Raw genomic sequence first — 63,597 nt, 5'->3', positions numbered from 1 at the left:
GGCGCATAAATTTTTCCCCTGACTCTGTTAATGGTCCATAAGGTGTAGGGATTGGGACTGATTATAATGCTTATGATTTTTTCAACAGCAATTCTCCCTACAGGGGGGGAGTGCTCCATCACTCCGCCAAGCGGTATCTCACTGAAGACTGATTTCAATCTGTGCTGTAGCAATTGGGAAAGTGACAACACCCCTCTGTCCTACAAGTTTCAATACAGGCTAGAGAACGGACTGTACAATGTGTTATATCATGGCGTTAACAACAACATAACTACCTCTTGGATACCGCCTGGGAACAATGCAGACAACTTTACTGTCAAATTGAACGCGACAGTGACTGACAGATTTGGAAATTCTGCTTCCCCAGTCTCTTTGACAGTTCAGGTAGGTCGCAAACCAATAATTTAACGTCTGGCATGAAAGGACGTGAGAATATTTTAATTTATATTGGTCCCTGTTAGTAATAGATCAGTTTTAGTTCTAGATACCTGCTTTTGACTTTTGCAGATCCAGAAAATAAGACCTGATGATATCACAAACCTTCTAAGGGCGAAAAACAGTTTATTTAACAAATTCATCGAGATCGGAAACCTGAGAGAAGCGGCGCTGATAGCAAACGCTATCCTTCTACCAATTTCACAAGAAACCTCAATGGATTTGCAAAAGAAATACAAGGTACTTTTCGAATCCAACTTGTTAATTAAAAAGTTTAAAAAAATACTTCATTCTGATTGTGTCCGAAAAGCAAATAGTTTACCAAGAGCCAAACATACAAAAAAGGAACAAAGTATTTGTATGAACAAAAGATGATAATAATAAAAATCAATTTTCGAAGAACAGACAAGTATAATGCATTAAATAGATGAACAGATTTTTGCGAAAAATGGAGCTGTGTTAAATATCTGATGTTTTTCCAGCGCGAGAATCGTTTCTTCCATGTTAGATGTTGACTTTCTATTATTCTTGCGTGTTGAGCGTGTGAGAAAACAATTTCATCTTCCGTTCTGACGAGTGAAGAACGCTAAGGAACCTTGAATCAAATTTCAAGCAAATAGTTACAACCTCTTGAAATTGAAGTTTGAAAATCCATTTCATGGGCGGAAATCACCGGACATTCCTTTATTTCAACTTAGAAGTTTTCGGTGATTTGATGCATTTAGTTAAATTATACTCTTGCAAATATATCATTTGACGGGTTTTAACTGACAATGTCATTGGGAAACCGGATACGTTGAGTCTAAATATGCCTTTAGATATATTATCTTTGGAACGAGCCTCATATGCGTGATACAGTCTGGCTGCCTAATTCTTCATTGGCTTAAATAACTTTAGGCTAATATCTTTATCGTTGTTTAAGGTTATGAACCACATCCTTAAAGAAATTTCGCCCTTGGAAGCGAAAAGTGTGTCCGAGCTGCTTCAAAAATCATCAGTTATCGGTTCTGCTCTTCAGGTCCTGGAGAAAGTACCTCACCCGTTTTTGGTAAGTTAATTACGTAATATCGATTGGGGCTGGAATAGCCTTGGTTTTTACGTCAAGCCTTCACACCATGACACTATTTAGTCAGAAATGCTCAAGAAACAACAGCAAAGACGAGAAATACGGAAAAGCACGAACATGAAAAACTAGCAACTGTTGTGTTATCAAATGAACCAATCTATAATTTTGTACTTACTTTAGCTAATTCGCCACAAATTATTTCTACAAAGGTAAATGGAAAGAGATCTGAAAATAAGCATTTTTAGCTTCATTTATATTTATTTGCACTCCACAGAATTTATCCTTATCTGCCATCAGTTCAATGACGTCACGATTATGGTCTTTCGCCCAGAAACAAGACGTAGCAGACATACTGCTGACAGACCTATTAGCAGAAAACTTGGCTTCATGTCTTAATAGCGTTTTGAAGGCAGCAGCAGTAATTGCATCAGAAGACTTCAAGTCAAGTTTTCAGCAACTGGTACTGTAATGTACATTAGACTTTATTCATTGGCAAATGGTCCATTGCAGATTGTTGTTAACTTCACCGTTACTCCCTTCTTCATTCAGATTTTGGACCTTTTATGGTTTGTTTGTTTGTTTGTTTGTTTTAAGCTTGCGAAAATCCATAATTTGCTTACATTGTATGTTTGTTTTCTGCAATTTCTACAGGGTAAACTATTAGTGAAGATTTCAATGAAGGCCCTCGAGAAAGTTGCAGACTCAGTGTTAGCCTTGACAATACCTGATGAAAGAACGATATCATTCACAGCGGGACAAATATCCATGACAGTCGGAAGATATAGCCTCCAAAGACTTTCAGGACTGGAAATAAAAGCAGGAAAAGGCCGGTTTATCTTACCTTCTAAGAGCCAATTATTACTCGCTGGAGTAAACAAAACAAGTTTTGTAGATGTTCAGGTAGGTTTTCCTGCCCTTCGGGCAAATTTCAATCCAAGTATTTTTTTTTGGCAGATACCGACACCAGTAATATTAAAGTAGCACATTAGGTACCTTAAAGGTTCCTTATTACCTCCAGCAATCATATTTCTTGTTTTGCTTTTGACATGTTCAACTCTGTCACTTGGGACAACAATTAAGAATCAATCAAGCTTCATTTTCTTCACATCGCCTTAAGTAAACCTTATAACTGAGTTGATAACAGGATCAGGTCTTCCACCCGCCATTTCTCTTCGATTTTCATTCTGGTTTCAAAAGACTAACTCTGAAAATATTTCATAATAAGTGGCCACATGAATGTTATTTAATTTTCGTTGTTTTTCCGAATATATATTCAGTTTTATTTTGCGCTCAACTTATGATAATTCATGATTAGTACTAAGAATGAGTACCTTGTTTACGTGTTCAATTATAGCAGTCCACAAAAACAAACAAATTATTAATCATTCTTCTTTCAGATGTTCTCGTTTTCTTTCAACCCTTACACTTGGGACGGCACAAAGGAGCGAGCTGGCTCTGATGTTGTAACCCTGCTCTTGAAAAACAACGACAGCAAGCCTATTAAAGTATCAAATCTCACGGAAGATATTGTTATCGTTATGCCTTTAAAACTTCAGAAAATCTCTGCTTCAGAAAAGTCATGGTATTTCACAAAGAACTATGATCTACGTTTCCACGAAATAAAAGTCAAGTATGAAAACACCTTGCTGATAATGGAAATCAAACCTAAAGATCCAACCGTACATCTGTTTGTCTATATGCGTTTTGGTCAGCGACCGACAACTCAAGACTACGACTTCAATGCCACTATCTCTCATGACGAAAAGTGTGTTTGGATGCTAAGTGCACATGAAAAAAGTGAAGGGCAAACAGTCTGCTCCTTGAATCCAAATGCGACGATACAGGTTCTGGCTGAGCGTCCTGGGAAATACTTTCTCGGCTTAAAAAATTACAATGCTACAATGAACTTATTCCACACGAGGGAGAAAAGATCTTGTCTTGGTGGAAGGCGAAGGAAGCGCTCCTGCATCGAAGTCAAAGATCCACCACCCACCCCACCCCAGAGTCAAAATGTCCCTGTGATGCCAGTTTATGATTCCACAACAGACCAAAACTACACTCTGAAAGTTACCTTGGGTAGTTGTGTTTACTGGTCAGAAAAATTTGAAAAGTGGATATCATCTGGTTGTCGAGTAAGTGAAAAATTAAATAACGATTTTTCAGCGCAATCTTTTTTTTATCTAATTTGGCATTGTATTCAACACAGTTCAGATCATTTGAGCTTTCCTGTTTAATGTTTGCAAAAGTGCTGTGGTATTGTAATAATCTTCACTCATTAAGGTTATCATTGAATTCAGGCTAATCTTTGACGAGAGAACATTTTCAGACAAAAGTCGAATCGATTTGATAGCCAGCCGGGGCATAAAAGCGCCTTAAAAAAAAAACAGAGTAATTAATGGTGACAGCCAACATGATAATTTTATCATTAACATCTTCCTTGTATTTTATAATTTCAGGTTTTAGCAGAAATAGATGGATTTTTAAACTGTAGCTGTAGCCACTTGACATCATTTGGGGGAAGTCTTTTAGTTGAACCGAATCCCATTGACTTCGACAAGGTCTTAGTCGAGTTCCAGCAGTTATCAGAAACTGGAAATATCGCAGTAATTGTGGTTATTGCGGTGATTTTATTATGTTATGTGACTGTGCTCGTTATCGTAAGGAAATTCGACGAGGACGACGCGAAAAATGTGAGTGTCGAGGGAGATTTTGGTGAGGACTGTTGTTTTAACGGGGCATGCTCTCCAGCATAACCATTTCACTCCCATGATCTTGTTGTTAAATCTCCCTCCGGTTGCTATACAATTTTTTTGTAAATAAGTCATGACAATTTGCTAATAGATCAAGATAACAAAATCTACCTAACAATTCTGAGTATTCTCATGACCTGTTACCTAGATAATGTACGGATATTTTTGGGAGAAGTTGCATGTTGGTCACCCCTGGCAGTTAGAGTGTTGAGAAAATAAAAAGGTTTAAAAAAAATGAAGTGACAGCCCTTTTTTTTTTTTTGGACTGGAACCAAAACAGCGAATTAAGAATATAAATCAGCTAGCCATGTAATTCATGCTTTATCATGGTTTTTTTAGAAGGAATTACCGATCCAACTTCCATCACCTTCAAGCAGGAAAGAGTGGCATTCTTCAGCTTAGCCAAGAAGAGCCTGGTGCAGTGAATACGTTATTCTCACGAGGTAATTCAAATGTTTTTGTATTTTATGTTAACAAATCACTTGGTGCGATTCAAGGAGTGCAGATTGGACATGATAATTTTGGAGATAACCCCTCGTGGTACCTAGAAGAAATCCTGATTCGGGACGTACATTCCAAGCAGTCGTGGAAATTCATAGCCAATCAGTGGTTTGCTCTTGAACGCGGAGATGGGTGCATCGAGCGAGTAATCGACCAGACCTCAAATCATTTGGATTTTGGCAATGAAGTTGCGAGACGTTGGCGAAGAGGACTCGCGGAGTGGCATATTTGGATTTCAGTAGCAGCCAAGCTGAGAAAAAGTCGCTTTACAAGAGTACAGCGGCTTTCTTGCTGCCTCTCAGTGCTTTTGACATCTATGTTTGCTAACGCGATGTTCTACAAGTTAGAGGGCAAATATGAACAGCCTATCCAATTCGGACCGCTGAAAATGTCGTGGAGACAAGTGGTAACTGGAATTGAAAGCGCGCTTGTTGTTACACCCATAAACATTGTCATAGTGATTCTGTTTCAGAAAGGAGCTGAAAAGTCTGCGACGAACAATGACTGTTGTCTTAAAGGTACCCTGATCTCTGGTATCGCTTGGTGTTTGTTGTTTTTTTCTTGTAGTGTTTCGGCTGCGTTTTCAATTTTCTACAGTCTAATTTGGCAAAAGAGTGTCAGTGAACAGTGGCTGTCTTCGATGCTTATCTCATTCGCGCAGGATGTAACAATCAAGGAACCAGTAAAGGTGTTCTTCACAGCTTTAACATTTGCGGTCATTTTAAAGATAAAGGCGAAGAAATCAAAAGCACACGCCTGCGAAAGCCCTCAACAAGTTAAAACTGGGTACTATGAGAAACATTTTTGGACACTGCAATTATCAGATGTGGAAGAGATGAGGAGACGACAAGTTAAGAAACAGAACGTGACACGTTATTTCACAGAGTTGGGTTTATACTTGGTCTTCGTTTTCTTGCTTATGGCAGTGTGCTATGGAAACAGAAACGACCATCGGTACCTGATGACGAAATCAATCCAGGATGGACTACCAAACTTTGGCAAAGTGAGTAAGCATCATTTGATTATGATAAATCCATTGCTGAAATTCGTGTGTTTAATTTATCTTTCCCACGGAGATCCAAAATCAAATATATGAAGTAAAATTTTACTTTGCCGGCCTCTTCAAGAACTGACTAAGGCATTTTCTGCTTTTGTAACGGATATTTTGAGTAGGAATATCCCTTAAGAACAGGGTACCAGAGATATGTTAGTGCGCGAGACCCAAATTCAGGACTGGAAAGAAATTCCAAGCAATAGATGTATAATCCCATGAAGACATTGGCATTCAATTCTGCTATAGGAGAAGAGCCAGAAAGCGGCAAACATAATATTTGAGGGGATGGGTGCAATGAAAATAAGCAAGAGAGAATAATAGCCTAAGACACGGTCATAAATAGTAACTCGCTTGTGTGACTCAAACTTCTGCTCGTCTATCCATACAGCTATACTTAAAAAAAAATTATATATATATATATAGGAAGTCTATGTTTCGGTTTTTCCGTATTAAAGTGCTTGATACATGGAAGTACAGCGTGATATGAATTGAGCTGGGGAAAAAAAACAGAGACCAAGGTTTTTCTCGACAAGCCTGTTTCGTGATTAGATCATTCTTCAGGGGATTTTAATGGAAAGAATCTTTGTAACCATCGAAGATATACTATAAAATTTGCATAATAAATGCGGCGGTAAATTTAGGTGCTTTGTTCAGCTGTTGCGCAGTAACGCTTTGTTTCTGTGAAGGTATGAATACACGGGTTCATTACCCTTGTTAACTGATGACAATTCAATTAAAAATTCATTTATATATATATATATGTATATATATATATGTATATATATATATATATGTATATATATATATATGTATATATATATATGTATATGTATATATATATGTATATATATTTATTTATTTATTTATTTAACCCAATGATCTTGTACTAGTTCAGGTGACAAACAATACAATGTACTGGAGCTGGTTAGAGCGTGTTTTCATCCCAGGTGTGTTTTCCGGCAGATGGCACAACGGTCAAAGGGATGAGCAAACAATTTATATTGGTAATAAACACTCTCTTCTCGTCGGAATGGCTCGAGTAAGGCAACTCAGAGTGAAAGCGAGTAAGTTTTTTTCTATTTTTATTCCTCTTTGCATTTCAGTGAAAGGCTATTTACCCACACACGTCATTTCACATATTATAGTTATACATATATAATTTTGCCTGATAGAGAAGCAATCGGTGCACAAACTTAATTATAGAGTTAACCAATAGCTTATTGAAATTCTTAAAGAGAAAATATTGAACATGCACTGGTTACAATTTTCTCGACTCCTGACCATTCTGACAATTATCTAGACGAGTGTTTAGGTAGGTGCGTTTTATTATGAACGTTGATTAAATTTAGGTTTTGATGACGGCGCTCCTTTCCTCCGAAAGCAAATGCTACTTTGAAGGCTTCTTATAATTATCCATAACAAGAGATGTCCATATTTGTTAAAAGTACGAAATGTGCCATCCCTGAGTGAAATGAACACCAAAAAAACTTCCTAATCATGATCTTTTGTTTCAACTTTCAGTGCAATGTAAAGTCCTAAACTATATGGAAACATCGTTCCAAGAATGTTTCAAAGGATACTCGACAAAGAACGAAGACAAGACCGCCTACAACAAACCGGGCTGGAGGCCTGTCGACAATGCTGCAAGGAGTGACGAGTTATTACAACTTTGCCCGAAGCCATGGCGATATCAACATGCTGAGGAAACCGACAATACACCCAGGTGGGGACATTTCTCCTTTTATTATGGAGGAGGATTTGTAGCAGACCTCGGTTATGATAACCATACGGGGTTCAGCATAATAAAAAATTTACAAAACAACGGTTGGCTTGACAGGCAAACCAGAGTTGTCCTAGCAGAGTTTTCCACATTCAATCCGTCGGTGAATATTTTAAGTGTTGCCACATACTTCTATGAAGTTGATGCATCTGGACTGAGAGCAGCCTCCATGCAAATTCGTGTTCTTTCACTTGATTTTATGGGCACACCCTCGCATCAGTTTTATTTGATTTGCTTGTTCCTGTACATTGTATTCGTTTTTCTGTATTTTGGAAGGGAAACTTTCAGACTTTACAGTCATCGTTCTCGATATTTCAAGTCAATCTGGAATTGGGTCGAGATATTTCAAATTGTTTCTTCACTGATTTCCGTGGTGATGTACATAATACGACAAAGGAAAACCATTTCAACCATGGGAAAACTGCATAAAAACATTTACGGAAATCTAAGTTTCCAAGAAGCTATCACTTGCCAAGAAGTGGAAAATGTGGTACTTGGAATTCTTACTTTCATCGTCACCACCAAGCTATTGCGAATCATTCGCTTCAACAACTATGTTGCTTTATTCTCCACAATATTGAAGATATCTGCACGATCTTTGTTATCCTTTAGCATCGTTTTATCCATTTTCTTTGTGGCATTTTTGCACTTCGGTGTCTTAGTGTTTGGCTGTGTATCTGAGCGCTACTCTTCGGTGCTAAAAGGAGCCTATTTCCAACTCGAGCTAATTCTTGGTCGAGTGAAAGCTAGACCAATCAATGAATTATTACAGGCCGACACCATATACGCCAAAATATTCGCCTTCTTAATTCTCTTCACTCTCACTATTCTCTGTATGAACTTCTTTATTGGCATAATCAACGATGCTCTTTTGGATGCTAAGAACTTTGTGAGCGAAAGTGAGCTGTATGATCTTATCGATGAGAACCGTTGCTCGAGCTTAAAAGAAAGAAAAGAGTTTTTCGATGCAATCAGTAACAAGTTGAAACAGCCGAGAACCTCTAAAACGTCAGCAGAAGTGAAGGATAAAGAATCTGGGAACATTGGCCTTGAACCCACGAACAATTCCAATCTTAACTTTGATTTAATAAGTCAAGCTATCATAGCTTGGAGGAAGAAAAGATCCAGAGAAACAATAGATAAACGGCAATGCAGTACAAGGAGACAAGCATTGTTCGACAGGATAAGCAACATGTTAAAATCTCTGAAAGGTGATAGCAATGACGACTGCAGCAAACGTACAGAAAAAAAGAAAGTAAGATTTCGAGAGGATGTCGTCGAGTCTTCCTTCCGTAAATTACGTAAGAGAGAACATGACTTGTTACAGCGGCTGGAGAGTATTGTTTCAGGGTTCACAGCAGAAGACGAAGAATTCGATTATTTATTAATAACAGCAGAGGTCTATCTCTACTAGGTAGAGAGAGTAAAAAGAGAAGGTGAAAGGAAGTAAAATATTTCATCGAAATCATTTTAAAAAAAACAGATCGTTAAGCATAAATCATCTCGAACACACAAAGAAATAGCAGGAATTCCCCAGCGTTTCGTAGCATTGTGGCAAATAACAAAAAGAGGATAAATACTTAGACAGTCATTTTTTTTTACATTTTTTATAGCTGATCTCAAAGGAAGAACCTGTATACAATTTTTCTTTGGAGCCTATTGATTGGTTACAAATATGGCTCGTATTCAACGGCAAAAAATATGAACTGCTTCATATCATTTAAAATAGAGTTACACGAAGGAAGTTAAGTATTGTTATGTTATATAATCCGTCTGTTATATATATTCTGCTGCAAAAAGATGGAACGATTTAGACGAATATGTTCGAGCCTCAATGACTTTAAGAAGATTTTAAAATTGTATTTGAGACTATTGATCATTTTATTGTTTAGCAACAAGTAGCCTTTACTTGTCTTATTTAATATATTTGATTGGTTTCATTTATTGAAATATAATAATGAAATTGAATTAGTGTTTTCCATGAATAAGACTTACCTATTTACTCACCTAGACAGTTTCTTTGTTTGGAGAAATTAGCACCACTATGCTACTCTAAAATTTGGAACGGAAGTAAAGTTATTATGTATGTATATAGGATTAAAATTTTGCTGGTATCGAGCGTATTGACTCACTCCATTGGTGACGACTGATCCTCCAACTGTGCCACCTTAAAACCATGGGATCCTCCTAATACCCCCCCCCCCCCCCCCACCGCCCCGCCAGACGATTGATAATGACTGATCCCAAAAAGGAGCACTTCACGCGTGCTCCAAAAATTAATTGATTTCATTGATGTCAACAAAGGGCTAAAACGCAGTGGGCCGCGACCATGGCCAAACCCTTCACGTCCGTGGTAAGCTAGATGGCGCTTCCTGCGTAAGTGATAGCTTCTCAGTCGCATTTTCCCCAATTGGCTTTTGCAAGGACATTCTTGGTTGTCCGGTACGCGTAAAACTAACTGAAACTTGTTTATTCGCGGGGTTTTCAGGTTAAACCGCGCAGTGGTGTCTAAAACTGCCCCTTATAAATGTTGCGTTCAGAGGGGACGCTAAAAGCAATTTTTTGTTCGAGAAGCATCGGGGAAAGATGTATATAGCCATGCTCTGACATCAACGATCAAAGCGTGAGGATTATTTTCAAATATATTTATTAAATGAATATTCTACATTGTAATGTTAGCGTAAAATAAGTTTGCAGTCAGTACATGTACAATGTTATTCCAGTTCTGATCATTTTGGCTGCATGTTACTTCAGTGCACAGAGTTGAATAATTCCACTGGTTTAAAAACTTTCGCCAAAGAAAAAGCCATGAAACTTGGAGGATATTTGAACTTTCGATGGCTTTAAAAAGCAAGCTGAATGCTGGTTGATTTCCTGCCATATGGAAATTAATTGAAAAGGTCTAGATTGTTGGGGAAACATTCATCAAAGGGCCTCGTAGGTCCTTTCCATTGAACACGTAAGAGTGTTTTGTCGGCATAACATTTTTTGTCGCCAATACGAGCTTTTTCAACGTTGGAACAAAAAGCAATCTAGGAAAGAGAAGGTAATTTAACTGGAACTTCGTAGTCCTGATCGCAATGTTTACTGTACAAACAAAATCGTGTAAAGTTGCGCTATTTACCTAGAAAACAGCCTTTTATTATTTCAACTTACAGAGGTTTTGGCATGCAAAACGCGAAACAATAAAATTTACGAGGAAGCGATCGCCAAGTATCATCAACGTTTTTTGCTCATAACTTCTTTTGTTGGTGGTGTTGTCACCGAGCCCGTATTTAAAGAGTGCAAGTTTAGTGTCCTCTACTTGCGATCCAAGTCGCTGCTCTTAATGACCAGCGGTTGCATGCATACCAAAGGGCATTTAAGTTAAAGGTTAGACCAATGCCATCATTATTTGAAGTGACCATCAATCTTCTCGACGGTAGCTTCTTAATTCACCACCGATTCTAAAGCCTGCTAAACGCTTTGAAGTCTTTTCTGGGCCGTTAGTTGATGCAAAGTATAAAATATTCCTTTTTGAATGTTACCGACGGTTGGCGCGTAAATGGACATAAAGATCGGGTGACGGGTACAAGGTACGTTGTAATAGTTAGGAGCCTGCCTTGTTTAGTATCTTGGCATCGGGGTTCTGTATCGTGTCTGTGTGGCTAACAAAACAAAACAATTAGTAAGAAATAGCAAAAAAGAATTTTGGTGAGCAAAATTGTTAAGATAAGATGGCATTGGGGAACACTAATCATTTATCGCCTGGGGAGGTGAGGATTTTCGGGAGATCACATGATTTTCAAGGGAAACGAAAGGAGCTATAGAGGTTTGACTGCCAATTTACTGCCAATGAAGGGGGGGAAGGGGGGTAGGCATAAGAATATTACAGAGTCTGATGGGGAATCAGGAAAATTTTCTCATCACCCAACCATCCCCTCCGCAATTTTTTTTCTTAACGACAAAACGACAAAACTTACGTTTGGGAAGCATTTCATCATCTTCGTCATCGTCCAGCATTCTCCTTTGTTTACGAAGCTTTTGTCTGCAGAGTTAAGCATGATATAATCTTATCCTCTCAGCTACTAAATTGCAAGTAGGCACATAGCGAAAAAAACTGTTTCGAGACCTTATTCTCTAAATATAGTATGAGTGCTTCACCACCAAGTGTAATATGTTTTTTTTTAAGAGAACTGAAAGTCTATTTCTTAATGTGAAGTTACTGCCAAGCTTTAAGATCTGAGAACATTATCCAGAGGCTGACGTTTTTTCAGGCCTGAATAGCGGAGGAGCTATTCATTATCTCACCTTTTCGTGCAAATGCACACAGCCCATATTACTCCGCCGATTCCGGCCACGAAAGCTAAGGAAGCAGCTATAATGTACACGATCATCCAATCTGCAAGAGAATACTTTAAAATTATCGAAATATGCGCTTATTTTTCCTAAACTGAAGGGCTTGAATTTTTTTTTAGCAGTAAAGGAAAGCTAGTATAATTATTTTCGTATTCATTTCCTGTGAAATTGACTAAAGGTACAAATTCAATTACAATGCAAATTGAGCTGGGAGCGGAATTTTTTGACAAATTGAAGATGGTGCGAAATTAAAGAAATCTTGATTATGGGTGAGGCAATTGTTATCGGGTATCAGGAATTTGTACATTAATTTTGGACTGACAATTTAGGGCTCACGAGAAAGTGCAAAACAGACGAGATGAACTAACCTTTTTCCTTTTGACCGGACGATCCTCTGTTCATATAAGCCAACTTGACGTTTGCCCCTTCTGATACGGGCTCAGCACTTGTCTGGCATAAGACACCGTCAAGACATTGAACCGCGAAACACTTCCCATTTAATAAATAAGCGATATCACACGAGGGGCGAGCACAGCATCGTCCGATGCACCGGTGGATATCATCTGCCCTACCTAGAGCTGTGAAGTTACTAGCCTTAGTTCCCGGCCGAAGTTTTATATCATTGGATATTCTGCTGTCCAACATGCACGTGGCAGAATTAGAGGCCAGCTCTGTAGTTGCAGAATCTTCTGGTGAAGAAGCAACCGCGGATAAATCTGAGGAAGTAGGTACATTAGTTGTTAATTGCCTTTCCTCGTTCCATGTAACAACGTAAACAAAAATGACAAGGACAACCTTTACGGTAACAAATCAAGCAATCCACTGTGGGCGAGATATGGGCATCTTACCCGCTCCGTTAACCAGCCAACTTTTTACTGAAATATTGGATTTCGTTAAGCGATATAAAGAGGTTATTGAATAGGTGTAATGGCACAGTTAATAAACTCTTTATATTCTTTAGTTTTAGATAGAAATTAGTGTCTTATTAAATCATTCCCGAGGACAGTCCCACTGACTCCCATTGGAAAAGTAAAATCCTCTTGGAGAGGGGAACCGGAGGAAACCATTAATGAAACCATAGAAGAATTTCCTGGGGTAATTGTGTACGTGTTTTCGGCAGATAAATTTGAGTTTTATGTTTCCACTTTTTTACCTATTTCTTCTTTAGGCTCCGCCTTTATCAACATCGCAGAGATCAGAGGTGTCTTCTTAGAGGCCTTTACCGAGACTGGAATACAGAAATCCTTGCTGGAACATGACACAGAATAGCATTTGTTCTCCACCATATAAGCTATATCGCACTTCTTACTGCCGCAACATTTTTCCATACATTTGCCCATAGTGTCCACGTCTTTGACAATTGTGAAGTTGTTTTTGTGAATTCCACCTGGGAGATCTTTGTCATTTGTAATGTTGCTATGTTTGCATTTGAGGTCTTTGGGCTCTAGCGGGATAGCGGGTGCTTTACTGGATTCTAGTAGAAGTAAATTCGAAAAAATAGATTTAGTGAGTTAAGACAGATTTTTGCCCAATTGCAACGAAGGGAGATACTCTGACGGACTGATTAACATACCAGAAGTTGACCTAGCCCAACGACTCGTGAAGCCGAAAGCTGAGAAAATCAACCTACCTTTTTTATCCGAAGTTTTCATTGGTCTCACATAAGAAAGCTGAGGATTGTAATCCGTTGGGGGAGCTTTTGAGTGTTCACATAGTTCTTTACTTTTACATGCTACGGAGTAACATGTCTTGCCGAGCATAAATGCAACGTTGCACTTTCCATCCCTGCAGCATATATCCTGGCATTCATCCATTCCTTGCACGTCACCATGATTGTTAAACTTTCCAGCTTTCTTTCCACCCTTCAAAGTTACATTTTTATGCACCTTCACCTTCTCACAGGCTTTTTTTCCCGAGTCGCTTTTTTCGTTGTCTTTCAACTCGGAAGAATGGGATGTATCCGAAGTTTTGCCAGAGGCGTCTTCAGATACATTCGATGCTCCAACGGGAGTCAATTCGATTTTTCCGTTTACGATGTTCATTTTCATAGCTTGGCCAGCTGCAGCTGACTTGATCTGACTCTTGAGGCTTTGATTTGTCTGCGCAGCCGCAATGTCGGTTTTCTTGGTCTCCTGCTGATTTGTGATTGGTTGAATTTCTGCCGGAGTTTGTGGTACCAATGGTGCTATCTTCTCTGCCGGTGTTGTGAGGGGGACTGGAAGCTGCATACCTGCTTAGGAAAGGCGATAAATTCTCCTTTGAACATTTATAAGCTCCTCTTCAAGATCTTATCTGTTTTTAAATGAGATAACTTTGGCTTTAAACTCCTCAACACGCGCAATCCGATCGGTTCCCTCAAGGTTTTTTATGACACAAAAATGTGCCTTGTTTAATCCAGCCAATTTTGCACTGAATGACCGATTTGCCCCCCAAATTGATACAATTTATTTCTCACCTCAGAGAAGTTATAAGCTATTTTCTCCTATCTCTTTTACGCTCCGTCCTCATCACATAGATGTTAAAGAGTAACACGACTGATAATCATTCCTTTAGAAAAATGAAAGCATATCCTCCACCAAAGTAATTTTTTTGTGCAGGTCCATGAAGTCTTCAGAAGAAAAGTTGGCAAGGATTGCAAATTTCCTGCATACCTGCATTGTTTCCAGGTGAAATCCCTGGTTGTGGCATCATAGGATTCTGTTCGACGGGTGGGTTGGACCCAAATGGAGACGGAGGAAGTGGAGGTGGCGCCAATGGTGATGGCGGCTGCTGTAGGCTGATCAGAGGGTTCTGTCCTTGTATTTGCGTCTGCGGAAACTGAGCCATTTGTGTCGCGTCTGCTGCTGGACCTCTCAGTCCAGGGATCTGGGGTGGCTGTCCTGGCGTGGTCGGCAGTACCAACTGGGTTTGCGTCAAACTTGGGATGGTTTCTTTTGTTTGTGTTTCTGTTACTTTTGGGACTCCTGAAAATTTGTAGACGGCTGATATTAGTGCTTAATAAAATAAAATCAAGTAAACTATTAGTGTGACTAATATACTTTACATAAAAATGTGTTTGTGACTTTGCCAAGAAACTGGACAAAGAACAAGAATGATAAGTGTTTTTAAAGCATAATGAACAACTTCAGCCCAAACCCTGAATTACAAACCGTTTTTTTCAAATAACCGGCCAGATTGGATCTAGTTGAGCCTTTCGTCTTCCTGAAAATCTTATCTCAATTTTTTTGCCTGCCTCAGCCACTGCACGAATGGGTGAATGAAAATTGGAGAGCGGGGTTGTTTCAAAGCAGTTTTGAAAAGCAAATTAGGATGTTTTCGAGTTTTAGGGTTGTTTGAAGTCATCCTCTTTCCCTTTTTTCATATGAAAATTTAAGTTTTATTTCATTCTGAAGCCCGTTTGCTTCAGCAACAAAAGCTCAGTTGCTTTAAACATCCCTCTTTTCGGGAAATAAAAAACAATGGGATCAGTTCCTAGGATGAAAAGAATCTTCAAGAAGTTTCCAAATAATGGTGCTCTTTAACAACAAATCTCCACACTGAGATTTTAGTTCTAGGCGAACTATCCACGACTTTTCGACGCTGAAGTCCCTTGCTCTTTGATGTGTTGGTGAAAAGCCTTGTTTTATACTTACAGACAAAAATCGTTTTCACCTGTTTGCAAATGATAAGCATGTGAATAATCTTACCTAGCAGTGCATTTGTCTTAAAATCCCTTACATATGATATTTTAGGGTTGTATCTCGATGGATTAGCTCCCTGAGTCTTACACGCATCAGCGCTTTTGCATGCTACCGAAAAGCAATTTGAAGACAGCATGAAGGCCAAATGACAGTGTGGCATCTCACAACAGATTCGTCGACATTTTTCCATATCTTTAACTTTTCCTTGATCGCGGAAGTACCCAGATTTTATTCCACCGACAAGAGTTACGCTGTCTAAAACTTTTCCAGCTGGGCAAACCAGCTGAGGTTTTAATATCTTGTTTTTAGGTGAGTCTGGAAATTAAATAGAGAAAATAGCAAGCTCTGAATAAATGCAGTATTAGATGTTTTTCACCTGTTTTTAAGGTATATCATAATTTTATTTATATGCAAGTAAATGCAGTTTTATTGCTACGTAAAAAATAATATCTTCTCTATTGAAAACGCTACGGTTTTCTTTTCAAAATGGTGCTCTTAGTGTTGTTCCTCATAGATATATATATATATACATATTTTCTAGTTTGAGCACTCTGGCATGGCTTAGATGATACCACATATGTGAGATCACTTGGGGTGGCTATATGGCCTTACCTCCATCCTAGCATCAGCACTGCACTGATGAGGCCCAGAAGGCCGAAACAGTACTGTCTGCAGTTATATATACATATATATATTAGTCCTCACGCTCTTGTCAACAAGGGTAAACCGAATCTTTTGCGATCACACTACCTCAATTCCACCGACAAGATTTGAAGGAATATTAAAGCGGTTACTCATACGTAATCACTAAGAAGGTAAGTCTTTTAAAGCTCTACTCTACGTAATTCTAACTATATTAACTTACCATTTTTCATCTCATTTCTATTCCAAACATACGCAATTTGTGGATTGAAGATGGAAGGCTGCGCAGGAATTGTACTGCACAAGTCTTTGTTATAACATTTGACCGAGAAGCAATTTTGGCCCAGCATAAAGGCCAGATTACACGTGGGATGTTGGCAGCAAGTCTCGTAACATTCCTTTATGCTTCCAACCTTGCCTGTGTCTGTGAAATCTCCAGCTTTGAGTCCTCCTTTTAATGTCACCTTGGTCAGCGGCTTCACCGCGGGACATGTGAATTTGGTTTCGGCTGAGTCGCCAAGAAAAACTATGCATAAGAAAAATATTCGATCAGTGCAGTTCAATATAACACGGGCATTTCAAAAAGCATAAATGGCTATCTCTAGCAAAAACGCAAAAGCAAAAAAACAAAACGAACAAATTGAGTATAAAAGTGGCAAGTTGCCCTAATCGCCTAATCATATATATTACCAAAGCTAACGAGTCTACAAATTGAAAAGAATGATTGAGATCAATTTTTTATCCTCTTTTATATATGATGCACAACCTTAGAAGCTCTATCTACCCTCATATCCAGGTATCTGCGAAATGAATTGAGGAGTTAGTAGTGTCTCCTGAGAGATGGGGCTAGGTAACGTTGCCAGACTGAAGACGAGGGATTTCAGTGTAAAAGTGCATGTTACGGGACCAAACAAGCAAAACGAAAGACACTCTTCGTCTTATCACGAGCGTAGGACTAAGGAAAATCAGAGTCACCATAACAAATCGGGTCCCAAACCTTTAAAGTCCTCGTTCTGATGCTTTTCCACTGAGCTGTAGGGAATTCAACAGCTACTAAGTACCAACAACCCAATAACTCACCATAGAGAAACAAGTTCGAATCCCGTCGAGTTTTCTAAAGAATTAATGAAGTTTTTTCGCTTTTTTGTGAATTTCTCCGCCTGCAGCTCTCCAAGGATTATTTTCTTAACTCTGTGTCGTTCGCAGATCAAAATGCTATTCATTTCATTTAACTTTGACAAAGCTCTTTGTCGCTCTGAGTTTTGATTCCTCATTGAGACACTTTTTTTGCTTCTATACTAGTGTTGAGGCGAAAAAAAAATCTTTCTTTAATTCAGCTTCGAGCCTCAAAAATAACCATCCATCTTGTTCTATTTGCACTCAAATAGCGTTCAATTTGTAGTGTTGTCGAAGATTTAACATACCTGAATGTTTCACGCCCTCCTTGTTCCATCTTTCAATGTAAGTCACAGATGGATGATACGGAGAAGGCTTTGCTTTTTGTATCTGACAGTTTTTGCCTTCTGAACATCCAACAAGATAACATCTACTTGAAAGCATAAACGCTAAATCACAAGCCGCGAACTCGCAGCATTTACCAGAACATTCCTCCATGCTTTTCACAGAGCCAACATCTTTATATGTACCGGCATTAATGCCTCCTTTTAAAGTCACTTCTTTGAAAATTTTTCCTGGCTGGCATTGCCCAGCCATAGATGGGTTAACAATGCTCGATGATGTTTGTCCCTGTGCGATGAGACCTTTTGGCGTGTTAGCAGATAGGCCTCCCTGATTTGAGCCCAAGAAACCATTTGGATGTGGTTTAACATTCGATGTGAAGTTAGGAGTAATAAAAGCTAATGATGTGTTATCTGAAACGAATAAAAGAGAAATTCTGTCAGGATATTATTCATGAAATTATCATAATTTTTTTTTTCGAAAATTTATGAATAGAGCCAATGAGTTTTTTAAAAGTTAGCGTAAATGTAATTGGTATTTGTTCATCATAATGATCAATGCTTAAAGTTGCAATAAAATAGCATCGTAAAAATGCTCTCAATGGGATTAACTCGGTCAGCTGTAATACAGCCTCAAAAAAATTAAAGATCGTCAAAATTACAACAGTGAGTAATAAAAAAAGATAAGGGTAATTTTTTTTCTTTTATCTGCAAGGGAAAAATTAACCGTTAGGCGTAAATTGGCCAAAATTTTAAACGTTAGCCGTCAAAGCCATCACCCCATTGAGACCCCCAGAAAAAAAATCGACTGAATATAGAGGAATATTGCATAAACATCGAATAAGCGGAAAATTTTGAGGACAAGAACTGAATTGAGAAGTTCAAATTATTTTGAAAACGAATGAAACCACAATATTCAAGTTATAGCAAAAATGAACTCCGTTGGTTTAAGCTGGTTCTTCCTGTGAAATAGTTTCTCGGTGGTTGCACTATATATTCATGGCTTAATAATTGTCAGCTTGATTCACATCCACTGCTCTGTGACAAATGAATACTCATGGACACATTAATAAGATCAGTTACATTGGACTTTTAAGACTGTTTTTCCCTTGCTCTCGACTTGAAATCGCCATGAAGTCTTATTTATCAGTCGGTAAGAGCATGGGTTGGAGTTAAAATGACAGAGCTACGTAATTAAATATGAGGCTGTGAAAGTTACTTTAATTTACGACATAATATTTTTAATCTCAGTCTTTCAGCTGTGTGTGCATGAAGGATTAAATGATTGACATATATCAAATGATTTAAGAAAAAACATTATTCTTAAGTCACTGACAGTTTCATGAAAGCGTTCAGCAGTTTTTCATTCGCAGGAGCAAATTCATACCTTATTTTACTATTATATATGTATTGGTTATATTTTCCTATTCTAATCTACTGGAGGAACTTTCCATAATAGCTGTTTTCTTTATGCTATCGCCAATTGCTATTCAAGAGATTTTAATTCACCCACTTATTTTGAGGTAAATCTTGCCCTCTACAATAGACAACAAACCAGACAGAAATTGACATAGCAGAATTTGTTTTATAAGAAGAAACGGTACGCAGAAATTCCCGCTGTCCCTTTTGCTTACAACCTGTTTTCACCATTCTTTCTTTCCGGGTGGCTAGCTACCTTTCAGGCTTTCAATTCTGAAGCCGATCAAAGATTAATGAGTGTAATCGCCGGAAAAATCATCGCTCGCTTCACTGAAATTTACCCCAAGCGCAAAATCAGTCCTCAAATACAACATTACGCTGCAGACCCCGTGAAAAATTTGAGATTGAATAAAGTTGTCTGGAGAAGAAAGCTTTCAAAAGCGAGATTTCTTGCACAAATGCACCAATTCAACGCCACGTCAATTTCAAACAATCCATTGCTTTCATTAACGCCGCACGTATCGATCTAAATGTAGAATAACGGACTGTATTTTACGGAATGAGGCTAACAGCGACTATAACCAAGTTCGTTCAAAGATTCCGACAACAGCTTATTTACCTCCGCCATTTCAACTGGCGGAGCACTAACCTTTCTTATGGCCTGTTCGCACGTGTGCTATGAGCACCTTAATATCAGATGTATCAGTAGCTGTGGCCTTGCACTCGTCATCACTCACGCATTCGACTCCATAGCACTTAGCAGCCGAGAGGAAGGCAACATCACAAGTCGCAGTTTTGCAACACAGTTCAATACAAGACTCCATGCTGGTAACTTTACCAAGCTTTCGAAAAGTTCCTGCTCCTATGCCTCCTTTTAGCGTGACATTCTCCTCGATTTTGGTGTTCTTACAGTTTTGTAGGTAGTTTGACGAGCTCTTTACTAGATTCATACACGAATAAATGTTAGTGGAACAGCACTTCACGCGCACACAACTGGAAAACTTAGCAAAGCGATGTGCTACAAGTTAACTTACCTCCGCAGAGAGCACACAACCAAATGAACAGTAAGCCACTGTTCATCTTTCTTCCGAGCATCACAGCCCCGAATCTCATTCACATGGCAACATCATTGAAATTTCTCTCTTTAAAAAAAATAGCTTAGAAAAAATAGCGTCATAAAATAAAATACCTATTAATTTAACCGGGTTGTTTTTCAAGTTTTTGCCATATTAGAGTTGTATACTTTTGTTATCAAGGAAAGAACTCGATCCCGCCGAACAATAGAACACAATTACATCATCAAGATCTCAAATTTTGTCCAATCATGCTCCGTGTTTTGCTCACGTGATCTAGAAGTGTAAAATCCGCCGGGATATTCTTTATGTACAAGAATATCGTCATACAAGAGGAATTTCTATGGACGAGTGTTAGGAGGAAGTGACTGGTACCCCAAAATACCTGTATTTGTATGACATAGTAGAAATAAAAACATATCTTGATAGTCCATACACCTTGTAATTTTTTTTTCGCTTTAAATTTGTTAAACAAAGATTCATTTTTTATTAACTTGTCCGATGCGGCCTCCGCGGAAATCTTATCGACATACCGCCGACGAAGGGTTGTAACAGACACAGTATACGCTAGGTTTATATCTCCAATTGGATTTTGTGTTACAGTAAGAAAGCGTATTATGAAGGTTATCTTGCGTGACAGACAGACAGGAGAAAAAAAATGGCATCCAGAGTCACCCTACTTTAATTAGGCTAAGTCAACTTTGCCTCAAGTTATCTTTTCGTTTTTTTTTTTATTATTATTATTACATTTGGTCTTATTTTGGTTTTCTTCGCAAATTACTTGAACTACCGAGACATAGCTGCGTTCAACCTGATGTTTGAAGCTTGGTGCACCCCAACCGATAGGCGAAGCGTTTTGTTAATGGCCTAATATTGTCGTAGGTTTTATTTCACAGATATTTATTTCAAAGGATCAAAAAACGTACGTTACCCTCGTCACTTAGTTTTATAATTCGTCCCTTAGTTTCATAATGGCATGCAACGTTTTCCTCGTTAAATAATATAGATTATCACGAGTTTCAAGTGGTAAAAAAGTCAGTGCATTTTTTTGTATGTTGATAGACGTAAGTTGAGAAACTGTCTTTATTTTCACCGTCTTAGAACGTGTTGTATATTTTTTTAAACTGTGCAAACAGTACTTGCAAATTCAAAACAACAAATCAACCGGAAACAATAACTGTAGAGCCATTGCTCTCCGTCAATTATATTACTGTGTTTCTCCTTTGCAGATATTAGGTACAACTTCTTCTTCAATTCGAAAGGTGATCTTCATTCTTGAACATTTTAAATAGGTTCAGTGAAGATAGATTCTCTATTCGTATTACTGTCAAGAGAAAACCACTGCTTGTGATTTAACAAGAAGACATTTAGCGAAAGTTAAGGACCGTAACGCTCATTTCTGAACCATGAAGTAATATAAATGAATTTCCCTTTAAATTCATCGAACCGAATGGGCACCTATATCGCTTGACTAGCCAAGTGACTCGTGTGGTAGATTTCTACTACGGATGGTTGCCTCGGACGAGTTTTTCTGAGAGCAGCGAATGAATGTCATACATTACCTGAATTGAGTTAAGTTGAGCTAAGACAAATGTGCCCTTGGTTATATATCATAATTGACAGAATCGAACCAGCCAAAAGGCAGGCTTCAGTTACTCAATTGCTCTAAAATTGACCAATGACAGTAGACATGTTCTATCAAGAGTGTTCGTGCTCGTTTAGGGGATCATTTTGAAACTAATTTTTTGTAAAAATTTGTGGGAATAGGTGAATTAAGGGCATAGGATTATCTTAAAAAATCATAAATCAGATTATCATAAAAAATCATAAAGTTCTACGTTATTATTTGTAGATCTGGACACAGAAGCAATTGCTCGTCACATGGTGTGATGTCAATTGTAGGGAAAGCTGTTTTGACAACCTGAGCGGAAGCATCGTTAATATAAACCTTGGAGCCTTGAACTCGCTCTCAATGTCACCTCCTCTTAATTTTGTCATTGCATACAACAAGATTCCTGTTTCAAAATTATGATTCGACAGAAAAAAAGTTTCGTTTCGCAAGAGGACATTACGCCTGTATCAGCTTCTAAATAAGTGTCCAAGCGTAGAGAAGAATAAGAAACAAATTAGAATATCTAAAAATCCATTCTTGTTTATTAACATTCTTATCTTCAATTATAAAACTATGCTTTTTTTGTAATTTAATCTAATTACCGTACTTTAATATTATAGATATCTTAAGTGACCAATTATGTACAGTGGGTTTTAATTTGTGAAATTCCAAATTTGTACATATTTACCCAGTTTAGATCAAGTCTTTAAAAGGTAGTTAGGCTAGTAACACGTTGTAACAGAGACTTTAAAAAAAGACGAAGAGAAAAATTTACTTTAGTTAGCATTAAAGCAAAATTTATGGTGAACGGAGCAAACACAGTGATATTCCATGGATCTTTATTTTGTGTCAAGTGCTGTATTTTTCGATCATGTGAGCGTTCAGGTAGATCCTTAACTCTTTTTCTCTCACAAACTGAAAAGCAATTCACTCCCTCAAGGAATGTAGTTGAAAACAACCTTTGGGCCAAAAGGCCCTGAAATAAGGCCTCGTCAGCAAACACGCATCCCCAAGTATTCAGAGTCTGAGCCACTACTTCTTGACGTAAAAAAAAAAAACTAAACTCCTATACGAAGCATTGTTGATTCCATTATAACTACCGTTTTACTATTGTAACTATGATTAAAGAACGCCTTTGAGGCTCAGAATGTTCCTGAGTTGGGCCAGTCCTTGAAGTTCATCTTCTCTATCCTCATCTTCATCGCCGCTTTCTTCATCCCCGCTATCCCCGCTGTCTCCACTGTCTCCGCTGTCTCCGCTGTCTCCGCTGTCTCCGCTGACCCCACTGTCTTCTTCCTCTCCGCTCGCTCCACTATCCTCAGCTCCGCTATCCTCAGCTCCGCTATCTTCAGCTCCGCTATCCTCATTCCCACTACCTTCGGCTTCATTGTCTTCAGCTCCGCTCTCACCGCTGGACTCGTCTCCACTTTCCTCATCCTGCTCTACATTTTCTCCCGACCCGCTTTGGTCACCACTATCATCATTACTCTCACTGTCCCCACTACCACTTTGATACTCTTCGACTTCCTCAATGCCTCCACTCCCAGAGACCTCTGCTTCAGCCTCTTTACTTGGGATACTCGGCAAACTGCTGCGTAGGCTGGCATCCACGTCGATACTGCCTTTGACGTTATTTTCATCAGCTTCAAGATATTCTTCTTCGACATCTTGCACTACGTTAGGGTGGAATCTTTCAATTTGCGGCATCACCGACTTTGGTTTAGGTGCTGCAGGATTTTTTGTTGTAAAAACAATGATAAGATAGGTATTTTGATAAATAAATGTATGTCTCTATTTTGTGCCAACGTAATTAGTTTCCTCTTGAAAGAAAAAAGAGACAAGATAGCAGGTAGCAAGTTATACTCTCAGTTGCATGGTTTTCTGTATTTAAACTCATTTAACCCCAAAGAGCAGATTTGAATGGAATATCGAAAGAGATGCGAAACTGCTTAGGTTTCGTTTCACCTCGCTCTGTGATTGGTTTAGTGTACTCGCACTACTTCCCTAACCAAATGGACATGAAATTAAATCAATTCTGACTTTTCACACATGTCTTCCCGCTTCAAACAGTTTGCCGTTCTTCACCTTGAATACTTATTGATTAATGGAGATGTTAACTTTTGTTCTGATTGGCCCTTTGATCTCACCGTTTCGACAATTAATTCAAAGGATAACAAAAACGGCTTTACTGTAATGTATACATTACCAAAGCTTATTTCTCCTCTCTTGACATAAGCCACTGTGGGGTTGGTGTGGTGCGTCTCTACCGGAGCTGGTTTAGGCTGGCAGTACTGCTTATTAGTACAAAAGACCGTGTAGCACTTATCCGCCATCATCATAGCCACATGGCATTGGTCCTGTTCACAGCATCGCTTTATGCACGAGTTAATGTCTGTGACACCTTTGTGATGCGTCAATTTTCCAGATACCATGCCGGCCTGGAGAATTGTCTTGTTCCTTATCTCGCCATCCAGGCGACACTCTTCTTCTCGGTTTGTTTCGGTTCGTATAACGGGAGTTCCGTCTTTAAAGTAAGAACAGGATAAGTATAATTTTTTTTTTTTTTTGCTGTGAAACATTCAGGTTATCCTTGGTTTAAGACAACACTGAACTACGGCGACACAGCGCACCTCATTTCGGCCGATGAACTCTTACAATGATGTCAGAACCAAACATATCTTTAAAATATTGGACTTACAGAAACAACGTCATTCTGAATTCTGACTCATAAATCAAAAATTTAATTTTACAAGGACTGCGCTGGGTTTAAATTTTGGAAGTGGATTGAAATAGAAAGTTCTGAACTACGCCGAGGAGTCAATCCACTCTTTCCAAACATCATGAACTGCATGTTCTTTAATCATTTTTTTTTCAGCTGGAAATCTTGAATACATGAAACAGTTTTAACACCCAATAACGCCAAAGTGTTTCATTAGTAGCATGGGTTATGTTGTAGAATCGTCCTAGCTGCCGGCCAACGGTAGAAAGCAAGGAAGAGCTGAGACAACTTCAATAGAGTAAGAATACTTGCCGTAGAGATACCAGTTTGGTTTTTAGCCAGGAACTGTTTTGCGAAGCTTCACGTTTAAAGCGGGAGATTTTGGCGATAACTGACGTTTTTAACAAATGATTTCAGCCCACTTCCTTTCCTCATGGTAATATGCAATCTTAAGTTGTTTATAAGCCCTTACCGTCTCTTAATTTTACACCAAACTTTCGTGTAACGATGTATTGCGTGGATCTGTCCAAATTAGTATCATTGCGCCAAGCGTCTTCGTCGGGAATCGTGCGACAGCTTCTCTCGCTGTAGCACTTTACAAGGAAACATGTACGACCAAACATATAGGCCAAGTCACAGGAAGGATCCTCGCAGCACAAGCGGGTGCATATTTGGGGGTTTGCAACGCGCCCCACGTCGGTGAAGAGCCCTGCGTTTGGGCCATCGAGGAGTCGGGACTTCGTGTAGCGTCTGCTTTGAACGCATTGTAAGTGATGTGGAGACTGGCCAGATGGAATTTTCACTGAGTAAACCAGATAAGGAGGAAGAAGTCATAAAAAGCTGCATTTTATCAGATTTTAAAAAAAAATATATGCTGACTGCTTTTTTTACTCCTTTCACTTACCAACTTTCTTGCCTTTTTGATACAACCATGGCGCTACGAAAGCCATTTTCTGCTTGAATGAATGATCTATAGCGGCAGCAGGAATTGCCTGACATCTCTCCTCTGAGTAGCATTTCACCAAATAACAGCGGTCACTTAACATAAAGGCCAGGTCGCATGGCTGCACCTTAGACTCGCAGCAATATCTTCGAGCAAATAAGACTAAAATTAATTCATGACTACAGTCTTTTCCTTAAACGCAATTTTCATTCAGAGCGGTACCGATGTTCAACTTCGAGTATAGGGTAATGGCTTTAATAATATGCATAAAAAATACCACGCGTCGGAGTGGCTGAAAACGAGTGCAATTTTTATGTAACACGAGTGCAAATAACAAATAGTGCGCTATCAATTTTTTTTCCGTCTTGACCTTCCCTGATGCGTTTTTCATGTAAACTTTTAATAAGTAACAACATGATATCTTGTGCAATTTGGTGCAAATAAGCACTAGTGAGTTTTTTCGAAGACTACAAATTGTCATCGCTCTACGGGCTCATGCAATTGTTTTGTCTTTGAAAATTTTTCTCGTGCTTATTGACACCAAATCAAGTTGCACTCAAAATAGTATCTATTTTTAATTGAATTTACCTGATACAAGTCTTTATACTCTTAACTTTTCCAATGTCTGTGAATTTTCCAGCTTTCAATCCACCCATTAGCTTTACGTTGTACATGATCTCGTTGTGCGGACATTTCGCTTCAGGGTCATAACTCTTAAGATTGTCGCTTACCGGTGCTTCGGCTACAGAAGATAAGAAAACTGAGAAAAGGACTCGCTGCTATTAGAAAGAGAAGATCAAGACCTGAAATCAATAATGTAGTCTCTTTGGTCTATGGAGGTTTCGCCCCATAGCAAGTCCACTTCGATCCTACCCGTTCCCTCGCACCATGACGAGTTCGCCCCATTAGAAATAAGTTCGCCACCGCCTTCACTAGTTCGCACCGAGAAATTCAAAACGATTTCAAACTACTCATAATAAAGTTATGACCCATTTTTCTAAAGGGAGTTTCATTGGCCCAGTGGTAGAACATTCGGAATCCAAGTGCCTTGGATCCGATTCCTCATGAGAACTAAAAACTTTTTCTTTAGCCCATGCTCGTGATATAGCGAAAAACAATCTTCTTTCTGTAGTTTATTTCCATGCTCAAAACTTACTCAGTTGTCTTGTTCCTTTAGTAGTCATGTGTGCAACTTGCATGTCAATATCTTCATCATCCGCTGGAATCGTCTCACAAGTTGTGTCATTCACACAATGCACATTGAAACATTTTGATCCGTGCATCATGGCCACGTCACATTTCTTTGTATTGCAGCACAAATGCATACATTCCTGCATATTCTTTACCGGTCCACGGTCCTTGAAAATCCCGGCAAACTGACCGCCTCTAAGAGTAACATTGTACTCAATGTCTTCTTGTCCACAGTTGTATTCTTCAAGTATCGTGTGTCCTAATGCGGCTAAAAATGTTTGAACATTTTTTTTTGGTAATTGCAGAAGAGAGTCTTGTCAAAAGTTTTGAGGAAAGGAGGGAGTAAGGATACTGAAGCCTAATGGCTTTCCTCGAGCACATGGATCGAGGATTTTTGGGTTGTTGCCGGATCACTATTTTCTCTTCTCAGGTAAGACACTTCAGTCTCACACTGCTTCTCTCCAACCCGTTCCCTATTGTTCAAAGGTGTATAACGCTACCCAGTGGATAAATCTCTATCCAGTGAATAGCGCGTTATCTTTTGTCAACACGTACTATATTCTCAGGATAGCGATCTCTTCGTTTGATAATGTTATCCGCATTTTGAAAACTGGTCCCATTTGTATACATGACTACCATTTATTTTTATGTGTCTAAGGAATTCTCCTGCTCAATTGATTTATCTAAAAGCGCACTACAACGATAAAAACATCGTTTCAAACTTTCAATTTGCCGTGAACAAATGCGATCATAACATAATGACAGAGATTTCAATTTCTTTGGTAAAATGAAAACTTCTGAAGCCACAAAGACTCGCTTTGCAAACTTTTATCTGGTTAATTTTTTGACTAAAACGAGCCGACGGAGTCATGATCTCGCAGTTAACTTTCACACAATACTGTTCTCACTGTCAAGCTTCGCTGAGCAAGTGACAATCTGGTGAAACTGGTGGTAAGATTAAAAACCGTGTATTGTGAAGCCTTTCAGTGGATTTTTAACATTGTTCGCAAAAAGACCTATTATTATTTGAGCCATGATAAAGTGCTCGATAGCGTCTTCTAAGACGCACTTCGTTTATTTTGTAAACGATGAATTCATGATTCCTAAGAAGCGACTCAATCAAAAGATAAATTTTTGCTTACCTGTTGCAAGAGTTACCAAGATGGCCGAGATTATTAACAATATATCTTTTCTAGTTTTTCGACCACAGAAAAGATTTAACATGACTACCGAATTATATAAAAAACGCGGAGTAAAAACTCTTTGAAATCTGATCGCATACGGACCAAGAAAGACCAAATAGCGAAGAATTGTTTTGGCAAAAACAGCCACTGACAGCCAGAGCGAATGTTGACTGATGACCTAACAGGTAAAGTATGCAACCTGTCAATTTTAATCCAGCGAGCCAATCAGATGGCGGGCTTTGTCGGTCACGATCATAACCTCACTTTTAATACAACACAGAGTCGGTGGAATACTTAACTCCTGCCAGTATCTTTGTTCCGTTTTATTAATAGCTTTGTTTTTTTTTATTTTTTGCGAAAATCCATGTTACTGCTGGTAACAGCTCTTTTCAGTCACATGGCGACAGGTACTGGATAATTAAAAGACTGGTATGTAAAGAAACACTATAAGACAGGGCAATATTTACGATATAACTATAATCTATGATATATACCCGGTATTTCGCCATGTGCTATTTAGCTTTAGTTACCTGGTGATATTTTTCTTTTTTTTTCTTGTTACACAAACATTTTAAAGCGTATGTTTTTTTTAGTTTCCTTTTTGTTTGTTTTTTTTACAAAATACCAGCTCACAACATTAGCTGGCAATTGCTCAATCTGCAAACCAGGAAAGCTAGTTGTAACAAATAAGTATTGTACAGAAAAACTCGGAAGATTTCCAATTTCAGTTTACCTCTGTGCCGTTTTATTAAGAATTCTGTTAGCTTAAGGAAAAAAAATAAGCATAATGATTTGTTAATAATTTTTCTTTTTATTTTAAGCTAATGCGACTCGTATTAGGGCTAACGCTGAGTAGAAAATTGTAATACGCGAGTCTAAGTCAAAGCTGCATGAGGAACGATCTCAAAGGGTTGACCGTTAGCCTCAAAACAGCCGAAAAATTAGCCGTCTGGCAAATTTTACCGTTAGTTGTACAAAAAAGAGCTAACGGTAAATTGGCCAAAAACCATTGACCGTAAAACCCCTTTGAGACCCTCCAGCATGATGAAAGGGATCAGAACAAGCGATTGAGAGTAACTGCGAGGGGAGGGAATGGTATTATTGCTCCCTTTTCCGTGTCTCCAGACACGAGCCCGGCTCAGCGCATGATTCTCGTGTTTGAGAAAACATTTTTGGCGCTGATAGACTACAAGGAGTCCTTTCCCTTTCGGCGAAGTCCGTCGCAAGTGTAAACTAACAAAAAAAAAAAAAGAAAGAAAATGAAAAAGAGCAGACGTTAGCGCGCCACGCGAAGCCCTGCGCGTGAGGAAAAGAAGAGACCACTCATAGTTTATGGAGCTGACAACACAGATTTGTAAGCCCTGAGCGGGTAGAAGAGAAGGGTAGATTTTCCTTTTTTCTTTTTTTCTTTTTTTCTTTTTTTCTTTTTTGTTTTTTGTTTTTTTTTTGTTTTTTTTTTCCGAAACATTTCAAATCTTGTGCATTCCTGCATCTTCGAATACTTTGGAATCACGCTTTCATTGTGGTTTAAGTCACTAAAGGAGATGATGATTTCTGCGGTAAATGTCGGCATTGAATTCCTCTTCAGCTTATAACTAACTTGAGTTAACACTATTTGAAATGATTTTATTTCTTTAGCTCGCTTACGTCGATAAAATTTTACTGCACACTTGTAGTTTTATTAAACAAATAGAGAAGCCTTGTCTGTGCTCTGTTCTGTTGTAAAGTACGCAGGAAGCGGCTAGAGCACGAAAGAAGTGTAGGGAGAAACACGAGACGTAGTCGTAGTTGAGTGTTCTAGTCGCTTCCTAAGTGCTTAACAACAGAACAGAGCACATTCAGGGCTTCTCTATTTGTTTTATAATAAATAATCCATAAATTCCTTCAATTTTCAAAACAAACTTTATTTCCGAAGCGAACAAAAGTGTCGTCAGCATGTTCTATACTCTCATAAAGCACGCTACAATAAGCCAATCAGAATCCTTGTTAGAATGGTCCAAATAATCTGATTGGCTGTACAAGTCTACAGGTGTCAAAAATACCAAACCATCAAAGTTTAAAAACCATCAAAGTTCACATTCTGCAATAGTTTACAAACTAAGATAGCTCGGCAGGTCGAAGTTAACATTTTGCCTAAAGTTTTTAAGTCTCTTCTACAGAACCTTAAAGTGAAATGTTCAGTGAACTTCAGGCGAATTATGGCTCATAAAAACACGCGAATTTTTTCACATGACAAGGTAGAAAACAAACTGTTCAAGGCGACTGTTTTTTGAATGAGCGACAGCCGAATTCACCGGAACATGGAAATCGCTCGGGATGACACCGCCGCAAAACTCGGCTGCAGTGATTGATGTGACTTTCCACTCAACGCATCGGAAAGGATATCAGAGCAAGCTCTTATTTTTTCACTCGAAGGGCGGCCGATGTAGTTTCTGAGGCTTGCTTTACTGCGATGACCGGAGATCGCCATGATAAGCGAGCCGCGATGGACCTCAGCGTGATCATATTCGCTCTGACACCGTAATGATTAGTATGAATTTTAAAAGTTATGCTGGTTTGGTTATATTTTGGTCATCATTTCTGTTTTGTTCTGTTTTGTTTTTGAACACTGAACTTTGTATACTATACGAGTGTTAGCTGTGTTTGATTTTTATTTCCGTACGTAAGCTTGCAATCTAACTGAGCGTGTAGATCTATTGTCTATTTTGTTTTTCCTTTCAGGATTTTCGTATCTGCGCACATTTTAATAACGTAAATTACGGCGCCTGGTATGTTTACAAACCTTTGTTTGGTTCTTCTGTTGCTACTTGCCGGCTCGCTTGTTCCGAAATTTCACTTTCAATCGAAAACAAGCTAAAAAGAAGTCCCGGAAAAGGTCGAACATAGTACAATTTGGCAGATGGCGTGACAGCTTTAGCTCAGCTCTATGCTCTATACTCTCATAGAGCACGCTCTTTCAACCAATGACAGCGCGCGTGATATCCTAACTTTATTATAAATCCTGATTAGACCAGCCAATCACAAACGATGTTAATCTAATACATAATTGAGCCAAAACATATCCTTTGTTCCCAATAGTATTTGGTGATTTGTAATCCCGTTTGCTAATCAGTTAAGTTTCATTGGTCAAAGAGGGCAAATTCGTCTTTCCCCATCGAGTTGTACACTTTAAAAGGACATTTATAGTGGATAAAAATGAGAAATATTCAGAAACGTGAGTTTTATGGATCGAAGGCAACATTCAAAATTCGGAAAAAGCTTTACATTATTGGGTCTCTATTTTGCTTCTTTTCAACAAAAAAATATCAGGGAACTTTAAAAAAAATTGCTGGTAAAGAATAAATAAGTCAATGAAAGATTCAATGTCAAACCCGTGAGTGGGGAGAAATACATGAAAAACTGCCTTCGACTTTAAAATTAATTTTTTTGAGATGCCTATTTAGTAGGAGGGAGGGTGGGGAGCGGGGCTGGAAGAATCTTCTCTTTAGTTGATGATGGATCCACGTGTTCAAACCATCGGAGTAAACGTGCATAGCGCCGAGTGGGATTTTACGCGCGGTAAATTATTAACGAATTAGAACGGTGTAATGCCAGCAACTTCACAGCTCCTAGTTTGAGCCAAGGTTAATAGAGTGATCTTTTTTTTTTAAACTAAAGAGATTAAAACAAAAAAGGCAAGCATTGATAATGTGTATAAAAAATGTAATTACACGATGATACAAAAAAGCTTCATACAGGAGCAAAAATATATGACAAATATAGTGTTCTTTACAACATTTGAGAGCTTCATGAGTTTATGATATACAATAAAACAAGTATTTAATTTGGTACCGCAACAAATGCTCATCTCTGTTTTTATACAGTTTATTAAAAAAAAAAAACTTGACTCTCGCTATAAAAATAAATATAAAAGTTCTGATTCTATAAAAAATAGAGCATCTTTTGGGATTAAACACATCCACTACTCTTGAATTTCACTCCGTTTTTTCTTTTTCTTTGATGTATGAGAAGTTCCCTTTTATTCCAACCAAGAAAACAAAGACTTCTTTTCTCCCTAAAAAGAAGCAGAAATTAATTCAGTAAGGTGATCACACACGAACGAACTATATAAGTAACCAATTGGCAACAAAGAAACAACAACGACAATAACGATGACGAAGTCAACAACAACAACAACAACCACAACAACCAGAGTAAATCGTGAAAAAGACCTTAAAAATACAAGATTTTGCCACTGTGATTCATCAAATACTTTTTTTCGGAAATACTTTTGAATGATATAAGTGCACATGAAGAGATGGCGACAAAAAGGAATACTTAGAGGGGTTGTAGGGTTTTAAACAGAACATTTTATCTGACGTCCTTTTCGAGTGACAAGACCGGAAAATTGAAGAAATAGAGAGGGCTTTTTGACTGAGCTCTCAAAAGCAAACTCGGAGAAACAGTGTGCACGTGTCTCTTAAAGAAACGAGAACCCAGTCTAAGTATAACTTAGTGGCCTAAAGCGTGAGAAAGCGTGAGAGAGCGTGAGAGAGCATGAGAGAGAGTGAGAGAGTGTGAGAAAGCGTGAGTAACCAGGTTGCGATTTTTTCAGTTTTAAATCTTATACGTCAAGGGTGTGGTGTAATGTGTTTAGGTTAATTACAGACCTAGCGAAGAAACACCAATGTAATCGTCGACTACCACCACCACTCAAATAAAAACTTCTTCAACAGCGAAAAGATTAAGTTTACGCTCACCTCCGCCGTTTCAAGGCCTCTGAGCCTTGCTCGCCTTCTGTAGCGTATAATACACATCACTGTACCAATCACGATGAACACGCTAACGCCTGCGACTGCCACGAACGCGCCCATACCAGCTGAGAGCGTGGTTGGTTTGGAAGTGTCCAACAGAACATGTTTATCTAAAAGAAAATATGATGATTTCAAGTAAGCAACAAGAACAGACTAGGTTTCTTTTCTTTTAGGAGAATGTTAAGTATTCTTCTGGTAGATTACGACACAAAATTAAGTGAAAGTTAATTTACAAATTTAAGGAGATATCGTTTCATGTAAGTAGACCACAACTTAGACATTATAAGGCCTACAATTTTTTTTGCAGAAACTGTCAATTTTCATCAGTTTGATCCAATTTGATACAAAATCACCACATTGAAGTTTACAATAAACCACAAGGAACCATTAAATTGACTAATTTATTTGTCATGGTTGGTATTCGACTGAAAACAAGCAGATAGAGGAGAATTTATTTGGGGAGTTTAGTTTGTGTATTGACTTGATCCCTCTTCAAAAGCCCTTGTATCAATTAACTCATAAATCTTATCAGGGAATCACAAAAGTCACGCAAATGAGCCCAAGGTTAAAAAAAAAGGCTTCTAGTTTTGGAACTAAACCTACCAACACATGTTTTGTTGTCCTTTTCCAGCAAGTAGCCTTTCAAACAGAAACAGTTATAACTACCAAGAGTGTTGTTACACAGCTGAGAACAGCCATGAGCGGGCTCTGTGCATTCATCAATATCTGCAGAAAAAAAGAAAAAAAATCCATTTAAAATTAGAACAGCACTAAAAATAGAAACTGCCATGGAAACCAAGTTAAGCTAAGGCCGGAAGAGCCAAGTGGGTCTATACCAAACTTGACCTTGTTTTTTATAGACAGAGAATAACTAGAATAAATATCAAGTTATTACAGAAACGGTTGTAATACCAAAGCAAGTTCTGAGGTCCGCCATCAGTCTGTATCCTGACCTGCAGTGACAGGTGAAACTACCCTGGGTATTCTGACAAATTTCATCACAAAAATGGCTTCCAACATTGCACTCGTCAACATCTGAAGGAAAAAGAAGACATTGGAAAAAGACGCATGAATGATCGTTAAACAAAGTAGAATACTCGCTTAAACTATTTTAAATAAAAATGAAAAATGATTATTTGAAGGAGAGTAAGAATGATAAAATATGTCAGCCTATTAAAGGATGGGTGGAGAAATGGGAAATATATATTTTTGTGACTTCATTGACATAAGAAATATCAACTATCTCATTAACTGAGTCTATATTTATCTTAATACCATATTCAGTTTGCTATATATCTAATGAGCAAAAGCTAAAAAATCGATCTCTTAATCTTAAAGTCACACTATGTATACGGAATATTTTGGGGTTTATTTATTTTTTATATTCTTTTTGTTATACGTCTGTGGTATAACGTTACAATACCTTCACAGCTTTTTCTGTCCCTTTGCAACATAAATCCGGAATGACATTCGCATCTAAAGCTGCCTTGAGTATTAACACAAGATTGCTGACAGTCATGACTGCGGGCTTTGCATTCGTCAAAGTCTTAAAGAAAGACATGGAAAATTACAAATGCTGAACTGACAGTACTATACAATGTCCTATTTAGTTTAAAAAACTTGTTTCTCCTGCTAAAGGAGAGTTATTTTTTTTGTACCAAAAATCTTCATCATGACTTCAAAAGGACGAAAAAAAAGCCTGAAGGGCCCGGCCATCTATAAATTAAATGCGTAGAGCCTTCATCACCAGGCCCGGCCAAAGCGCACAATGCAAAGTAACAGTACAATTCACCAAAAAGAGAAAAACAAAAACAATAAAGTAAACAACCGAACAAGTGAAAAGGGCTGAGCACGATACAACCGGATTATCATATCCGGCAGCTTCGGGGAAAAATATACGATATTTACTCTTACCTTTCACAGTAAGACTAGCTGCTGCCGTAGCACTCCCAGCGGGGTTGGAAGCCACACATCGGTACATCCCTTGATCAGTGAAATTGACTTGACTAATCACCAAGGAGCCGGTGGGTAGAATTTTGAACCTATCTTCAGCAGGGATGGGTTGGTCACCATTAAACCCTGACGCCCAAGCGATATGTGGCGCTGGGTGGCCACGCGCCTTGCAGTGAAAGATCCCGGATTCAAACTGGGTTATTCTGAGATCCTTAGGTGATTGTGTTATTGCTGTTGGGACTAAGGGGTTAAAAAGTAGAAACAAAATAATTTTTAATATTGGCCATAAAAAAGAGGGATCTGGATATAAAACTTGATTAAAGGAAAATTTATCATTTACTTTCTAGTCCGGAGAAAGCTGCATAATCTTGATCTTTCTTGGATCCCGTTTCTGTGATTTCTGGAAAAAAAAAATACGTGCAAAATTAGCGCCAATGATTAGATGAGAAATAGTGAAATAATGAATAAGAATTTTAAAAAAAAGGAAAATGAGAAATAAGAAGTGAGAAGTGAAAACTGAGAAGTGGGAAGTAAAAATGAGAAACGAGGACCGAGAACCGAGAACTGAGAAATGAGCGTGAGAACCGCAACGCTCAATAGACATACCTATACAGTGTCGTTTGTCTGCACGGAGTTGAAACCCTTCTTCGCAGGAGCAGCTGTAGCTTCCAGGAGTGTTGTGGCATGATTGCTCACAGCTGTGGACACCCATGGTACATTCATCAAGGTCTGGAATGGGAAATAAAAAGGCGTTAATAAAATGAAGCAAAAACCAGCAAGTTGAGCGGTTTATGTCATGCAAACTTTTGGAAATTTGCTTTGAGACCAGAGAAGAGTTCACACTGAACGATCTCTACGATCTTGATGTCATTTCTGAATCTTTGAGGCACGTTACATGTTAGTCATAGTTATTTACCGTCACAATGTTTCGAGTCTCTGTTCAGCATAAATCCACTGTGGCACTCACACAGGTAACTGCCCTCATAATTTATGCATTCATGCTCACAGCCATGCGTGTTATCGGTACATTCGTCTACGTCTGTGAAAAATGTGAAACATATGGCGTTACTCCTCAACGAATTGCATTCGTTAGATGGATTATCATTGTTACTTCATTTCACTAGGGGCAGTTCATATTAAATAACTATTGATGGCATGTTAGGCTTTAATAAGAGTTCCAAAACAGTTAGGCAGTCGAGTATCGTATTAATGCTCGCTTGACTCCAAATTGGCTGGAACAGGATTCTATTTTCGACATTCTCGTGAATTCTAAATTTTTTTTTTTTTTTTAATTTTCAACGATCACAAGATGTACTTAGGACATATGATTTGCTGATAATGACATGTTTTGTAACTTTTACCTTCGCAATGTCTTCCGTTTTGCGCCAAACTGTAACCATGGCGACAGATGCAACGATGACCTCCATCCGGGAGATGAATACAATGATGCTGGCAGCCGTATCTTTTGGCGGGACACTTCTGCTCACCTACAAAAAGAACAACAAATAGCAATAAATGAACTGTTAAGCTTAGTTTTCCTATTTTTTTTCTTTAAAAAAAAAGAGTAGTTGTGAGATCGTTGTTGTCCTACCTTGATGATGATGATGACGATGATGTTGATTGTGTTTATGTAATTTCTGTTTCAGGACATGATACGGTTTCGAGGCATCCTGTTTGTCGTCTTCTTTGTGGTGACTACCATTTTCATCAACATTCTTAACAACCGTACTTTGTAACCTTGCCGTGGCCGGCTCAGTCGGCCTTGGAGTGACTGTCGAAAGAAATTAAATAGTAGGCTATAATGTTTCCTGTCGCCTGCTCTCTTGAAGTACGCATTACAAGTCTTTTGACTATTTTTACATCTCGCTCTGATTGAACATGAAAATTATGATAAAGAAAAACTATCAACACATTTTTGAGGATTTGAATTGTATATCTTACCTTGCAAAACATTATTGTCTTTCAGCCTATTGACGTAGCCCAAGACAGTCTTTACCGCGAGAGGACTGGCCTCGATAAGCTTGCACGTGTCTTGACTGTTGCATTTCACCGTGTAACATCGCTGATCCTCCATGTAGGCCAAGTCACATGATCTTTCCTCGCAGCAGATCCCTATGCACTGACTGATATCCATTACCTGGCCTCTCTCGGTGAATTGACCCGCGCTCCGACCTCCCTTGAGTTGTACGTTGTAAAATGTTCTGTCTTTCTGGCAGATCATGTTGTTCTGAGAAGCTCCAACTGCACCGGCGGTAGGACTTGGTTTACCTATAGGTGAAGCAACGCTCGCGTTCCCAAGCTGCATCACGCTCGCTTCGTTGGCGCTGCTAAACATTGCTTGGCCATTCCTTTTGATGTAAGCGATCACTGAGTGGACCGCCGTGTCCTCGATAGGTCTCGTTCGACAGAGATCACGGCTGAAGCAATTTACGGTGTAGCATACCGCTTGTATGACATAAGCCAAATGGCATTTTGTAGTCAAACAACATTTCTCGATACAAAGCTGTATATCACTCACGCGGGGAAACTGAGAAACTTCGCCAGCACCCATGCCACCATTTAAGATTACATCGTTGATCATCAGTCCCTGAGAGCACTCGGATAAAGGCTTGGAATAAGTCTCATGATTGTTTTCCATGCGAGGAAAGCCGAGCATGTTGTTCAGCGGTGACATAGTTGTAGCAGACTGCGTGGGTTTCACATCTCCGAGAAGGTCTTCTAAAGATGGTTCTGTTGTCTTGAAAGTTTGTGTTGGCGTAGTCCGAGCTAGAGAAGAAAAGAAACAAATTCATTTGTTGCAAGTGGCTCTTTGACATTTACGGATAAGTCAACCATTTTAAAAGTTAGACACTTTTGTTATCTTTCTTACTCCTTGCGCAATCCGATAAAATATATTATTTTCGCCTCAGAGTGCATCTCACTCCAAGTGAAAAGCTTAATTACAACACATCCGAGCGAGACTTACCGTTGGTTTCTCCTCTATATATATACATTATGTGAAGAGAAAAGTTCTTTAGACGTGACGGCCTGGTACTACAGAGTTCTGAACTGGAACACTGCAGTCCAAAGCACGTGGACCTCATGAGGATCGCAGCATCACATGACCTCCGGGCGCAGCATTTCCGAGCGCATTCGTCCATGTCCGTATTCTCAGCTAGCCGTGTAAAAACCCCAGCACGGAGCCCGCCCACTAAAGTCACGTGGTGGTAAAGTCTGCCATAGTTACAGCTCGATAGTGGGGGCTCAGGTGTCGTATTTAGAGTGGGCTTCTTAGTTGAAAGCATGCCAATCAAGTTGAAGGCAGGTTCTTTATCACCTTGTGGGGCGTCCAATGACTTTGCATTTGGTTCTACTGGTGTATCGTCAGCTGGAAAAGCTAGATTCTTATTTTCCTTCTTCGTAGAAGGACGAGAAATTGATTCTGGAGGAAGACATTCAAGGTATAAAGTAAGGAAAAATTGCCGATGGCCATAGTTTATACCCAACTTTCATATTACGGTAAAAACAGACTTAATAATAGCGGCCTGGCGAGCACTTGGATGCTTTGCTCTTTGTAAACTGATCAAAAGAAAAAAAAGATATTCATCGAAAAAATTTATTTACTTCTACGGACACGACAAATGGCTCGTGGTAACTCACCTTTTGGCCCGCTTCGATTCACAAATCCAATGACAGGACTATTTTCCGACAGGCTCTTGATAAACGTTTTACATTGCTCCTTTTCCGTACAAGTTATGGCAAAGCAGTTGTTTTCCACCACGTAAGCTACAGAGCAATCTCGTATTCCACAGCAAATTTTCATACACTCCTCAATGGTATCAACCTTTCCTTTGTCGGTGAAATTTCCTGCACCTAATCCACCGACAAGATCTCTATTTCTATAAACATCTCCCAATCTGCACGACGTTTTGAGTATTTCTGGTGGAGTGCCGCCTATTGTATCAGGTGACGCAGTCATTTTGAGCATCGTTGTTGATTTCAACGTGGTTGGCGGCGTCGTTGATAATGTGGTTATTTCTGTAGTTGTGTCTGTCGTTTGCGGTGACGTCACTGTTGGCATCTTCAATGTTTCTTCCGATCCCGATTTTTCTCTCGCGGCGCTGACAACAACTGTTGTTGTACCAAGTGTTGAAGCACTATTGTTTTTTGCTTGGTCCATGAACTTCATGTTGTTGTTAGAAGTACTCTGGATGGGAAGATTACTTAAGTGGCTTGTTGGTTTTGAAAACCAAACAGAGTCTGTATTAACATCTGAAAAGCTATCATCAGAAGGACTTTCAGTGAAAGTCTCCGTGAGAGCAGAGTTGGATTCCGAATGAAAGAGAGAGTCGCTGTTAGAATTCTCCAAGTATCTATCAATTTCCTTCTCCAGAACCGCCCGCCTAAACACATAAATCTCATCAAGGTAGCCGAGTAAAATCCTTCGCCCAGAATGTGAACCAAACCCTGCTTTAGCTTCCCAATCTAGGGAGAGCATACCACTGCCACGACCCTCTCCTACCAAGTCACCATTGATAAAGACTTTGGCCATGTGCGTGCGCGAATCGTAAGTGCCTACTACGTGGTACCACAGATTTGGCTGCAGAACTGGCGAAGTCCTGACATTGAAGACTTCCTTAGCGTATTCATTACGATGGAACCACCTCAATCGCCCATCGTACACCTCAAAGTGGTACTGTCCTTTGCTGTGAATAGAATGTCCACCGATTGTGTCAAAAATGGAATGAACTCCACCGGTTCTCCACAGTTTTAACCATAAGGCAATGGTGACGGCTTCGCGTGGTTTCTCCCGAAAGTGTTCACCATCGAGAAGTACATCGCCACCGTTCAATTCGATTGCGGCTCCTCGCTCACCAGGTCTTGAAACTTCGGTGCCTGCAGCATAAAACAAAAAACAAAAAAATAAAAATAAATAAATATTAAAAAACCCATTCAATCAATAACGTTATCGACAGCTATCCTAATTTACATCATAAACGAATAAAAAAATATTGAGAGGTAAAAATCGTCTGTTTCTCCCGAAGATCTGGCAATTACTTTAAAATTTTCTCCATGTTAAATTACCTCTCGTTAATCTTGCGTCATTGTTTAGGCCAGATCCGTCCACCGCCACAGAACCAATCACGTGATCAAAACCAAGGTACAGCGACAGATAACGTAGATGACTACCTGGCAGCTCGTCCATTTTTCCTCCTAAAGGACTGAGAGGTAGTGGGGTAGGGGTCGGTGTGGATTGTGTTTCGTCTTCGACCATATCTGTTTTATGAATTAGTACAACAATGCTATCAGGTTTACGTGGTACAAAATTTACGTGTTTGATTTAATTGTATTTGCGAAGACCGAGAAAAAAATCCCTACAAATCAAACGATTTCTAATATACCACTTGGGCCCATGTACCACTAAAAATACGAGAAATCTATGAGCAGGTAAAAAAGATCACAAAATACAGTGAATCACTAAAGCTGTTAGGAACTGGCTCATTTCTCACCTTGTCTGCTCACAAACGAAATTTGATATTCTCCTCCGTCCTCTACCGTACAAGTATCACCACCCTTACACCGTACACTGTAACACCTCCCTTGTTTCAGCATCACAAAGTCGCAAGCAGGCTCGTCACAACAAACCTGGATGCACTTCTCCATGCTCCGTACCCTAGAAACTTGAAGCAGCATTCCGGCGTTCCAGCCGTCTCGAAGTTTCACGTTGTAGAAGAACATTCCTTGGGCACAGAAACGTTTTGTGTTTGACGGAGCAAATGTTGGACGCGTGGAGATTTCTTTGTATGGAAGGAACATATCATTTGCTGTTGTTCTGTAGGGTGTCGGTGGAAAGGTTGGCGGTTGGATAGTTGGGGGAGTTGTTGGTCGGTGCTCTAACTTTCTTAACTCTGTGAAGTAATCAAGAAGTAAAGGCAAACGTTTCGTTAAAAGAGAAGATGTAAACAACCAGAAACCAACACTTCTCCCACTAAGGAAGTACTCAACTGATGTTCGCTAAATAATACAAATAAACAAGAAAAACGCCAAGAAGCAAAACAGTTTACTACTAAAATCATTGCATCAAAACTTATCACTAATTGCGAAAGAGTACGATCCAAATGGTTAGTTAACACTATCGTGCATTAAGGCAATTATTGGTCTAATTTCTTACTTCATTTGATGTAATGATACCACAAACTGTAATGTGGTTACATTATCTTGAAAATTTATCAACGACATAAATATCTTCTCATGAAACGCAACAGTCCTTCCTGCTCTTTTATTAAGCCTACGCTTCTCAGAGGCATATTTGTAAACGAGGAAAATTTATGAATTCCACGATAATGTACTCACTTTCATCTAGAACTGACTTCCCACTCCTGGTGACATAGTGGACGCTGGGCATGTCACTCCTGTAAGAGTCCGCTGGCACAGGCTCGCACAATTTGTTATTGTAACAGTCCACGGCATAACAGCTGTCGCGCGTCATGAAAACCAGGTCACATGACTCAATTTCACAACAGAATTTCAAACAACTTGTTGAGCCTTTCACTCGCCCCAGGTCTATGAATAAGCCCGCATCCATGCCACCTCGTAACTCGCTGCTATCATAAAACATCCCTTGCTGGCAGTTAGGCTCGTCATGTAAGGTGATTGTGGACGGAATAGTACCCGAGCCAGTCTTTTTAGAAAGGGAAGCGCTAGACGGCACCTGAAGAGTTGGCTTATATGGTGTCGTCCTGGCATTTGCTGCGGGTTTAGTTGTAGGCGCGGTTGTTGTTGATGTTGTTGTGGGCGGCCTTGTGGTAGGCGAAGTGGGCCGCGTTGTTGGTCTTGTTGTAGGCGATGTGCTGGCAGTGGTATGAGTTGTTATGGCAGCTTTCGGCTTTTTTGTCGTTGAAGCGTTTGGATGCAGCTGTAATATTGCATCTTGAATCATGTCGTCAGGTATGAGACCATCGTAGCTTCCTTCCTTAAGAGGAATAGCCCCACCTGAACGAAGGTCACACAGTGCAATTAGCCAAACTTTAACAACCTAATAACCTTCAACAGGTATGCAAAGTCGTATATAAAGATTGATTCATTTTTATTGTTTTGCATATAGTTTCGTACTCATAATATTTTTCCCATCGCTTTATCATACCATAAGATAAAAATCCCTAAAAGCCTTCATTCAAGATTACGATTGATGATTTCCTGAGCAAACGGTACATGTAGTAGAGTGGAGTATAAAGCAATCTTAGGTCTGTTGTCATTGGCAGCAAAAAACAATCATGTTACCACGAGAACTGGAACTGTGGACTCGAAAGGTCTAATTACCTTAATCACTGTTTAGGATTTTTGACGCATCATGTTCAACGAGCTTGCCAGGAACATAATGCTTGGTTTTTCTTTGGGCATTTAGTAAGAAAACAGAAAACAAAGTTGCACAATAAGTATGTTTAATACCTGCTCCAGGATTGCATTCCTCCGACAGATCACTTAAATCGGACACGGCAAGCGCATGATTGTACATATAAAATTCGTCGATAAGTCCTCTTATCCCTTCGGGAATTCCGATCCCGACGTCGCCGTCCCAATTTTGCGATAGCAATCCATGGCCTTCTTTTTCGTCCAGAACGGCTCCGTTCAAAATAATCTTGCTCATGTTGATGTGTGCGTCATAAGTAACACTGAGATGTACCCAATCTAGCGAGTCTACCGTCTGCCTTGTTGCCATGCTAAATATTATGTGCCCTAAGTCATCTACGTGAGACCAATGAATATTGCCTTCGCGGTACTGTAGGTTGTACTTAGCTCCCGACCCCGTCGTCCTGAACAAAGTGGCTGTTCCCGAGACTGAGTCTAGTTTAAGCCACAAAGTGATTGTTATCGCCTCACGTGGACGACTGTTGAAATGGGTGAAAACTAAGCGTCCACCGCGCATGCTCAGGGCAGAGCCACATTTGGACTCGGTCACGGAGAGGCGCACCTCTGGACTAAGAATGGCATTGTTCTTATGCTCTGAGCTGTCAAGGGCTGTGCGATTTTCGATTTCCTCAAAGCCTATATGAAGCACTAAGTAGGCTGCGTTACCTGAATAACAAAAAATAACAAAAAAATGCATTTTGTTTAATTATGCAGGTAACACTACTGATTTTGAACTCGTCTGTGGGAAATACGCAGCAAAAGCTAATTTAAATATGGCTTGTTGGTGTTGAAAATACACTTGAAGCAAGGAAGGGAGCAATTAACAAACCCAAAGAATTAAGCCCCCGTTACAGCCGCTTTCACTTGCTTTTCGGCATCCCTGCCTTCTGGTTTAAGTGAACAACCGTTTCGTTTATTTCCTAAAAAATTTATTTCTGAGAATTTGAGGCAAAATCAAACAATATCCCTTAAATTATATTTTGTTTTTTTTTCACCTCCTTAACCCTCCGGTTGAAAATGAGTCGATAAATACAGAGAAATTCCTTTTAAGTCACCCCTAGGCGTAATAGAGTTAAATACAGAAAACAATGGTGTCTTTTTTTCGTTAGCTTACAACCGTTTCTCCTATCGTGATGATAAAAAAAAGGGAAGCTAAAAAACCAGAAAACATCGACAACCATATACAATACAATACGATTGCGTTGACTTGAAAGCAAACCTTTCAAAAACTAGTGGCTAAAATAATAAAATGGGTGGGTCAGAGGTTACGATGTAACTTTTCCTAGTCGTTGCACACTGTTGATTAAGCTTTCCCGAACAGCACAACAATGCAAGAGCTCATAAAGATCTCTTACAATGTTATGCTATTCGGTCAAACCGGCTTTGTCAAGGTATGACAGATTAGAGGTGAACAAACTAATTCATCATTTAATTAAATCATTTTTGTTCGAGTGTTGAACGCAGCACGGCTTTTATGAGAAAATCTGTCTGTTTCGTATACGTAAATAAACCATACGTAAATAAACTATACGTAAATAAACTATACGTAAATAAACTATACGTAAAATCTATAAAGGGTTTCTAAAGTTCTATAAAAAACAAAAAAGAAAAAGGGATAGACGATAAAATAGACGAGATTACAAAATTGGAGTGTAGAAGTCCCCTTGATTATCATGAACGTAACATTTTACAAAAACTGTAGCTTGAAAGGTTTGATGAATGTATTGAAATTAATTTTAATCAATATTTCCTTGATAGAAATAGAGGAATTAATAGATTGAACCCTCTGACTTAATAATGTGAACAAAGATTAACGTCGGACAGACGGATTATAGCGACAAAATGTTGGGATAACAAATAAAAATGAGCCTTAAAACAATTGTCTTCTTTTTTTAAAACCAATGAGTAACCTACAAGAACAGCTTAAGAAGTAACGGACGAAAAAAATTAATTTAACAGAATAAATATTATACCTTCACTTGTGGCAGGGATTGTAACCTTTTTCTTCCCGCTTTGCGACTTGGGCTTCTGTTTATCGTATCGATGTCTGAACTTAAACATTTCACGCATCTCTTGCATTCCTGGTTCCTCAGGTTGCGGCCTTTGATGTGCGAAGCGTGATCTCTGAGGCGGTGACTTTGACGAGGGTTTGACTTCCTCCGGGGAGGAGTCAGGCAACAATTGTTCACTGACCTCGTCACTGCTGATTATTTCAGGGGGGAGGTCTGGGGTAATATCTTTTACCAAAGAAGATTTCGCGTAGGGCTTTTTACTCTGAAAGTCATTAAGAAGAGGCATGTCTGCCATAGTACCGGTGGGAACCGATATTTCTGTCTGCGACCATGGTTTAGGTACGTTGACACGTCTACTTGGCTTGGCCTGCGGCTCGGTAAACTCCTCTGTGACCTGTTTGACGACACTATCCGCCACATTGTCAATTAGTCGTTGTAAGCTATCATCTTTGCTACTTTTTTCCTTTGTGAGAATCGGATGCTTTGCTTCGATTTCTGCAACTATCTTGTCAATGAAAGACTGGTTCACGGTGGGATGTCTCGAAGAGATCTTGTTCGCCAAAATACCGCCATGTCTTCTCAAGTTATCGTGTTGCGTTTTTCGAGGTTCTGTTGGTCTGAGTTTCTTACGATACCAGGGGTTTTCATTCTGAGACCGGACTGGGACTTCACCTGTAGTTTTAGGCCCATAAGCTGAGGTAAAAGATTGAAGAAATAAAGAATAAAAAATTATTTACAATTTCCTTTGTTGCGTCCTGTCCTAAATGAAATGAAGCAAAAGACACATCGATTGGGGCGGAAGTTTAGGAAAAGTAACAAACCGGCTTTTTTGATGTATCGTTATCTAACGAATTCAGGTTATTTAAGACTTTCTGAGTGCAGCTAAGCCTTCCAAGCTTCGTAAATTGATTCTTTCGGACAGTTTTCACAACCTGCTTTTGATATCCACGTTTCTTAAGACGAAATTTCTCAAATTGCAGATCAGACAATACATAACAGGTACCCACCGGTTTCATGAACGTGTGGCTGGGATTGCGGACCTGTCGCACGGCTAGTCAGCGGATTGGAATCCTTACTTGTTACCAGGCTATTCCGAACTGCACTCGTCCCTCGCTGCCGAGGAATATAGGAGCGCTGGTGTTGATGCTTTTCGGCTCTTTCTTTAATCCTTTTTGCTTTTCTCTGTTCTTTCCTCTGGTCACTGTATAGTTTCTTCATATTTCCATAAATTTGCCTCATCTCCTTCAGGAGGGCTTCTTCATGGATGTTCCCACGATGATGTACTTTCCTTTTTTCAGACTGATTTTTTCTTCTATTAGTTTTCCTATTTTGGGTTCTCCCTCTCGGGCTATGAAGGTGATGTGACTTCTTTCTTTTGCGGCTGGTTATTTTGGTCTTTAGTTTAACAGATGTGCGCCTATCCCTCCTCTTATACAACCACTGCACTCGGCTATAGATTGTTTTAATATAGTCCATCAGGCTCTCACCGTGACTCCTTGGTGACGTACCTGAGCCCGCCAAATCATCTGTTACATATTGCTTCACAACTCTGACTTTCTTAGTACGCGTTGCAATCCTCGAGGCTCGAGTTGTTGGCCTTGAAGCTGATACCGGTGGCGTTGGAATATCTTCTTCGAGTCTTCTAACATGGTTATTTTCTACTTCATACCCTCCTCCTTTCTGTTCGTTGAAAGAGGCTAACGTTGCATTACTTTCCTTTTTAGAATGTTCTTCAAGAAGATTCTCTAGGCGTTTATAGATGTTATTTATTTTTTTGTATACCGCGTCAAAGTCAGTTTTCCCATGACTATAGTTCGCTCTTGTCACATGCTGCTTTGCGCTGCCTTCACCATTAACTGCCATCAAATTCTTCTGTGCTTGAGAAAAGTCGTTTTTCACAAAGGCAGGCCTTTCAATGCTATGCTCTGGGTGATATTTTTCAAAGTTCTTGTCTAATCTAGCAAATTCTGACGAAGTCGGCTCAACGTATTTAGTTACGGTGAAGCCAAACTTGTGCTCCTTTCGCAAACTACCTTGCATCGACTTTTCCCGGTCCCAAACGTTGCCATAATCGGGAACAGGCTCACCACCAGTTTGGTGTTGTAGGTGAATTTTATCCCCGCTCTTATCTTTGCTCTTTCTGTGATCATTCCACTGAAAACCAGATCTTTGAGTGGGCGCTATTTGCACGCGGAAGCTTTCCACGTCATCTTTGCTCCTATCCCTCCCACTACTCCACACAGGCTCATCCAAATCCTCTGGATAAGTTTGAACATCAATCTGCATTTTATCCTGACTTGTTTCCTTGTTCTTTCTCTTGTTTTGAAGATGGAATCGTGACTTATGCGTTGGACCTACTTGCTTGTTAAAGCTTCCCATGCGATCTTCTTCTCGTTTCGAACCACTCCACACTCGTGTTTCAGTATTACCTGACTCGTCCTCATTATTAACATATATTTCGTCCTCGTCTATGTTGCCATTCGCTTTCTTGTTTGTGTAATCAAAACGTACTCTTTGAGTCGGTGCTAATTGATCGTGAAAGCCTCCTACATGATCTGTGTTTTTATTTCGAGTACTGCCTAGCCAAACATTTCTTCCGGAGTGCTTTGAATTAACATTGCTGTGCTGAAAATGGAATTTCTCCCCATTATCATTCTTGTTTCCTCTTTGTTCATCGAACTGGAACTCCCTCTGATGAGAAGGAACCACTTGCACTGGGAAGTTTTCCTCTAAGCCACTGTTAGCGTCGCTCGAACTTATCCACCTATGATTTTCAGACGCACTCTCTTCTTCCTGTTTTTCAGCGTGGAATTCTTCATTTTTATCACGATTTTTCTTCCTTTGGTTTCTAAAATGGAAATGCGACTTTTGAGTCGGAGTGACTTGATTTATAAAGTTTTCCATATTATCATTGTCTCTGTTCCTCGAACTCCTCCAGGAAAATCTTTCAGAGTCTTTTGGGTTATCGTCCCTATGAATATGGAAATCATTTACTGAACTTTCCTTGTACGCGTGTTGTTGAGGTAAACGAACAAGTTCAGTTGAGATATCTTCTTGCTGGTGGTTCTTGACATCGTTTTCTCCACTGCCCACATTCATCCATTCATGCCTTCTCGATGACTTTGGCTGGTGAAATTCACTTTGCTTTCTTTTATTTCCACGAGGCAGGTTCTTGGGCGTTTGAATCTTCTCTAGGTTATCTCTGTTACTACCCCAAGCACCAAACCACTCGCGGTTTTCTGAGGTTTTTGAGTCATCATAATGTTCAGAATAGAAATCACCTTTGTTCGTTTTCTCTCTCGCATTTTCATTCTTAACGACAAAGTGCGATCCACCACTAGATACCGTTTGATCATGATGATGTTCCCCGGGATCCTTGCGGTCATTGTTAAAATTGTTCCAAATGCCCTCTTGTGGTTCTTTTTCACTGTTATCGTCTTTGTCGTTTTCAGGCTGTCCGTACAGAATCTCAGAGCCTTCTTGGACTTCACCGTGGGTTTTCTTGTTCGGTTTGCTTGTGTGTCTCTCTTTCTTCGTATGATTATAAATGACATGCTCTTCAATATCGTGTTCATTTGTTGGATCCCAGTGGTTTTGCATGGATTTCGAAATGTTCCGCTGTTTCTGAGTGGTTGGAGCCTTTGGCCTTTTCTGTCGAGGTTTCTTTTGAGGCTTTATGGACTGGAATGAATGGATACTATGCTCTTCAATGCGATGCTCGTCTGTAGGCGGATAGACAGGGGGTCTGTCCGTGTCCACAAGTACCACTCTTTTCTGCGCGTTGGAGTCTATTCCGGATCCATACTCACTAGCCCCTTCTTTATCTACACGTCTCCTGGTCTGATGCCAAACCTTTCTTCCTCTCCCTTTCCTTGTTTGTTTGTTTAGTTTCTTTGCTGCCTCTTTACTTCTACCCGAAGCACCAGTCGCTATTTTCTTTTCATTAACCTGCTCGAACTGTTTAGCGATAAGATTGTGAATTTCTCCCTCAAGACGTTTGTTCTCTTCTGTGACGTTGGTTAACTTATTTAGGACAATATCAATCTTTTTAACTGCTTGGCTTCGGTTATGACTTTTCATTCCGAGTTTATGCTCGTTCTTAAGATGTTTTGTAGTGCTCAGACGGCTTAATATGAGAGTAGTGTTTTTGCTAGTGCTGAACTTAGCTTGTACTTTCGCCTTTTCAGCATTATTAATTTTATTGCGAGAAGTGACCACGTTTTCTGGGACTTCCACAAATATCTCATCCACTGTTTCGGTGTTATTGTTTCCTTGGCTGACGTCTTTTTGGTAAGAATTACTGTTTTTCTTATTCAACCGCACCTCCTTATAGTGCACGGCATTCACCGGTTGTTTTCCCACAAACGATCCAGGATCAGTAAGAGAAGAGTTAAACTCTGATGGTTTGATCACTCTTGTGGAATTATTCTTGACAAAATATACAACCTTCGGTTTAAATCTGGACTGCCTTGCAGGAACGATCTCGCAGGCGTAGCCACTGATACAAGACACTGTGAAGCAGTTGTTGAGAAACATGAACGTTAAGTCACAATGCGGTTGGCTACAACAGTAATCCACGCACTGACTTGTAGAGTTGACCTTGCCATGTGGAGTAAAATTGCCAGCTTTGTAGCCCATTCTGAGAGTAACTTCTTCATAAACTTCAGAATGAGCGCATGTCTTATTCCTATTCTTCTTCGATTTTGTTTGCGTCTCATATTCGATTTCTTTAAGCACGTCGTTGATAGGTGGTAAAGTTGTCGCTGGTTTGGGCGTTGGTTTAAAATGATGATGGTATACGTGTACAACTGTTGGTTTGAAGTTCGGCAGAAGCGAAGGCGTAGAAGTGCAAAGATACTCATCGAAACATTTTACCAAAAAACATCGATGAAACGCAAAAAATGCCACGTCACATTCATCTGACTTACAGCAAAGTTCAGTACAAACGTAAGACCCATTGACTCTACCAGCGTCTGTGAATTTTCCTGCATGGAGACCACCTCTTAGAGTAACATTGTGTGCCGTTATAGAAGAAATGCAGCCTGGAGGAGTTGGCGGATTCACCATGGAAACTTGATCGACCTCCCCTATTGTCGTTACTGTTAGAGTCGTGTTAATCGGCTTGGTAGACAAATTTAGTGGATCTTTAGAGCTTGTTTGATTGATCATGTATTGGACAGCTACCGGTTCTTTCGTTATTGTAACATTTTTAGACAAAGTGGGTGAAACATTAGTTTTCATAGCCTGGGCAGGCTTTATCTTGCCAGTTGATGCAGCTTCCGTCCCATGATCAGTCAGTTGTCCACTTTCACCTCGTGAAACGCGAGAAATCATCGGATGAAAAGTCGTCGCCAAGGCTGGTGTGCTATCACACATATGGGGATTAGAACTTGAACAAGTTACCAAGAAGCAGTGGTTAAGTACCATAAATGCTAGATCACAGATAAGACTGGCACAGCAGTGCTCCGAGCAACTATGGATGTCGTTCACTTTGCCCACCTCGTGGAACAAACCCGAAGAAAGTCCGCCTCGTAAAGTTCGGTTGTATTCCACTTCACCAGTTACACAACTTGACACTTCGACATCAGGAGCTTGAGTGGGTACGGCAGGGACAGTGGATTTTGTCGCACGGAATTTCCTCCTGTTATGCGACAAGACTTTAGGTGGCTTAACTGTAGGCTTTTGTGTGAGACTGACACGTGCTGTAGTTGCGGTTGGGCTTGAGTGCCTACCAACGGTTGGTCTTCTCGCGTGTTTAAGTAAATCTTTGCTAGCGGTGTAGGTCACTTTTTCCTTGGCTGTTGGTTTGTGGCGCGTGGCCTTCATTGCTGGTTTAGCGATCAGTGTTACGTCGAGCTTTTTGTTATGTCCATTTCCTTTCTTTTCAAATGAAACTTTCACTTTACCAGAAACGCTATTTTCAACTTTAGCTTTATTATAAGCCTTGATTACCATTGAATTTGCACCTTTTGTTGAAGTATAATTCCTTTGGCCTTCAAGAGAAGGAGGACGCTCTCGTGGGTGTGTAACTGCTGTTGTCTTATTTGACTTCTCGTTTTCCTCGCCTGTAGGACTGGCCCTATGACGAGTTTCCTCATGTGAAATTCGCTTGTCTGGAACGGAATTTGTAATTGTTGCATTTTCGTACTGTAAGTCATTCCTTTCATCTTCCTTTATCAATTCCACAGGATTCATTCTGTTCTTTAAGTCTTTGGAAGGAATGATTGACGCAACAGACTCTGACTTGCTTGAAGAGTGACTCACCGCCTCAGCGGGTCTCATGAGCTGGAATAACTGATCCAGATCACGGTTGGAGAGTTTCCGATCCTTTTTCTTCTCAAGCTTATTCTTAAAATGCTGTTGTTTGGCTTTGGCTGCTTCTCTCTTACTATCGTTCTGCTTCTTTCTCTGTTTTCTCTTTTTGGACTTTCTTCTGTTAATTTTATCAGTGTTTGGTGTTTTGGTCACGTGAACTGTGTTCTTGCGCTTTCCTGAGCTTCTAGCTACAACTCTACTTCTTGCTTTTACTTTGAGATTTTTTCTTTTCCCGTGACGTGTAGACGCCTTTATCTTAACTGAGGACGTTCTTGGTTTCTCTTTCTGTTTACGCCTATGATCGACGGATTTAACTAGTGCGGGGAGGGTCGATGACGATGTAATATGTTCTAACTGAGTACTGCTACGAGGCTGGACGGAAGGTGTTTTCCCATTAAAATCGTGCCTGTTGTCTGTTTCCTGTTCGTCCATAAAAGAAATCAGTTGGGAATCATTTGCCCTTCGGACGTGCGAAACACGTGGTCTGAATTTACTGTGTCTGGCTGGAACTGTCTCGCATCCCTGCTTGGTGTAGCACTTGACTAGATAGCATCGTTGCTTGAGCAAGAAAGCCACATCGCAGTCCTCAGAGCTGCAGCACTTTTGTACACACTCGCTCATGTTCTCAACCCTCCCCTGGTCTCTGAAATAGCCCGATCGGATACCGTTGCGTAGCGTAACATTGTAAGAGATCGGACTATTGAGACAAGGGGAAGGTTGAGTGGTTAAGTGTCGCGAGGAGTCACTAAAAGCCAATCTTAGCCCAGATTTATTCCCAGACTTTAACCCCTCCTCTATGGCTGATTTACTTGACTCGCCGGGAGCCAAAACACTTGCGTTCAACCTTACTGTTGAAGAAGTTGGCGAAGTGATGTTGTGACCCGATGTTTCAGATTTTTTCATCAGGTCAAGTTGATTGTGGTGCGACTGACTTGAATTAGTCATCGTCGCAGATCGTTTCAACTCTTCTGGAAGACTTGGAAGCAGATGTTCTTTCCTGTCTTTGGTTTGATTTGTATAATTTTTCTCGCTGCTTTTCAGCCCAGCAACTTTAAGCGACTGAGAGGATACTGGCATTTTAGCGAGTTGTTTCGAATTTAAGGCACTGGTCCTATCTGAAAAGGTGATTTTTGTTCCAGCGGGAGAAGTCCCATTCACATGATATTCTCCCATAGCTTGCAAAGCTGCATCAAGAAGGGAGATTGTCTTGGTTGGTTTATTTGATAAATGGATCGAAGAAACAGAGCTAGCATTCCCAACGAAAACCATTCTTGACTTGTACCGCCCCGTCTTAGCAGGTACGCTCTCACAGAGGCGTTTGTTGTGACAGATTACAGTGAAACAGTTTTCCAAAAGCATTAGCGCAACGTCGCAATGTTCTTGCATGCAGCAGAAATTAATACATTTTTGCATGCCCGGGACTTTTCCCATGTCTTTAAAATGCCCCGCACCGAGTCCTCCTCGGAGCGTTACATTATGCTTTTCTTCGCTCTGAGTGCAATTATGACGTGATCTTGAGTCAAGTGTAAACACTTTGGAAATCATCGAGCGAGACGGAGAAGGTTTGACCTCAGGAGAGTGAGAAAAAGTCATTATCTTGGAAGTTTCTGTGGACGGAGATATAATTCCTGTGTGTAAATGTGCTTTAATGGCCGTCGAGTTTGTCTCTGACGGTGAAGTTCTCAGGTCGAATTTCGAAGACTTTTTGAACAGTGGCGCTGAGATGTTTTCCAAACCGTGATCTCTTCGGACACGAGAGATAAAAGCGACCCGAGGCGTAAACGTGACATTCCTTGCTGGAACGGGATCGCATAAGTGTTCATTGTAGCAAGCTATTATGTAACAGCGAGTTAAAAGCATAAATGCCACGCTACAGAACTGCCATCGGCAACATTGTTCAATACATTTCCGCATGTTCTGCACGGCTCCTTGGTCTTTGAAAACGCCAGCATTAATTCCGCCACGCATGGTTGCATTGTAGTAAACATATGTGCTTTGACATATTTCATCTTCCAAAGACAATCCAGTTTCCAATTGTTTTCCTTGGCCACTTACTTTTCCAACTCTTTCACGCCATCCCGAGGTCAATGAAAGTGAAAGAACAGTCTGTGAAGATGGCGTAATTGTTTGATCGAAGGTATGACGAGTTCGATTTAGACGTGTTGACATACTTAATGTTTGAATTAACCCAACATTCTCATGTTTGTTGACGTTCCACGGTGCAATCACTGATTCGATGAACGCCCCTTGAGCAGGTAAAGCGGGTGGCGTAGAAGATAAACTTGACCCCATGTAGGTGCCACTTAAATGGCTCCCTGCTGGCAAATGTTTGTCTTTCTTGATAGCTGTCACGCTATCCGTGACATCATTAATAAACAGTGAGGTTCTAGTATTCTGAAGATGTTTTTTGTAATTGGTAATACTCAGTGTCGAGGAGAGTCTTTTCATTTTAACACTTAGTGATGAAGGCTGTACAATCCTTGCGAGAAGATCTCGTACCACAGCGGTTTCATCTCGGAAAACATGTACCATTTCAGTAAGATAGTCCATATTGCGGGCAGGGACACTCTGACACAAGCGAGCACTATAGCACGTCACTAAGAAGCATCTTTTCATTATCATGAAGGCCACGTCGCATTTAGTTGCATGGCAACAGTTGTTTACACATTCCTCGATGTCACTAACTACACCAGTGTCTAAGAAAGAACCCGCGCTTAGTCCACCTCGGAAGGTTACGCTTTTCTCAGTGTTACCATGATGACAGTTGTCACTCGGACGCATTGAGCTATTTGCTGCTAATACCTCATCTAAGGCAGGTAAAGTTCTTGAGATAGTTTGCGTCTTCGAAATGCCAGTTGATTTAAGAGTATTGCTTGGTGTAAGTATTAAAACGTCATTTCGTGCTATATAGGCCACTTGCGGTTGAAATATCAAATTTCGGGCCGGTATAGTGCTACACAGGGACTCACTGTAACATGTAACGGAAAAGCAGCGATTTAAAAGCAGAAACGCAACAGTGCAGTTGTCTGAAACACAGCAAAGTTCGACACATTTTTGCATACTTTTGACAATTCCTTGGTCTCTAAAATACCCACTTCTGATTCCACCTCTGAGAGTTACATTTTGTCGAATTATTGACGCTTTGCAGGGATCTTCTCTTTCATTTTTGAGCTGCGATGGATTAAAAGATGAATGATGTCTTTTCTTCAACGCTACGCTTCCTGATTGACTGCCTGAAAATAAGGATTTTGATCCTTCTTGAACTCTCCCTCGTCTGTTTAGAGCCATTTTGTTCTCCATGTAGATTACTCGGGGTCTAAAAACAATATTCTTAGCTGGGACACTCTCGCAGAGACTCTTGCTTTTGCACGTGACCAAAAAACAGCGATTCAACAACAAGAAGGCGGCGTCACATGAGTTTGAAATACAACACTGACTGATGCACTCGGTATCACTGTTGACCTTTCCCACCTCTTTAAAGAGACCCGACTGCGCTCCGCCTCGCAATGTTGAATTCTCGCGCGGTATTGAATGTTTACATAAAGCCGCTATTCCAATTCCAGTGACATTTAAGGCCATTTGATGCAATGGCTGCAATGCCAGCGACATATCCAAGGCTTTTGTGGATTTTGATATTAACACACTCACTATCTCTGTTGTTTTACTTGAGGACACCGGTGCAAAACTGAATTGCTGAGGAGTTGTTTTAGAGACGAGTAGTCTTGAATGTGCAAAACCAAAGTTTGATGGATTTTCTGTTCCCCTTCCAGCTTGTTGCACGTTCGATGCTAACGGGACAATGGACGTTTCGCCCACTCTGCGGTCCTTCTTTGTTAGAATGTCTTTGATGCTCTTCAGAAGCTGAGCGAAGTAGCCAAACATGCCATTCTGTTGATCATGCGCAATTGTCGTTGGAACACCTGATTTGTTTGTTTCCGAAGAAAATCGAGTCACTGTGCCGTGAACGACGGCGGTTTTCACTGTCCCACCATCTTCTTTTCGAATTGTACTACTCCCGTCTACCATTGAGTTCGACTGGCGGAAATATGATGTTGGGGTGTATGCTAGAACACGAGTCCGTATTTTATTATGTTCCCTTTCCAGTGGCGCAGCCGTTGCCGAATGAATCAGCTTGATGGGTGGTGTTTGTTTTGCGAGCCATAAAGATGAAGAACGAACCACTTGGTCCTTTTGAGATAAGGGAGTAGAATGCAACGTTAGTTGTGTCGCTTCGAATTGCGAGAGAAGTCTGTCATTGGCCTTGCCTTGTTTCACTGATGTTGTGGTGCTTGAATACGTAACTGAAACGGGAGACTTCAAAGCAGACGCTGGGAGAGTTTCACCATCGTTGCTGGCTGAGGCTAAGTGTTGCATATTCCGCCCCACGTTTGCCTTACTTTCTCTTTCTCGCTCATTCTCAAGTGTCTTGCTCTTTCTTGCCACGTGCTTCGTTTCAGAAGAGGCCAAATTCTCAGAAAAGTTCGACGAAATGTGTGAAATTTTATCAGAAAGACGATGGGACAATTCATAGACACGAGTTATTTGTTCGAGATAGAGTCCAGATATTGGCGTAGAATATAGGCTCGCAGGTGTGGAATGCTGCTGTGACAAGGTTGAGGCTGAATGAAGTATTTCTATTTGATCCAGTACTCCACCGGCAAAAGGAATTTCCAAACGTTTGTGTTTTTCTCCCGCAGAGCTATGATTCTCTTTTACCTCATTGGGCACGAGTGGCAAACGCAGAGGAGCCACGGGCACTTCACCAACTGGTGATGGGTTCACCATCGAAAAACTATTCTTTGTTAAAGTCGATGTAGTGGGCGAGCGTAACTCATGTAAAGAGCTCTTGATTCTTCTCGAGGTGTTGTGAGTCCCCGAAATAGAAAAATTAATACTGAGCAGCGAAATGAATGTAAGCAAATGCGGGGTTTTGGCCACGCTCGATGGGTGGGTTAAGCCTCGGAATGGTACTCTGTTGTGGCTTGTGGCGTTTTTAATGTCACTGAGTTGCAGTATACCGTTTGTAAAGTTATTTCTATTTCTTGGAATTGTGGAGACAGGCGTTACAACAGAGCGATTAAATCCCTGTATGGGTCGCATGTTAGGAACGTTAGCACTTAATTCACTCACAGTCTTGCTCAAACCACTGTAACGAAAGGCATTTTGCTGGTCAAAATCTTGCAAATTTCCGTTTCTAGGTATTTTGTTTTTCTTAGTCGTCATATTTGTATTGGAAATCTGAGAGGACGTCAGAAGTTCTTGAGTTTTATTAGGAGGAAATGACGTATAGTTCGGTCGTATACGAAGCAATGACTTCCTATGATTCACTTGGGATGAATTTATTGGTTTTGACTGAGAGGGCGGTAAAGACACCGAAGCTGGTACATACTTGTTCGTTGCGGGACTATGCGGTTCTATGCTGGAAGACAGTACAGAAAATCGTAGAGAACTGGTCTGCTTCTCTTTAGTGAGTCCAGATGTCTTTGTCACCTTTTCTCCGGATATGGTGGTTAGCGACGAAAATTTTGCATTCCAATTCAGAGAGGATGAAATCCCTCGAGACAACGACACTGAAACATGACTTGATGTGGATACAACCTTTGCACCAGTTGATGCCCTGAGGTCAAGACCCAACAACGTTCTTACTTCTTCAGCCAGATAGGTTGTTGGCATTGACGATAGGTTTAAGCTTCGCTGTAAAGACAATGACACCAATAAAGACCTCGTTGATTCTCTCAGCTGTGGCGCTGTTGATGAAATAAGTGTCACTTTTGCACTAGTAGTTTCCTTTACAAGAGAATACAATTTGTTCCTTTTGCTAACTGATCTTGTGTTTGGCATCAACACCTCTCGTGAAACTGTCAGTATGGCAGGTTGGGTGGTTGTTGGCGATGGAGTAGGCATCTTCGTATTCACGGCACTGACTGGACGTCTCGATGCAGATGGGGTAATAGATGCGGGAGGAAACTGTTTTATAACTGACTGGCTTGACAAACCTTTAATAGGATCTCCAGCCGTAGATCCCGGTATGGATGTAGCGTTGGTTACTGTAGTAGGGAATGACAGGTTAGCTGACTTAGTTATGACGATACGAAGAACACCTGGTGTTGATGACAAGTGAGTAGGAGGAAGTTGAGAAAACGGGGTCACAACGGACGATGACATCTTAACAAACGAAGTGCTCCACTCAGAACTTCCTTTTCCTTTAGAGGTAATTGAAGGAGAATATAGTGACTTCTTCAAACTTGACCTAACCCCTAAGGTGCCAGTATCAAGCGTGGTTGTGCCAACTTGTGGGATGGTTTGAGCTACAAATGTGCTAGAAGTTTGGTTTCTTTTTGGGAATGTGGACATTTCAGACGCCTCGGTTTGATTCAGCACTGTAAATTTCTGTGTTTGTTTCAAGGGTGCAGCTTTTTCAGCTTGCGACTGTGGTTTCATACCAGAAAATTTGTTGGGTTTAGATGTCTTCAACCGTGCAATGTTAACTCTTTTTTGCTCCTGAGGGGCAGGACTTTCTGTTGATTTTTCAGTTGGATTTCTATCGTGAGGAGTGGCAAAGTCAGTAGAATCATTACCGTGTTCTTCGGATTGGGACACGATACCTTGAGATATTTCAGGAGATACAGGCTGTGATGTGTCAAAGGCGTGGAGTGGAAGATTTTTCGTCTTTCTCCCATTCTGCTGATAGTTCGTTATTGTTTTCTTTAAATCACGCATTATTGTAGACGATTGTGGGAGATTGGTCACGGTATTAACTGGCAATGTTTTCAAGCGAAGCGGTGTTGTTCTTAAAGGAGACGTACTTGACGTAATATTCTTCCTTGCGTTTTCCCTTCCTTTTGACACAGAGCTTAAAGTAATACGCAGAGTAGTTGACAATATATTGAGTGCCCTCGTAGAACTTTCATGAACAGTTTCTTTCGTATAGGTTTCTTCATCAGTGAGCATGTTTTCAGACAATAGCTTTGAGTCACTGCGGGTAATTATTCTTAATGATTTGGCTCGACTCTGGTTTCCTGATGGCGTCGTTTTTCTCGACTTTATGGAATAGTTCATTGGTATTTTGTATTGCGCTTGAACTGACGATTTAATGGCTGGGCTTGTATTTATAATAGTATTGGTAGTAATAGTATTTGTCTTGTTTACCTCATCTTCTTCCAATGCGTAACTTTTCGTAAATATCGCAGTGGGTAAAACGGTTGATAATTTCAACGCTGACTGTAAGATCGAAGAAACCTTTCCATCAAGAAGAGGCGAAGCTTCTGCGGGAAGGGGAAGTTCACGTCTTGTTTCCGGAGCAGGATTCGAGCCCACCATATTATTTGTAGTGCTCCGTAAAGTTCCCGCTTTCGAAGAAAAGAAGGTGACCGAGGTCTTAGGCTTTGGGACTGACGTGTCTCTACGAGTGACACTTTCCAAAGATTGTACCTGTTTTTGCGTGGTGCTGAAATCATAAGGTGATTGTAGTAACGGGGTTGATGTTATGGTAACTTGTCTACTGATCCCGGATCTTGGTTTTTCTTTCAAAGTAGACCAAGCTAACTGAAAAGAAGATTTCGAGGGCGTAGTAAGGCGTGCATCGTTTTCTTCAAAGTAGGTTGAGCTGATACTATTATTGCTTTCTGCGCGTTCCAGTTGCGATCTCCGAACTGCTGACTCGTCTCCGTCGACTGTGGCATTCGCGTGGTCAGTCTCATTTCCCTTATAGTTCTCTAAAATATCCTTTGGAACCAGCTTGAACAAGTAGGTTACTTCAGCCTCACTCCTTGCTAAATATACTACCCTTGGTTGGTAGAAGTCCGACTTAGCTTCTACAGTTTGGCAGTCCTGTTCATTGGAACACGACACCAAATGGCATCGTGATCCCAACATAAAGATTGCGTTACAGGCATTTTCTTTGCAGCATGACGTTACACACTGTTCAATATTTTTTACCAGCCCAACTGGCTTAAAGTCTCCAGCGTGCCTACCAAGCTTGAATCGCACGTTCTTTAAAATGGGACTTCTGAAGCAAGCTCCTTGCCTAACTATATTATTATTCGTTGCTGATTGCAAATCTTTTGTTTTCCTTGTCCGGCCATCGTTAGTTTTATTTTCCCTAACACTGACAGGTTTTGATGTTTTAGTCTGACTGATAAGCTTTTTGATAAGTTCCGTTTCGTCCTTACTTCGTGCCACATATGCAACTTTCGTTTCTCCAGTTGAATGCTTATCAGGAATTGCTTCACAACTTCTTTTGTTAGAGCACGCCACAATGTAGCACTTTTCGTTCAACATCAGCGCTACATTGCATTCCAAAGTTTTGCAGCATATGTCCACGCATTCTTCCATTCCTTCCACCTTTCCCTCGTTTTTCACGTCACCTGCATTCAGACCACCGCGCAAAGTAGCGTTATTGAAGACAAACGTATGAGTACAGGCATATGTCCGTTTTCTATTGCGGTTATGTTCTTCCATCATTAGACTATAATCGCTTTTGAATGAATACGTCTCCTCAGGCAACGTTTCCGACTTTTTAGTCTCGATACTGCTCGAGTAATCTGTTTTTCCCTCTGGATTTCTTGACGCCGTTGATGGAGTGACAATGTCAGACGTCTGTGATACTATTTTGATTCTATTCAAAGCAATTGAAGAGAAGAATAAAGGCGACAGCGCATATGATGTTACAGAAACTGACTTAATCGAGAGATAATAATTTCTTGTCACGTTCTGCACGTGCTCCAACTGTTTCCTAACAAGGACGGTAGACGTTTTTGGAAGTCCGACGTGTACATTATTGTAAAAACGTAAAATGGAACTTGTTGTTGGAAAAGAAGGCGTCTTCGTCGATGTTACCATAATCGTAGTGGAACCAGTTTGATGAGATGAGACAAGGAATGGAATTTTGTTTTTCTTGACGTTTGTTGAATTGAAACTTTCACTATTTGTTTCATACTTTGTACCTGTCGGTTTAACGGATGGGAACTCAGACAGCTTGGTAAAAGGTGTTCGCGCTTTATTGTCTATCCTGGTGTTACTTGACGCATTCTTCAGAGCGGATTGAGCATCATTGTTGCTGGCGTTTTGCACTGGTTCCATGAAGAATGAATGACTAACGTGCTCTTTGGAAGCCGTCAACTCGGAAATTTTGGCTTTCATGATAGGTGACAGCAGGTTCCCTGTGTTCTTACGTACCGCGACAAATCTATCGATCATAAACCCCCCGTGTGATCCTATCAGCTGGCAACCTTTTGTCTTAAAGCAAACTAAGTTGTAACAATATTGACCAATGAACATAGCAGCCGCACATCCATGATAGTCGCAACAAGCTTCAGTACATCTCACCATGTTCTTAATATCAGGAATACGGAGAAACTTGCCAGCTTTCCATCCTCCGGTTATGTTCACATTCCGCTGCACGTTCGTTATATCACAATGGCCTCCCAAGATGCTCTTTGTAAAGGTCTGTTTCAGATTTAACCCTGGTTCACCTGATTTCCTTCCTTTCTGCGTGTGGTTTATAAACGCAATGACGGTGGTTAATACCTTGCTTTTCACCGCACGTGTTTCGCAATCTTTTTTAGAGTGACAAGCCACTGAGTAGCATTTTCCCTCTATCATGAAAGCGGCACTGCACGAAGAAATGTTACAGCACGCTTGTATGCAGTGGCTCATATCTTTTACTTTAGCTTGCTCAGTGAAATTTCCAGCTTTGATACCTTTCTTGAAAGTGAGATTATGCTGAATGGGACCTTTCTTGGCACATTTTAAATCATAGGAAGCCTGAGTGTGGACTTCAGAATAAACACTTGCCTTCATAATGGCCATGAACGTTTTAAATTTTGTGGGTCTTGCAACCACTGGAATGCACCGTCTCCTATTTTTAGCACACTTGACCGAGTAACAATTATTTTCAACCATGAATGCTATGTCACAGGCTTCAGTGCGACAACATACTTTTATACAGGATGAAAAGTTATCAAAGTATCCATGATCAGTAAAGTTTCCCGCTGTTAAACCTCCGCTAAAGGTAACCCCTTTCCTAATTCCCCCAAGAAGGGGGCAAAGTTGCTGATTCCCAACCTTTGGTTTCTTCTGCATTTGCTGGGGACGTCCCGTAGATAGAGTCTTCCGAAAATACACTATAGAGGTGTTTACCTTGCGTGATTTTGAAGGAATAGCATGGCAAGCTTTGTCACTGATGCAGTCAATCGTAAAGCAGTTATTCAAAATCATAAACGCCGCATCACAGACTTTCTTTGAGCAGCAAATGTTCGAGCATGCTTGGATGCTGTCCACTGTTCCGTAATCCGTGTAATTCCCGGCGCTCATTCCAGCCAGAAAAGTCATGTTCTTGAGAACTGTGACATTCTTAGCACAATTGGTGATGGTAAAATTCTTGTCGTCCCTTATAAAAGGGGAGGCCTTGTGCTCTTTTGTAGTGATGTAGGGTAATTTTAACATCCTGTCCTTAAGATACACTACACGTGTGGTGATTATTGGCGTCTGAACTGGAAGAACTTCGCAGGTCTTCTGACTGTAACAATGTATAGAGTAACAAGAGTGTCCGACCATGAATGCCACGTGACAAGATGAACGGTTATAACATCGTTCCACACACGATTCCATATCTTTAACTTTCCCGCTTTCGGTGAAGATACCGGCTTCTAGTCCGTTTCGGAATGTCACATACGTGAACTCTTTACTTCTATCAACACGATGTTTCTTGCCGTTCACAAGATGATGGCTGGCGGATTGATGAAAGCTTTCAAGACCAGCCTTATTCCCTGCTAAGGATGTTGATTGATGGAAGTTCACAAGACCAACCTTACTCCTTGTTAAGGATGTTGAAATTTGTCCAAGGCTGCTGTTTTGTGGCTGAATAGGAATATGAAGTGTACTCGTTGGCTCAAACTGATGTGTTTGTAAATAGACCAAACTTTGATCATTCGTAAGGCTTGATACAATGGCTTTAGTCCTGAGTGGTGTGGCTGTAATTGATTTGAATGCTCTCAGTGTAGTCAATGGTTGATTTGTAGGGAGGACCCTGGAGATAAGTGGAGCGATTATGGATTTCTCAATGCTTTGAGCTGCCACTGAGCTTAAACCTACGATAGCCGCGGTAGTCGAAGAGGGCATTGTAACCGACCCTAAATGCGAAGTTCTTGTTTGTAATTTGGTCGTTACGGTGGAATCTTGAAGTATAGTACGAAGACTGGCGTAGGAAGCTGTGTGCTTGTTTTCACCGCTTTTCGCCAGAGAACTGCCAGTGATCGGATTTCGCTTTCTTTGAATAATAGTCTCGAGCTTGCTTAACCTCCTCAATAAAAGTGCAATAAGGTTATTGCGTTTTCTGTCCTTTGCAGTTCCATTTCCTGGTCGTTCTACGTTAGACCTCGTTTCTACTGTGTTGTTAAGCTCTTTTCTCTTTACCTGAAGCTCTGTGAGCACTGATGATATTCTTCTAAGCTTAGAAGAAATCCCATCAAGTTTCGATGCTACTTGCTTAGAAATTCTGTCTGAACCATTGCCTCTCAGTTCATTTCCTCTCAAAGGTGATGTAAGGGCTGAGCTGTTCAAGTGATTTCTTGTCTCATTTACGACAAGTCTCTGCAGATTTCCCAACAAATTTTCAAGCCTAGAAACAGAATCCGCTATTCCAGTTTCATTCTTTAAAAGCTCTCCTATATGATTGATGGCATGGTGGAAGATAGGGCTGGATACTATTCCACTGGCTAGTGTGCGCACGACCTTTTCTTGGTTATGTACCTTACCAAGAGCCTCCCGTGGGGTTTTTGCCACGGGCGTTGAATTCGACGTCGTAATTTTTGCCGACACATTTCCCCTGGTAGCAGCTTCGTGTACATCAAGGTTGGCATTGACTGTAATCCTGCTTCTTTCGGTCGCAGTGCTAATTGATGAAAATAGCGTTTCAAGTAGCACTTTGGAAGCTTTTTTCGAAACTTTGGCTGGAGTTGTGGTGAAAATTGTACTATTACTGCGTTTATCGTTTGTTATTGCGACGGTTGAAGCTGATATCGATATCTTTGTTAATGACGTATTAACGTTTACTGGCTGCTTAGATGACAAGTGAATTCTCTCCTTTAGTGAAGAATAATCAACTGAAATTTTTCGTCTTGATGCATCCGCTAAATTTAGCACCGTTTGCTTTAAAGGTGTTATAGTAAAACTAATGCTTTTAGATGACTCTGTTAATTCTCTGAGCGAAGAAGTAAGGGAATCTATATTTCCTTTACTAACGTATGTTGCTGTGGTTGCTATAACGTTTCTAGTTGTCGTTTGTGTCTGCTCCGTTAAGTCTAATAGTAAGGAAGACGAAAGCGAACGACTCATCTCCACTGACTTTGCTAAAGCAACTCTATCACCATGATGTAAGCTTGTCGTGGGTTGACCCTTTGGTGAATCCGAGGATAGCAGTCGAACAACATTCGTTTGATGTGAAGCAACGGTTTCAAATTGCTTGACTTCTGAGATATCTGGTTGAAGAGGCCCTGCTAAAGCAAAGGCCTGTATTTTCACTGGAGAGGCTATCAAAATACCCTTGGTTAATAACTTCGGTGTTTTACTTGCAATCCGCGTCGATGGTGGTTTCGATGGTGCAACGCTAGAGGCTATTTTAGAGGATGACACTTCTTTGGTGAGAGATAAAGATGAATCCTGCATGTATGGTCTTTGGATATTAGTCGAATTAAAAGCTGACTTCTTTCTACTGCCATCACTCATTCCTGTGTTTTTTGACGTAATTATCGATGTTTGCACTAACACCCCTTGCGAAGAACGTTTCAACGATGTTAAGGTCGAGATCTTTATCGACGTAGATTTTTCCGTGGCAACTTGGGATTGACTAAGGGTCAGTCTTCGGCTTGAATGCCCCATCTTTGTAAGACCATCTAGATCAAATGCAATCGTTGTTAGCAGCGGGCTCGAAGACACCATAGCCGAGACTGTTGTAGAGGTAGCATCGGTAGTATCAGCTACCACAGTCCCTTTGTTGCCATGCGAAAAGCCAGAAGTTAAGGGGAGCTTTTGATTGGGTGATACGTCTGACAAACTAGGAATTCCCAGCAGTCTCGGAGTGATAACTGGGATTTTATCGCGCTCCTGTTTTATTTTTGAAATGTTTTTCGGTCTGTTATTTTTGTCTATGGATGAAGCCTTGATAATTACTGGGTTTTTAGAAGAGACAAGCGAAATTGCAGATGGGGTAGGAGAGACCAAGAATGACGATAAACCCGAGCTAGCGTGAGTGAGGCGTGCATTAAAAGGCTTTTTCTCATTTGAAGCTTGT

The 63,597-nt window shown here is 40.2% G+C and overlaps 5 protein-coding genes across 9 annotated transcripts; 2 read left to right on the top strand and 3 right to left on the bottom strand.

Moving 5' to 3' along the window:
* The first annotated feature begins 1,866 nt into the window (after positions 1-1,866).
* Positions 1,867-4,254, top strand: LOC131780624 (polycystin-1-like protein 2). Its single transcript, XM_059097232.2, has 4 exons — positions 1,867-1,961; positions 2,153-2,401; positions 2,899-3,633; positions 3,958-4,254. Exons 2-4 carry the CDS (start codon positions 2,177-2,179, stop codon positions 4,252-4,254), a joined length of 1,257 nt encoding a protein of 418 aa, XP_058953215.2. The 5' UTR covers positions 1,867-1,961; positions 2,153-2,176.
* Positions 4,255-4,674: 420 nt separating this feature from the next.
* LOC131780623 (polycystin-2-like protein 2) lies at positions 4,675-9,000 on the top strand. The gene is made up of 4 exons (XM_059097231.2): positions 4,675-4,694; positions 5,320-5,755; positions 6,702-6,870; positions 7,328-9,000. The coding sequence occupies exons 2-4, from the start codon at positions 5,393-5,395 to the stop codon at positions 8,998-9,000; spliced, it is 2,205 nt and encodes a 734-aa protein (XP_058953214.2). The 5' UTR covers positions 4,675-4,694; positions 5,320-5,392.
* Positions 9,001-10,274: 1,274 nt separating this feature from the next.
* Positions 10,275-20,351, bottom strand: LOC131780626 (uncharacterized). 3 transcript variants are annotated; one of them, XM_059097234.2, is made up of 12 exons: positions 20,157-20,351; positions 19,772-20,062; positions 17,671-18,117; positions 16,470-16,772; positions 15,611-15,919; positions 14,576-14,887; positions 13,555-14,157; positions 13,078-13,398; positions 12,293-12,640; positions 11,877-11,967; positions 11,549-11,613; positions 10,275-11,233 (listed from the first exon to the last, which is right to left on the bottom strand). In XM_059097234.2, exons 1-12 carry the CDS (start codon positions 20,233-20,235, stop codon positions 11,193-11,195), a joined length of 3,210 nt encoding a protein of 1,069 aa, XP_058953217.2. In that variant the 5' UTR covers positions 20,236-20,351; the 3' UTR covers positions 10,275-11,192. The 3 variants fall into 3 exon arrangements, with proteins under 3 accessions (XP_058953217.2, XP_058953218.2, XP_058953219.2); XM_059097235.2 differs by having other exon boundaries at positions 13,555-14,154; XM_059097236.2 differs by lacking the exon at positions 19,772-20,062.
* A 2,038-nt stretch (positions 20,352-22,389) lies between these two features.
* On the bottom strand, positions 22,390-27,982 carry LOC131780629 (uncharacterized). Of its 2 annotated transcripts, none has more exons than XM_059097239.2 (7): positions 27,803-27,982; positions 26,626-26,928; positions 26,058-26,211; positions 25,431-25,615; positions 24,999-25,328; positions 24,014-24,331; positions 22,390-23,534 (listed from the first exon to the last, which is right to left on the bottom strand). In XM_059097239.2, the coding sequence occupies exons 1-7, from the start codon at positions 27,882-27,884 to the stop codon at positions 22,930-22,932; spliced, it is 1,977 nt and encodes a 658-aa protein (XP_058953222.2). In that variant the 5' UTR covers positions 27,885-27,982; the 3' UTR covers positions 22,390-22,929. The 2 variants fall into 2 exon arrangements, with proteins under 2 accessions (XP_058953222.2, XP_058953223.2); XM_059097240.2 differs by having other exon boundaries at positions 26,626-26,919.
* A 3,608-nt stretch (positions 27,983-31,590) lies between these two features.
* Positions 31,591-54,409, bottom strand: LOC131780627 (uncharacterized). 2 transcript variants are annotated; one of them, XM_059097237.2, is made up of 20 exons: positions 44,999-54,409; positions 43,953-44,684; positions 42,019-42,645; positions 40,924-41,562; positions 40,080-40,478; positions 39,655-39,846; positions 38,230-39,465; positions 37,556-38,011; positions 36,532-37,356; positions 36,182-36,361; positions 35,952-36,077; positions 35,507-35,629; positions 35,197-35,319; positions 34,931-34,990; positions 34,552-34,830; positions 34,061-34,183; positions 33,550-33,672; positions 33,241-33,363; positions 32,584-32,747; positions 31,591-31,898 (listed from the first exon to the last, which is right to left on the bottom strand). In XM_059097237.2, exons 1-20 carry the CDS (start codon positions 54,330-54,332, stop codon positions 31,863-31,865), a joined length of 15,900 nt encoding a protein of 5,299 aa, XP_058953220.2. In that variant the 5' UTR covers positions 54,333-54,409; the 3' UTR covers positions 31,591-31,862. The 2 variants fall into 2 exon arrangements, with proteins under 2 accessions (XP_058953220.2, XP_058953221.2); XM_059097238.2 differs by lacking the exon at positions 35,507-35,629.
* Between the last annotated feature and the right edge of the window lie 9,188 nt (positions 54,410-63,597).

Source organism: Pocillopora verrucosa, chromosome 5 (genome assembly GCF_036669915.1).
Source record: "Pocillopora verrucosa isolate sample1 chromosome 5, ASM3666991v2, whole genome shotgun sequence".
Lineage (NCBI taxonomy): Eukaryota > Metazoa > Cnidaria > Anthozoa > Scleractinia > Pocilloporidae > Pocillopora > Pocillopora verrucosa.
The sequence above is the reverse complement of the archived record's forward strand: the minus strand, read 5'-3'. Positions and strand labels throughout refer to the sequence as shown.

Excerpts from the sequence above, each read along its gene's own strand:
- LOC131780624 (XM_059097232.2), top strand. The coding sequence starts at position 2,177 with ATGAAGGCCCTCGAGAAAGTTGCAGACTCAGTGTTAGCCTTGACAATA. Across the intron at positions 2,402-2,898 it reads CAAGTTTTGTAGATGTTCAG|ATGTTCTCGTTTTCTTTCAA; the intron begins GTAGGTTTTCCT and ends TTCTTCTTTCAG. Across the intron at positions 3,634-3,957 it reads GGATATCATCTGGTTGTCGA|GTTTTAGCAGAAATAGATGG; the intron begins GTAAGTGAAAAA and ends TTATAATTTCAG.
- LOC131780627 (XM_059097237.2), bottom strand. The coding sequence starts at position 54,332 with ATGGTAGACGGGAGTAGTACAATTCGAAAAGAAGATGGTGGGACAGTG. Across the intron at positions 40,479-40,923 it reads GAAGTCAGTTCTAGATGAAA|AGTTAAGAAAGTTAGAGCAC; the intron begins GTGAGTACATTA and ends ATTACTTCACAG. Across the intron at positions 36,362-36,531 it reads AGACAATAATGTTTTGCAAG|TCACTCCAAGGCCGACTGAG; the intron begins GTAAGATATACA and ends TTCTTTCGACAG.
- LOC131780626 (XM_059097234.2), bottom strand. The coding sequence starts at position 20,235 with ATGAGATTCGGGGCTGTGATGCTCGGAAGAAAGATGAACAGTGGCTTA. Across the intron at positions 18,118-19,771 it reads GCGAACAGGCCATAAGAAAG|ATAACACATCATTAGCTTTT; the intron begins GTTAGTGCTCCG and ends TATTCGTTTCAG. Across the intron at positions 13,399-13,554 it reads GAAAACTTCGGATAAAAAAG|AATCCAGTAAAGCACCCGCT; the intron begins GTAGGTTGATTT and ends TACTTCTACTAG.
- LOC131780629 (XM_059097239.2), bottom strand. The coding sequence starts at position 27,884 with ATGTTAAATCTTTTCTGTGGTCGAAAAACTAGAAAAGATATATTGTTA. Across the intron at positions 25,329-25,430 it reads TCAAAAAGGCAAGAAAGTTG|TGAAAATTCCATCTGGCCAG; the intron begins GTAAGTGAAAGG and ends TGGTTTACTCAG. Across the intron at positions 24,332-24,998 it reads TGGTGTAAAATTAAGAGACG|ACGGAACTCCCGTTATACGA; the intron begins GTAAGGGCTTAT and ends CTTACTTTAAAG.
- LOC131780623 (XM_059097231.2), top strand. The coding sequence starts at position 5,393 with ATGCTTATCTCATTCGCGCAGGATGTAACAATCAAGGAACCAGTAAAG. Across the intron at positions 5,756-6,701 it reads GACTACCAAACTTTGGCAAA|GTGACAAACAATACAATGTA; the intron begins GTGAGTAAGCAT and ends GTACTAGTTCAG. Across the intron at positions 6,871-7,327 it reads GCAACTCAGAGTGAAAGCGA|TGCAATGTAAAGTCCTAAAC; the intron begins GTAAGTTTTTTT and ends TTCAACTTTCAG.